This window comes from Cupressus sempervirens, chromosome 7 (genome assembly GCF_028749045.1).
Source record: "Cupressus sempervirens isolate cs-2001-9-10 chromosome 7, ASM2874904v1, whole genome shotgun sequence".
In the NCBI taxonomy this organism is placed as follows: Eukaryota; Viridiplantae; Streptophyta; class Pinopsida; order Cupressales; family Cupressaceae; genus Cupressus; species Cupressus sempervirens.
This window is the reverse complement of record NC_143124.1, coordinates 255651637-255723725: the sequence shown is the minus strand read 5'-3', so window position 1 is coordinate 255723725 and position 72089 is coordinate 255651637.

Sequence of the window (72089 nt, the reverse complement as noted above, 5' to 3'; positions counted from 1 at the left end):
TTACAATTTAATTAAAAATAATATCATTAGTTAATAATAAAATAAATCTAACACTTCATTAAACGATTTCTGGTTTTTAATAGAACTTAACTAAATGCATTTAATTAAGTTAATTAATAATTACCTAAATTTATATTCATTAATTGTTTATTAAATTAAGAAGTATTAATAAAATTTATGAACAAAATTAATAATTAATAATTACTTAAATTTAATCAAATTAATAATTAATAATTTAAATTAAATATAATTTAAATTTAATAAAACTAATATTTAATGAATTAAATTAAATGTAATTTAATTTTAATAAAATAATAATTAAAAAACATTTTAAAAAATACCTGTGCAATTTAGGCCTGCTAGCCAACCTTTTCAAGTGGTTATTGTGCAGCTGCAGTCTGCTTGCTATTGCATGCAACAACATTTAATACTACTGCTATGACATCAGTACAGACTATGTCGCAGACATCAGTTAATGTCGTGGTGGGTAAGGTAGGGAGAGGTGGCAATGTCATGGCCTCGCCTCCCATTTGATATTATTATTATTATTTTTTTATTGTATTTTATATATTATTATTTTCTAAAAAATTTATTATGTTTTAAATTATGTAAAATTTAATTCAAGAAAAAATCTCCCTCTATTTACAAATTTTAATATATATATATTTTTTAATAAACGTTTTCTATTTTAGTTTGATAGTAGAAATAAAAACTACCATTAAAATTTTTGATTTAATAATTTGATATAATTTCAAAACCCTTTCTTGTTTATTCTTCACTTTGAGGATTTACTAAAAGAGGGTTCTAACAATGTTTGAACTCTATGCATATAGAAGAAATTCGATTCAAGGAGTCAAAAGATATGGAACAAAGGATAGAAAGATTCAAACACATGAAATTTGGAAAATAGATTCTACAAACATGACGTAGACAGGAAAACCAAATTAAATAATTCATTCAGTGATCAAAACATAAGACTCTACCTGAGCCTGATGCTAATATGCAAACCTCCAAAACATTTGTGAGGGAAATTCCTTCTCTCAAAACCTTCTGTCTCTCGAAATCATTTTTTCTCCTCCAAAATTTTTGGTCCTTCAAAAATGAACCCACAATTGGTGATAAGTAGTTCTCTCCTAAAATTGGGGCACTAATTATGCATTCACTCGAGAGGACTCCTTGCTCACCAGACTTTAACTTCTATTAACTTTTCTTTATCTTTTCTTTATCTTTTCCATGCACATTATGTAATTATAAAATAACTTTATTTAATCTTTTTACTTGACTTCTCTTTTCAATTAATTTATTAAATTTTAATCTCATGCACACATTATGCAATTTTGAACCTTTTAATAAATTAATATCTTTTCACTTTTTAATTTATTTTTGAAGGTTTGATTGATAAAATATTTATTAACTTAAATAATAACAGTATTTAGCATTTATTTAAAAATGAACTCTTAATATATTATTATTAAATTAAATAAATATTATCACATTCTAAAATTAGACTTATAACTTTTACCATTAAATTTAATTCTTTTATTGAATTGATTTCTCATTTAATTAAATATAATTAAATATTGAAAATACCACAATAAATTTCCATTAATTTAATAATTGAATTTGACTTAATGAATAGAAAAATCACCAAAGACTCATAAAACAAAATATGAAAACCCATCATAGAAAAACACATAAAAGATCAAAGTAAAGGATTATAATCATGAATTAATGTCATTTGATGCATTGAGAAGGTAAACAACTCAGATAGTTGTCCTAATTTTCTAAGACAAATGGCTTAAAGGTTTAGGATTTGGACTTAAGAATTTATCTCCCCTCTCTTACCATTGACATAAAGGCGATAGGGTACACTCATCCTGGCAATTCAGGGAAGTCAATACCTGGTATTTGCAATCTACATAAAATTTATGCATGTACAAAGACAATATTCTAAGCTAAATAGGAAATGGGAGGAAGTGGTGCATCATGTAGATCCCAACTAGCAGATGACTATGACTCCCTTCCTTAACCACGTCAGAAATTCCATACATAAAGAAAATATACATGCACACCATACACATGTAGTATGGGGTAAGTATCCATAAGAAAAAATATAATAATTAATCTAACTAATCATCATCAATTATTGAAATCATTGAATAATCATTATGCATACATGAAATATAGAGTACCAACTAATCTCATCATATAATCAACTAAATGTAAAACAATATCTGATAATCTCAAAATAATACTACTAATAATCAAGCATAAAACTTGCTTAAAAGTGTTTGGCAATGATAACAGAAATGTAAACTAGGGGCAAGCACTACACTTCTTATGAAAGAAATATCTTTAGCAGGGTGACAATAATAGACAAATGCAGTTAGAACAACTCGTGACTAAAGTAAAAAAGGAATCTTCAATAAGAAGAACCTTGGTAGGTAAAAAGCAATAGTAGACATACACAGTTAGGAGAACTAGTGACTGACCTGAGAGAGATCTTCTATGAGAGGAATCTCAAAAGTGACATGAGTGACAATAGGTAGATGTAGTTAGAACAACTAATGACTAATGCAAGAGATGTTCTAAGTGAGGAATCTCAAAAGTGACATAATCAACAATAGGCAGATGTAGTTAGAACAACTGATGACTGACACAAGAGATTCCTATGACACTGTAGGGCTTTTTCCCCAAGTTATGACAAGATTCAATCGATGGATACATGAGCAAAAGGAACAAATTAAAGAACAAAAGTAATTGTACAAGAACAAGAAGATGTGTTGTGGCATATAGCATTGGAACAAGAAGTGTTTGTTTACTAAGTTTTCACCTTCTTGGCAGAAATTCTCACCCCCCCCGCACCCCCACCCCATTTTTTGATACCATGATGCCTATTTACTAGGCTTTCCATCAATGAAACTTTTTTGTATTTTTTCTCTTTTAGATTTTTTTTGTATTTTTTTGAATTTTTTCAAATGTTTTTGGTATTACCATGGCACCTATTTCTATGTTTTCACCAAGGTAATTTTTTTAGGACTTTTAACAATTTTTAATTTTTTTCAGGACATTTAGATATATACAAAGAGCTTTTGGAACCAGATTAGCTGTAGAACTGCTTCCAGTGGAGAGTGTTGATAGCCTCCTTGAGTGCCTCTTCCTTAGTTATAGAAAGTTGGTAAGCACTAGATCTGAAATTGACTATGTAAGGACCAATCTAATTGGGTTCAAACTTCCCTTTTTGTACTAATTGTTGCTAATTCTTAGGGTTTTCTCTTAGAACGAGTTCACCCAGTTGGAAGTTATGTGGCTTAACTTTCTTATTATAGCTCCTAGACATATGCTTCTAATAAGCTCAAAGATGATTTAATGCCACTTGCCAAAATTCATCTAACAATACTAGTTCTTGAAGCTAAGATATTCTATAGTCATCATCAATAATGAGGCCCTTCATAGAAATTCTTAGAGTAGGAATCTCAACCTCAATTGGAAGCACAACATCCACTCCATATACTAAGGAAAATGGTATTGTACCTATTGGAGTTATGATACTTGTTCTATAAGCCCATAAAGTTGGACTAATCTAGAGGTGCTAGTCCATTTAAGATTTGCTAATTGTGCAATGAAGGATCTTAGGGATCACCTTGTTGGATGCCTCCACTGGACCATTACCCTAGAGGTAATAGTTAGAAGACCAATGTTGTGTGATTCTAAATTTTTTGCATAACTCCTTAAGATCTTTATTTTTAAACTATCCTCTATTGTAAGTAATAATGGAGGAAGGTACACCATACCTGCATATAATGTAATTTATGGTGAATAAAGCTACATTTTTTTCGTTAGCTATAGAGAGAGGGACTACCTCTACCCATGTTGTTAAGTAGTCTGTAGCTATAATAATGAACTAATGTCCATTTGAAGAAGATGGGTAAATTTGACCCACAAGATCAAAGACCCATTGTTGGAATGGCCACAGTGTGAGATGGAATCAACTCATTGGCTAGAGCATGACTTAGATTCCCATGGAGTTGGCATTTCATATTTGATTGTCACTTGCTCCATATTTGGCCAATAGTAACCAGCTTTAATAAGTTTACGAGCTAGTGTCAAGCCATTAGAGTGAGATCTAAAAATTCCCTCATGGATGTTAATTAAAGTGCATTTGGATTCATTAGGTTCTAGACACCTAAGGAGTTTTCAATAGAGACCTCTCTTAAATAGGTCATCAACAATAATGACATATCATGAAGCATTATGGATAAGGTGACATTTTTCATTCCAAGTTAAGGCCATTCAAAATGGTTTGGTCATGTAGATAGGAGTAGATGTGATGGTAGCAAGATGAACCATGTCCTACAATAGAAAAGATCACCTGAGATTCAGGGGAGTTATAGGCATGGTAGAGTAACATTTCCACCAAAACTTGTGCCAAATATTATTCTCTAGCATATGTAACAAGGAAGCGAGAGTAGCCATGGCATCAACCGCTTAATTGTTTTCTCTAGGAACCTATTAAAAAGTGATATGAGAAAATTATTTCTTCATATCATCCACCATGCATTTATAAAGGATCAATTTCTCATCTTTCTTCTAATATACATCATTGACTTGGTTGATTATGAGCTATGAATCACTAAAGATGTTCAATTAATCTACTCTCCTTTCAACTACCATCTTCATGCCATTAATGAGAGCTTCATATTCTACAATATTTTTCATATAAGGAAATAGAATTTTTTATGCCTTAGGTAGTGAATACTTTTGTGGTGTTATAGACAATAGCCCATCACTAGATCCTTACTGTGTGAAGGAACCATCAAAGAACATCACCCAAATTTGGTTTGTAAGCATGAGAATTGATTCATCAAGAAAGTCAATGTTTAGTGGAAGAAAACTCTGCATTGGTGCCTCTGCTAGCTGATTAGTGATCACTTATCCTTTGATAACTTTCATTCAACATACTCAATGTCAAACTCACTCAAGATCATGACCCACTTAGGCAATCTCCCTATTAGAGCTACCTTACTGAGTAAGTACTTTAATGGATCAATTTTAGCAACTAGTCATGCAGTATGGGTGAGCATGTAGTGTCTCAAATTTTGAAAAGAAAAGAAAACTTCCAAGTAACCCTTCTCAATGATATATTAATTCATTTCATAGGAGATCACCATGTGACTCAGATCATAAATAGCTCTTTCCTTGTTAACATTATATTCTTTAGCTAGCAAGATACCCAAAGATGTCTCTGTTGTTGAGATGTATAGAATCAAAGAATTCCTAGAAATAGGAGGCATCAAGATTGATGGATTAGCAAGGTATTGCTTTATCTAGCTAGAAACCATGCACTTAAGCAGCTTTTTGCAGGAGGAAGTGCAATGAAAGTAGTGAAATCTTTAGTTCTTCACGCAAAAATGAGATCTCTCATGTGAAAATATGTTAATTTGTAAGGATGAATGTGACATAATCATTAAGAAAATAGAAAATAGAGCAGATGATGCCTAGGAAAATTAATTTCTAGGCCCCATAGTGGGTGCTAGAAATGTATTTATGAAATTTGGGCCTTAGATCCTCACATACACTTCAACATGGTCATTACCTAAGAGATAATCCCTGAATGAACATTGAATTGTTCATCCAAGTAATTCGATAGTGTGACCCATTTCCTTCTAACTAGAAGGTTTTTTCCTTTTCTCTCATACCAAGAAGTGGGCAACTAAACCTTTTAGTATGAAGGATTTATGTAGCTATATGAGAGTGCATTTAATCTAAATGATATGTATTCTAAGACAATAACAATAAAAGAAAATTACTCTATATGAGTGCATATTAGTCTCTATGATATGAAGACTAAGAAATTATGGAAGCTATGAAAGTATTAAGAAAATGAGTATCTATTCTAACAGTAATTCAGTGTAATTCAATTCAACTTCTTTTTTTTATGAGGAATTGGAAGCCTCTTAAATAAAATTCTTGAAATAAATCAATGGTCAAGATCAACTGGGATGAACAGTTGAAATCAAAGATGAGTTTTAGTTATGATGGAAGATTCCCTATGTAGGTGAGGTTAACTAACTTAGATCTTGAGTGTAATGAAGAGTTAATTGAAATTCACTTTAGTTTGAAAACAACTTGATTGGGTCAATTCCAATTCGAGAAATAGATCACTCAGAATTCTCATTCTAGAACTGAAGAGAAAATTTGAAGAGATTATTTAATTTAATAAAATAAGATATGACCTCATTAATGCATGTTTTTAATTAATTGAACAATTAAATTTAGTAAGTAACGTGAGGACATTATTAAATTAAATATATTTAATTCTCTTTCACAATAGCTAAAGAAGTAATTTAATTTAATTAAAGTATGAACACTTATAATTAAATAGGTTTAATGTAGCTAATTTGAGTCAATACTTAGGAATTAAATAAAGAGTAGATTAATGCAAATTAGAGTTTTCTACATTTGACACCTAGGTCAAGTAGCAAATAATTAGAGTTAGAATTCCCTAGTAAAATAGAACTTAGGGTTAATCAAAATAGACTAGAATTGGTTAACATGGCAATGTGCCAATTTTGGGGTATTACAGTAATAGACCCAATCCCTGTAATATGATAGATTGCATTGTTACCAACTATAACAATATCTCCATCATAATTTCTAAACTTAACAATTTTTTTAATATCACCAATCATGTGATGTAAACATCCACTATCAATTATCCAATCTAATTTCTTCTCAACTTGGGTAACAAGAGCTCTCTCTTCTCTAATTTCTATACTAATTTTGTCTTCCTTAATAACCACAAATCCTAATTCATCATCACTTTCACTCTGATCTTTTTCATTAGATTCTTCATCCTCATTAGCATATAAGAAATTTCTATCCTTATCTCTTCTAGGCTTAAATTTTCCTTTATACTTTTTCTCTCTTTTAGGAAATTTAGATGCATAATGACCATATTCATTACAAGTCCAACACTTAAAGATTTTCTTACCATGTTTTTCTCTTCTTACCAGAAGTGCTATTCCATCTTCAATCGTCTTATCTTCTTTAGATCTTCTACTACTAGAAAAGTCTCCTATTGCACTTGTACTTCTTAACAGATTAGGTTGAATGTTCATAGCATTGAAAGCTATCTCAACTCTGGCTAATTCTCAAGACTATTTCATTTCTACTTCAAAAAATTCTAATCTTCCAAGAAAAGTTTTCATTATGAAATCCTTGGTGTAGGGCATTACTATCTAAATCATCTAAGTTGTTTGATGGTGGTGATAAACTTTTCATGATCTTCCATATAACCTAATCATCTTGTTTAGTTCCACCAAGAGATTGAGTACCTCCAATAATCTATGATATTATTCTTACATAATTTCTAATGGATTCATCAATCATCTTAGCATCTTGAAATGTGCAAATCCAACTTTGCAATTTCATTCCTTTTGGACAACCATCACCTTCAAAAGTAACTTCTAATGCTTTCCAAATTTCATGAGAAGTTTTGAATTTCTTTAACTAATTATATTCATTCTCTGGAAGAGATGATAGTAGGGCTTCAATGGCTCTCATGTTACACATGAATAGATCTCTCTCTATTTTATTGCATTCTTCAATTTTTTCCCTTCTTCCATAATTGTCTTCTTGCTCTTTGTCAAGATCCAATAACCTAGATCCATTCACAACAAATTATTCTTCATCTTTCCTTCCCACTATCATAGTTCACCCCATCAAATCTTGAACTATCTTTCTTGAACATATTCACCATTAATCTCCCAAAGTTATTAAACCTTATCTTAAAGGACCTAATGCTCTTATACTAATGGTTATAATATATAGCCCATTGTAACTATCATCACAAATATTAACCTTAAACAAACTTACTTATGTGAGTAATGTAAAGTGAAACCACCACAAGATACTTATACACAATTAACACTAGATATGTTAACTAGGGAAACCCCTAGTGGCGATGGTACCCATAACATAATGTACTAATATAAATATTTTTGGATAGAGGATAGACCCTATTAGGAGTCTGTTAAAACATTTATTACATATGAGTCCTTATTAGGAGATTGCAACCCTTTTAGGAGTTTTGCCAATCCTATTAGTAATTGTGGAAGATAGCTAGACCCACTACCCAAAAAACTTCAAGGTTAAGATCAAAGAACCCACTATCCAAATGATCTTTGTATTATTCCTTACAGATTAATAGAACTAAAATGTACTTCTTCCTTTGTCTTTGTCATGTTGACTGAACTTCTTCTCCTTTAGAACTTGACACTAGATCTCATAGTAAGCATCCAATGATCCTTTGGATCACTTACACTATTCAACAAGAATTCTTCTCCTTTCACTATGCACTAATACTTCACATTCCATTTGATCCACTTGATCAAGACTTACTAAAAATAAGGGAAAATACTTTTCTTTATACCCTATCTTCATAGTAATTCACTGAGTCAACCTTGAGGCTTTCCCGATTAATACAAATAAGATAATTAACTAATTCACAATTACAACAATATTGTCATATCATAGTCTATACAAAAATTCACATGTGTGAAACCATGTCTTGTACACATGCTGGCATCACTGTATGTTTATCCTCTATCACTATGTGACTACACATATCTTCATTACAACTTAGATAGCAATAGATCATTAGAACTCCATTTTTCAATGCTTTATTTTTGCATAGCTTTTAGTAAATCAAGTGTAACTTCCATACAACATCAAATCAGTCTTAGTCCTCTAAACCATGACATCCTTTGATTGAAACTTCCTCAACTTTTGTGCATATTAAGATGACCTACTACTATTCTTCTAGGCTTAAGAGAATTAGTGCTATGTTGACATTAATGAAGAATACAATTATGAATATAATATATCAATACTTTCCAATCCTCAAGATACTCCCCTATTGTAGTATCATCAACATTCATTCTAACAAAAATAACTTTGCAAAAATGTAAACATGACACTAATAGATTCAATAACACATTTGATAAAAGAATTCTATGTGGAAACCCAATTTGGGAAATACCACCAGTAACACTCTACTAATTCTCACTCTTCTAAAGTAATTCCTTTTGAAAGTCCAACCCTTTTGAAGGTTATAATACACACTCTTGAATGTAACCTAGTTCGAGGATTTTAATCATAGTGTTAGGAGTGATCCTTGTTAGAGTACTTTAGATCATTCACTTGGAATGTCACTTGGTTAAAGGATTTGCAAATGGATTTTAGGTCTACCTTAATCCAAAGGATTCACCCTAGATTGATACAATGATTAGAATGTAATGGTAAGGATTGATATGATAAAAAATTACAACTCACTTTTAGATTATAGATATTTATTTTAGTCCTCCGTTCTTCTTGGCTTTCTTTCACATACTTCATCTCTAATCACTTGTTAATCCTTCTAGCATTCATAATCTTCACCCTTCTTATAGTAAATGCCAAATGCAACCTCATTTTTTTGACCATTAAATGAAGCTATAATCTAGACTCCTTGTCTTTCTTAGGTCCTAGCACATGAAAACCTTTGTGATGTAGTGGGAATCTAGATGTAGCCCAAAATGAGGTGATCCAAAAACCAGTAAACAAAAACATAATGAAAAATGAACAAGAGGAACAAGATTTAGATCTAGAGAGACAATATTTCATATATTTGAATCAAGAAGTTTACATACAACATGACCAATTGTATGAAATTCTCAATTACAACCATTACAAAGAAGAATACATCTTTCAAAGAAGAACAAATCTCCAAACTCAAATGCAAACTTCTACCTCCAGACTACTCCACCTAAGACTCATCTACCAAAAATTATGATCTACATCTCCATGCTTGCACAATAATGACTAAGAATCTACCCAAGATCCCTTTAATTACTTGCACGACCACAATTCAACCTATTACAAATTACTAACTAAAAAAACCCTTGCATTAAATGCATAACTGACTCTCAACAAATTTGAAATACCCATCATGAAATTAAATATGTGCCAAGTCAGCCCAAACTTGAAAAGGACACAAAAAACAAATACTAGTGTTCAACACATATAGGAAAGCTTAACACCAACAAGAACACTTGACACATGAAGGATTACTTGACAAATATAAGATAACTTGGCACACACTAAAGAACTTAGTACATACTATAGAACTTGACAAACATTGAAGAACTTGACACACAATGTAGAACTCAGGATACATTAAAAAGTAAAATGGGATAACATGATAATCCAAGGGTTAACATGACATCAAAAAACTTCAACTTGGAAATGACTAAAAATTTACTAGCACTCAACAATTCTTGTAAATTGATAGCAACCAATAAAATCAACAAGATAATGTGATGACCAAGATTCTCTTGCATCACTTTGCTTCTATCTAGCTCTCTCTATAAATAGAGGTTTTAGATCTTTTTCTATTTAACCACAATCATCCATTTCAGGGTTATGTAGGATTAGATATTATACAATGAATCTATCCACCTTTCCATTTGGATTCTCTAGAAATTTGTTCCTTGAATCTTTCTTGAATTCACAACAAAATGATTTACCTTGAATTTTGTGCCACTAACTCAACATAGTTGTCTTCCACACACTTCAAATAATTCAAGAAAAAAATAGTCAACTCAAATTCATAAAATCTACAATTTAACATGAATACTAGCACTTGGCATTAGTATGTTGTCACTAGGCTTCCATATTGTTCTTTCACTCATCTTCAACTAGTTAACTCCATCAACACTAAAATATACTGATGATTGGCACCAACTAAAGTTTACTTGAATTACACTAAGTTCACTTGGAATACACTAAATCTTCACTTCTATTGGCTCCAACTAATTTTCTACTCAACTTGTACTAACTTTTCTCAACACGTACTATGCACTCAGTCAAGCTTGGCAAACATAATTCTTCTTACTTGTTATTCTAGACTTAATTAGTGTATCCAAACTTTATAGCCTTAAATAGATAACCAATACACTATATCATCACCATCTTAACTAATCTTTGTACTCCATTTTCATATTATAACTCAACCTTTCCTCTATATTCTCTTGCTATCTCATTTGATCAAATCATCTTCAACAATCAAATGAATGATAGTACTCAAATCAACTAAGTAGTTGTCTTATCAACAAGTAGTAGGTTTGACATCAGTGACAAAATAATGATTGAAGCACATCCTCATACTTGTACCACTCTTTTCTAAACAATCTTCCTCTTTGGCATTGATGGTAAACTAATACAAACAACACTACCAAAAAGAAAATAATTCGTTGTATTCAAATCTCTCCCTCTATTAGTAGCTTTCATATTTTGTATAGGCTACAAAAATCTGTTATGATCAATAGACAATCAACTCTTCCTTATCACTCCTTTCATTTATCATCTTGTAGGGCTTTTCCTTCTAACTTATATCTCCCTTTGTACTTTCTCCCTCTTACTAGGTAGATTCAATTATTTTAGTCATTTCTCATTATTCATATTTCTTTCTCCTTCTCACTATGTTTGGTATTCTATTTTTGTATTTCTCCCCTTTACTATTTCTTACTCTTTGACAAAATTCCAAAGATTTGTCATCCCAACATGTAGATGTTGACAATTTTAGTTTCTCCTTCTATCACTTTTCTTGTAACTGATCTACTATTATAGATCTTTAATTACCTTAGATAGCTCTTGAAGTAAGATCCACTACATCAATCTGTAAGATACAAAATTCAACTTTTTTGATGAAGGGCACAACTCATGGTTCTTAAGTAGACTTGGATAGGGGTATCACCCATAATTTATCTCTTAGATACTCATGAGAATCCATAGGTAAAGATTTTGTGAAGATATCAACTATTTGCTCTTTCATATTCACATATTCCATCCTCACTTCTTTTTCTTGAACAAAATCTCTCAAGTAATGATACTTGATTGCAATGTGTTTAGTCTTTTTGTGCATCATAGGGTTCTTTGATATACTTATACAACTTGAATTAATGCAATAAAGTACCATAGGTTTAGTGATTTCCTTCTTCATATCTTAAAGTAGTTGTTTGATACATACAGTGTTCATACAATTTATTGCAACAACAACATATTCAACTTCAATAGTAGATTGAGATATACAATTTTGTTTTTCACTAGTCCAAGTGACCAACCTCTTTCCTAAGAAAAATGCTCCTCAACTAGTGCTCTTTCTATAATCAATGCTTCTAGACCAATCAACATCAACATAGGCTCTTAACTAATTTTTTTCATTTTTCATGTAGTATACTGATGCAGAAACATCCTAGGCACAAGGGCACTCTTGCATCACCAAAAAATATTTTATTTTAAGTCTTTTTCTATTTTAATAAGGACTAGTAGACATGGTGGTTACTATTTCTAGGAACTTACTATTTTTAGTAAGTTTTTCATACGAGCTTAGAATGTTCTCATTTTCTATATGAAGGTTCAGTTTGGAGTTGTAATCCTACCATAAAAATCTCATTTCTCAAGCATTAGTATCAGAGGAGTTATTGAAAATTTTTGGTCTAGGTTAGAAAAGTGGTTATAATAGCCAATCAAAGCAATAGTTCATGAGTTATGGCCTCCAAAAGTTGGGCTACCAAAATTTCTAAAATAAATTTTCAAAGATGTATTTGGCCAATTCTATGTGTATTGTTAGGGTCTGTTAGCTAGGGTCTGTTAGCCCTAGGTATTAATTTTGAGCATCTAGAACCTTCCTAGGTGACATAAAACTACATATTTAGGAAGGGCTCAAACATTGTCTAGGACAACTCTAGGTGATAGTTCATAGCTTGTCTTGGAAATTATTGTACTAAAGGCACCCATGTGGGGTAGCATATTGTACTTATAAATTATATAATTTTGTATATGTGGTGCAAAAAAGAAGTCCACATTTTGTTCTCACATTTTCTATTGTTTCTATGTTTTTGTTATGAGTTATGGTATTACGAGGAGCGCCCCCGCATCAAGTGGTATCAGAGCTAGAGTTCTTGAGTGTGTAGATAGATTGCCAATTCTGAGGTAGTTTGTGCTAGGACCATGGTTTGGGCTAAGCATGTAGACAAAACACCAATTCTGAGGCAGTTTTCACTAGGGTTTTAGTGGAAGCAGACAAAATCTTGCACAAATAGAGCATGGTAGAAGAGCTATAAGTGTTATACCTGATGGTTTTCAAGCCCTCCAAAGAAATACAAGCATTGAAAGAATAAACTAAAGGAATGAATCTTCCCATAAGAGATGAAAGTGAGGATGAGGATGAAGTAGAAGAAAATGTCAAAGCAGAGGCAGTTCTAAATCTAGAGGAAGAGAGGCTTTTTAGGGCCATCTCTAAGATTTTAAAAAGACCTAAGTTTTGAGGTTCACACATTTTTAGAAAATCTTACCCTAGAGGAGATGATCGATTAGATCAATGAACTAGAGAAGTACTTTGAGTATGCAAATATTGATGATCCTGACAGAGTCAAGTTTGTGAAGGCAAAACTAAAGGGACATGTGAAGATCTAGTGGTAGGAGGTTCAGTTGGAGTGAAATAGAAAGGGAAAGGGAAAAATCACCATATGGAATCAGATGAAAGATAAACTAAAGAAAAAATTCATTCCCATGGAATATGACCTTGATCTATTAAAGAAAATTCAAGGGTTGTAGCAAGTGAGAAAATATTTTCAAGAGTATACTAGAGAGTTCTATCAGGTTCTCATTAGAACCAACCATGTAGAAGGTGATAAGGAGAAAGTCGCCTATTATCTTAATGGGTTAAGGCTTAGCATTAAGGATGAGATGAGTCTAGTAAGAATGAATAGTATCGAGGAGGCATACTAGTTTTCCCTAATAGTTGACAAGAAATTGAGCAAGAAGTTTGACAATAAAAAAAGTGGAAGAGGACGTGGTGGAAGATCTAGTGGAAGATCTTATGCTAGTTGTAATGATGATCAAAAGAACAAGGACGAGGCTTGAAGTAGTAGTCAAAACTAGAGGGGAAATGATTTCAAACATTTTTGGTGTAGCACAAGATAGGAAAATCCCCAAAGGAGATGTCTTAGCCCCCAATAATATAACCACACAATAGAAACTCAATAGCTAGAAGCAATAATAGAAGATCTAATACCAAATCACAACTCCTTATTTATAAAATAACTATTTATATTTAGCATACCAGGCTACAAGGACTTCCTAATTATAGCCAAGTAAAAATCAAGTAATAGTTCTAAAAGATCCCTCAAGGTCTAATCCAAACACTAGATAGTCCAAATCCACACTCTAGTATAAGCCCCTAAGGAAGATCTCAACTTGTGCTTGCAGGCTCACCAAGAAATATCCTTATTTTCCAAGGTGAAATTACTAGCTCTACTCTAACCTCATCCAAGATCTACATGTAAACTACCTCACATTTGGTGCTCTATCCACACATTCACAACTCCATCACAATCCTACTGTAAACTGCCTCACATTTGGCACTCTGTTCATAGACTCGGGAAAACTCATTCTTCAGTTGCTCCCACATTCACTCATCCTCATCCAAATGAATCACTCCATTAATGAATAATGACTAAAGACTTCCCCACAACCCCTACTTATACCAATCTAAACTAGAGGTCAACTTGGAACAAAAAATAAATTTAAATACATAAATTAAATGCCACAAGTTGGCCTACAATAACAATTAAATGCCCAAAATCAATATCCAAGTAAAATCATGATATATCCTAGCTCTAATTGAAATAGAACTCACTCTTTGAAATATAGGTACCAATATAGGCCCTCTTCAATTCCTAAAATTTTCATCATCTAACTCATTTTGGAAAATTAATTACACAGCCTCCAACAGGCACCAGAAAATATATCTCTAGAAGCAAGGTAACCAAACCATGCCAAGCAACCAAAGACCATACCAAGTTGCCAAACCATGCCAAAAAACCATAGACCATGCCAAAAAACCATAAACCATGCCAAGAAACCAATCCTTCTTCAATCAAGTACCAATCCCTGCACTCTTAAAAACAACTATCAAGCCTCCTCCCATGAACTTCAAAGTAGTCACCAAGAAGACCAAAGATGCTCCTACATCATACTCCCCAGGTAAATAGAAAAGTGTGTCCCACACTTTTATGCCCAAAAAATATTAAAAACAAACTTCATCTTTACTAAAGGTTTCCACTCCAACAGGGAAAAGAAAACCAATCTACACATCATCCACATCTGCATCATTTTGTCAAACACTAGAATCTCAATCATCCAATTAGCAAGCTCAATCCTAAGAACTAACTAAACATAATGCTTCACTAGCAAACCCTCATCCACATTAGAAACTAGTAAATCCATACTAGTAGAAAAAAACTCCACATCAGTAGCAACAAACTCTACATCAACAAAAACATGTAGATCTCCATCAACACATGCCAAACTCACAACACCAGCAATCTCATTGGTCACAACAAGATGCTTTGTAATATATAACTCACCACTAATAGCAACCAAATTATCCATGACCAAGCACTTTGAAATTTCCATGTTAGACTTAACCAATTGATCATGGAAACCAACCTCTATCCTAGTGTCAACAAGGATAGGAATATCTTTAGCAACAACCTCTAGCTGCTCTGTAAGTTTTGTATTAGACTCCATAATCTGATCAAAAAAGAAAAACTCAAACATTCTATAACATCTTCTCTCACAAAAAATTCTCTTAATATGCCAAACAACTCTCTTTCAGATTGGTAGAGTCCATCTCCACAAACATATATGGAATGCCTTCCTCATCCTATCCTTATCTTGATCATACAAACTAGTTTCAAACTAAGCAACCACCTTCTTTGTTTGATTAGCCAAACTAGCTTCAACTCAAGTAGACATCTTAGAAACATTCCTCTCCACCACATCACAAAGATTCACAATCATCTTAGGGTCCAATCCTCTCAAAGCCACCTTGCAAGATTGTCATAAACCCTCTGCATAAAATCTTTCCCATGCTCATTGTGACAACCTCAACTTATTTGCAAGTCAAATCACAACTTTCTACCTCACATGAACAATCAGGAAGCATATCACAAGTATAGGACCATAGATTTGCAAATCACAAACTCTCTATGATCATTCCTTAACAAGATCATTCTTCCATCAACCCATCTGCAAGCCCTCTAAAATTGCATCTCAAAACAATGATCTAGCTCCTTGCAACCAAGAAATCCAAGACTTGAGAAAGAAAGCCTACCATTAGACCAAGATTATTTCAGATCTACTTCTCCAACCCAAGTCCTAGTGCAAATTGCCTCAACTTTAGCAATCTGTCTACACACTTAGGAACAACCTTCACTCTAATACCATCTAACATAGTATAAGGTAGGAGAATCCATAAAGGAGATGTTGTAGCCCCCAATATAACCATGTAGTGAAAACATAATAGAAAGAAGCAATCAAACAAGATCTAATACCAAATCACAACTCTTTATTTATAAATTAATTGTTTACATGTAATGCACTAGGTTGTAAGGCCTTCTCAATTATGGACAAATACAAATCAAGTAATACTTCTACAAGATCCTTGAAGGTCCAATCCAAACACTAGCTAGTCCAAATCCACACTCTAGTAGAAACCCTTAAGGAAGATCTCAACATGTGCTTGCAAGCCCACCAAGAAATCTCCTTGTTTTCTAAGTTGTAACTACTAGCTCTACTCCAAATTCATCCAAGATTCAAGTATAAAATGCCTCACATTTAGCACTTTGTCCACATATTCACAACTCCATCACAATCCTACTGTAAACTACTTCACATTTGGTGCTCTATTCATAGACTAAGGAAAATTTTCTCTTTGGTTCCTCCTACATTCACTCCTCCTCCTCTGAATGAATCACTCTATCAATGAATAATGACTAAATACTTCCCCACAACCCCTACTTATATCAATGTAAGAAACAATTTGGCTGAGAAAAAAAATTAAATACAAATACATAAATTAAATGCCACAAGTCACCCTACAATAGAAATTAAATTCCCAAAATTTATATATGAGTAAAATCACAATATCTCCAAGCTCTAATTGAATTAGAACTCACACTTCAAACTATATATAGTAATATAGGATCTCTTTAATCCATGAAATTTTCATCCTCTAACTCATTATGGAAAATTAGTTACATGTCCTAGAATAGTCACCATAAAACATATCTCTAGAAGCAAGGTAACAAGACCATGCCAGGTTCCCAGACCATGTCGAGAAACCATAGACCATTTTGAGAAACCAATACTTCTTCAATCGAGTACCAATCAAAGAACCCTCCAAATAAACTACTAAGCCTCCTCCCATAAAGTCCAAATTAGTCACCAAGCACACCCAAGATTCTCTTGCATCAGTTTCATGATTAGAACAATAAAGATTAGAGAGGAAGAGGAAGAGGACAAGGATTTGGAAGAGGATGCTTCCATAGGAAATGTTTTCATTTTAAAGAATAAGGACATAGAGAATTTGAATCTAACTAGTGCCAAGGAAGGAAAGATTGAAGAATAGAAGGTCAGGCAAGAGTTGCACATGTTGATGAAGTTGTCAGATCCCCACATTTTGAAGATGCTAAAAGAGGAGAAATCATAGTTAACTGAAGAGACTTGTTGAGTAGTGAGAATGAACCTAAGCAAAGAAGGAGCTTGTTTCACACAAGGTGTAGATGTGAAGGTAAGTGTTGTGATGTGGTCATTGATAGTGGAAGTACTGATAATTTGGTTTCAAAAATGATGGTCACCAAGTTTAAGCTAAAAAGGTAGAAACACCTACATCCATACAATATTCCTTTTGTATAAGATGTCCATAAGGTCATATTCAATGAGCAGTGTTTAGTGAAGTTCAAGATTGGAAGCTACTAGGATGAGGTACTATGTGATATCATACCTATAGACATATGTCATATGTTGTTGGGTAGATGTGGTAGTTTGACAGGCATGCTATACATGATGGGTGAGAAAATACCTACACTCTAACTTAGGATGGAGTGAAACATAAGTTGAAGTCATTGAAGGATAAAGAAGAAATGGTATGTAGTGTTTCTATAATATGTTTTGTTGATGGAAAAGAGTTTCTTAAAGGTACAAAGCATAAGCACATGTATTTTTCTATAATTCCTAAAGATAGTAAAGAAGAAGTAAAGGAAGTACCTAAAAAATTTATAGATATGTTGAGAAAGTTTTTTGATATAGTATCAGATAATGAACCTAAAGGATTGCCTCTAGTGAGGAAGATTAATCACTAGATAGATTTAGTTCTAGGAGCTAGTTTTCTAAAAAAGGTAGTGCACATAATGACACTAGTAGAAAGTGAAGAGTTGAATAGGGAAGTTCATGAGTTGTTGTAGAGTGGATTGATACAAGAGAGTCTAAATCCATGTTTTGTACAAAAAATATTAGCACCAAAAAAAAATGGACAATGAAGCATGTGCATAGATTCTCACATTATCAACAAGATCACAATAAAGTATAGGTTTCCATTGCCAAGGATGAATCATATTATGGATTTTTTGAGTGGAGCTAATTATTTCACAAAGATAGATCTAAAGAGTGGGTACCATCAGATTTGTATCAGAGAAGGTGATGAGTGGAAGACTACTTTCAAGACAAGGGAAGGACTATATGAGTGTTTAGTCATACCTTTTGGGCTAACCAATGCACCAAGCACTTTCATGAGGCTCATGAATGAGGTGATGAAGGAGTTTTAGGGTAAGTTTCTCATTTTTTACTTAAATGATATATTGATCTTAAGTAAGACATTAGAGGAGCATTTGATTCATATTCACAAGGTGTTTGATAAGATGAGGGAAGAAAAGTTTATAATTAACCTGAAGAAGTGCAATATTGTAAAGAAAGAGTTGGTGTATCTATGATTTATAGTCTTCGGAGAAGGTCTGAAAATAGACCCAGAGAAAATGAAGGTTATCCTTGAATGGCCTACTCTAAGGAGTGTGACAGAGGTAAGATCTTTTCATGGACTAGCTATATTTTACTGGAAAGTTCATAAGAAGTTTCAGCAATATTTGTGGACCCTTAATAGAAACAATGAGAGGGGACAAGAAAGAGGTTAAGTCAACCATAGGAGTAGATAAGAGTTTTAATCTATTGAAATAGAAAGTTACTAAGACACCTATTTTAGCAATTCCTAATTTTAACAATGTGTTTCAAATTGTGATGCTAGTGGAACTGTAATAGGAGCTACTTTGAGCCAGGAAGCTAGACTTGTTTCTTATTTTAGTGAGAAGTTGAATGATGCAAAAGGAAAATATTTTGTTTATGATTAGGAATTTTATGCTATAGTTCAAGCATTGAAGAAGTGGAGACACTATCTTTTTCCAAATGAGTTTTTTTTGTACACTTATTATCAAGGAAAGTTAAACCAAAGGCATTTAAAGTGGGTTGAGTTTTTGCAAAGTTATTTGTTTTGAAACATAGGAGTGGGAAGTCTATAAAAGTTGTAGATTCTCTTAGTAGATGACAACTTTTGCTAACAGAAATACAAATAGAGGTGGTACAAAACTTGTTACATTTGATAGGACAAAGTGGTTGGATTTCATGATCTAGGATAATATGTTGTTCAAAGGAAGCCATTTGTGCATTCCTAGAAGTTCAATGAGAGAAAATATCATCAAGGAGAAGCATAGTAGAGGATTGGTTGGACATTTTGGTAGAGATAAAACCATAGCTTTGGTTGCTGAAAATTATTACTGGCCACAGTTGCAACAAGATGTGATGAAATTTGTACAAAGTTGTAGAGTATGTTAGATGGTGAAAGGAGTGTAGTAGAATACAAGGTTGTATCAGCCATTACCTATACCAAAGAAGTCATGGGAGGATATTAACATGAATTTTGTTCTTGGATTACTAAGGACACAATGCTAGCAAGATTCTATTTTTGTGATGGTTGACAGGTTTTCAAAGATAACACATTTTATTCCTTTCAAGAAGACTAGTGATGTTGTTCATGTATTAGAGTTTTTTTTCAAAGAAGTGGTGAGATTACATGTCTTGCCAAAGAGTATAGTTTTAGATCGAGATACCAAATTTTTTGGGTATTTCTGGCATACATTATGGAAGAAGTTGGAGACAAATTTGAAGTTCAATTCATCACATCATCCATAGATTGATTGATAGACATAAGTTTTCAATCACAGTTTGGGAAACTTGTTGAGATGCTTGGTTGGAGATAAACCAAAAGGATGTGATATGATTTTACCACAGGTAGAATTTTCATATAATTATTCTATCAATAGGAGTACTGGTAAGTTAACATTCCAGATTGTATATGTGAGTAGTCCCAGAAATGATTTTGAACAAAGGCAGTTGGATAAAGGAGAGAAAAGTAGTGCTGAAGCAAGAGATTTTGTTGAATGTTTGAGGAACATCCATCAGGAGGTGAGGAAGCACATCATAAAGATGAATACATAGTCTAAGGCTAAGGAAGATGTGAAAAGGGTATATAAGGAATTTTAGATTGGAGATGAAGTCATGGTTCATTTGAGAAAGGAGCATTTTCCAATGGATACATATAATAAGTTGAAGGTGAAGAAGTTTGGATCATGCAAGATAGTGAATAGGCATAATCTTGGAAATGCACATGAAGTGGAGTTGTCTACTGAATTGAATATTTCACCAGTATTTAATATTTATGATTTGATAGAGTATTATGAAGGAGGTGATGGAGATAAAGTTGCAGAAGCATAGTGGAGCATTCCAATAGCTAGTTTGGCTACAAAGGAGATTGAGGAGATACTAAACAATCATGTTCGAAAAAGTAACAAAAATAGAACTTATGAGGAATATATAGTCAAATGGAAAGAGAGACCAATTGAGGATTCATCATGGCTAGCAAAGGAGTAGGTTAACCATCTTGGTTTTCCTCTACACACTTAAGATGTGATGGGGTCACTTCTCAAATTACCCTAGGTGTCTCATGCAAGAGCATCCTAGGTGCAAGGGAAATCTTCCATACCCAAAAATATTTTAATTTTATTATTTGCTATTTTAATAAGGACTACTAGATAGGGTGGTTACTATTTAAAAGAATTTACTATTTTTAGTAAGTTTGTCGTATGAGTTTGGAATGTTCTGATTTTGTATAGAATGGTTCATTTTAGAGTTGTAATCCTACCATAAAAATCTCATTTCCAAAGAATTAATATCAAAGAAGTTATTGCAACTTTTTGGTAGAAAAATTTGCAAACAAATATTTAGGCTCACCATTGGAGGCTTTAGAATGCCCGGATGAGGTCTAAAAAGTGGTTATAATAGCCAATCATAGCAACTATTTATGAGTTATGGCCTCCAGGATTTGGGCTACCAAAATTTCTAAAATAAATTGTTAAAGATGTATTTGGTTGAATCTATGTGTATTGTTACAGTCTGTCATCCATAGGTATTAAGTTTGAGCATCTAAAACCTTCCCAGGTAGCATAAAACTGCTTATTTAAGAAAGGCTCAAACATTGTCTAGATTATTGTACTGAAGGCACCCATGTGGGTTAGCATGTTGTACTTATGAATTCTTTAATTTTTCATTTTCAATGGAAATAAGAAGTCCATATTTTTTTCTCACACTTTCTATTGTTTCTATGTTTCTGTTATGAGTTATGGTATTAAGGGGAGCTCCCTGCATCATATACGACATAGTTTTCTATTCCTTTCAGATATCTCATAATTATCTTAACAACCACGAAATGATTCTCCTTAGTATTAGCATAGAATCTTCCAACATCCTAATAGATAACACAATGTCAAGTCTACTATGTACTACATATTGCAAGTTTTGAATCATAGACCTCTATAATGTTTGATTCAAATCAGCTGAATTATCGTTCTTTGATAACTTGTGTCCTATCACCATAGGTGTGCTAACTAGTTTACAATCTTCTAATCCAAAAAAATCAATATTTACTTCACATATTTAGATTGAGTGATGTATATACCATATTTCATCTAATATACTTGTAAACCAACAAAGAACTTGATCTCTCCAAACATAGACATCTCAAATTCTTTCTTCATTTCATTTGGAAATGCCTCACATAATCCATTTTGACCTCCAAATATGATATTATCAATAAAAATTTCAGCTAGTAAAATACCTTTTCTTTTTTCTGCCTTCAAGTATAAATTGTTGTTACCATCAATCCTTTCAAATCCAATCTTCACAAGATAATTGTTCAGCCTTTCATACCATGCTATCGGGGATTGCTTTAAACCATATAAAGATTTGTGTAGTCTACATACCTTGTGTAGTCTACATGCCAATTAGAAATGTAGATTTCATATATATTTGATAAACTTGGAAACCATTGTATGTAGAGTAAGCAAGAAAAGTTCTTACACCTTCCAATCTTGCAACTGTTGGAAGCATGAATGCTAATGATATTCCTATGGAGGCATATTGTAGATGATGATATGTTACATTCATGACTGAGTTTTTCATTGATCTCAACATGGTAGTCTTTAGTGGTATCTAACAAAACAACAATGGAAAGATCAAGTTGGTATAGATGCCTAGTTGATTATTATCACTATATGAGGTTATGGGAGATACTTCTAAGTATCTACTATATGAAATTAACATTGGGTGAAGAAATGTTAAGTCTAGAAGAAGTTATGTAAGTTTTGGTGATGTTTGTTCTCAGATAGAGTTTACAAATACATGATCTAGTAAACTTGTTATATATCTTAACAAAGGTGTTATTATGAGAAGTCAAAGTTTCATATGTGAAGAAGACATGCTGATGATGACATGGCTAAGTTCTCTCATCATAATATTACGTGTACAAAAAGTTATTTAATTTTCAAGTTGGAAGATTAATTTTATCATTGTGTAACATGTTAATGTGTTCCTATAAAAATTAACTGAGAAGGCGTAATACTCGACTTAGGGAACTATTTTATGGATTTGATATAAAAGAAGGAAACTTTCCTTTATCATCAGTATGAATGAGAAGTGATTGTAAGAAACACAAAGAGCGTAATGCAAATATAAGAAGAGTAGAGTAAAAGTGAAGGAATTTTTTTTGCCAAGGCTTTATTATGTGATCCAAGGTTTGATATTTGGACCCAATGTTCATGATCTAGTCTACAAGGTCTGATAGTGATTGGTCTAGTTAATAGGATAGAGGAAAGAAGTTATAGTGTAGTACACACAATTATTCTACAAGGAATAGTTAAGAGATTAGTTGGATAGCGAGTTCAGTGGTCTTTCCCTAGAAGTTATTTGGACAGTAGGTCCTTGTATCTTTTACAACTCCTAATAGGATTGGAATCTTCTAACAAGGATTTAAAGTCTCCTAATAGGGACTTATATGTAATAAATCTTGTAATAGACTCATAATAGGGTCCATCCTCTAACAAGGAATATTTATATTAGTACATCGTCTTGTGGGCATCATTCCCATCAGGGTTTTCCCTCTGATCAATGGTATCCCTACTTAATATATCTGGTGTAATTTTCTATGATTATCTTATTATGGTTGATTTTTACTTTGGTTGAATACATAAAATTGTTTAAGGTTGATAAATTTTCTAATTGTTGGATAATTGTTCCACCCCCTTTTTTACTTTGGTTGAATGCATAAAATTGTTTAAGGTTGATAAATTTTCTAATTGTTGGATAATTGTTCCACCCCCCGACTCTTACTTATGTTGGTGGATTATTATTTCTAACAATTGGTATCAAAGCATCACATCCTTGAAGATAAAGTTTGAAAAATTTGGTAGATCTATGGTGAGGGTCCAGGAAAGATATTCCAAAGTTTGATGGAACAAATTATTACAATTGGATGGAAAATATGAAGACACATCTATTGTGTATGTATCCAGGATATTGGATCTTGAAAAAATCAGCAAAGAAAATCATTGCTAAAAAAGATTTGGAAACTTGTACCGAGGAAGAAAGAGATGTTTTTATGTGTGACATGAGAGCTAGAGAAGCCCTATTAACTGTACTTGAGGAAATTGAATACAATCAAGTAATGTCACTTGTTACTTAACATTTGATTTGGAAAGCTTTGGAAACATTTTCTGAAGGTGATGAACATTATAAGTAGTTGAGGCTATAAAAATGGATTTGTGCATTTCAAGATGCTAAAATGATGGAAGATGAATTTGTAAGAATATATGTAGGCAAAATATCCAAAGTTACTATAGGTATTAGATCTCAAGGAGGAACTAAGGTAGATGATGAGCTAATATGAAAGATACTAAAGATCTTAACACCACCATTTAAGTTAGTAGCTCAAATGATACAATTGTTAATATCTTGTACCAAAGATTTCACAAAGGATACATTGCTTTGAAGAATTGAAGTAGTTGAGAATGAGCTTAGATAGTCCTAAGAATCGACAAGAATAGATACAACTTTCATTACTTTGAATATTCAACCTAGCTTATCAAGGAGCACAAGTGCTAGAGGAGACTTTGCTAGTAGTAGTAGATTTGATGAGGATAGACAGATTGAAGGAGTAGCCCTTTTGGTAAGAAGAGAAAAAGATGGTAAGAAAATCTTTAAATATTGGACTTGTAATGAGTTTGGTCATTATGCATCTAAGTTTCCGAAAAGAAAGAAAAAGTATAGAGAAAATTTCAAACCTAGAATATATAGAGAATGTATGTATGCAAATGAAGAAGATGACTCTGATGAACAAGTAGTAAGTGCTAGTGATGATGAAATTGGATTTGTAGCAATTAAAGAAGAAATTCTAGAGAAAGTAGCTTTGGTGCCACAGGTTGAAAATAAATTTGATTGGATAAGTGATAGTGGTTGTTCACACCATATGATTGGTGATATGTAAAAATTTTTTGACTTCAAAAGTCAAGATGGAAGCATTCTCAAAGTTGGAAACAATGCAACATGCCAAGTTAAAGGTATTAGATCTATAAACTTTTATGGTAAAATGAACAATGAGGATGTATATTTTTTTGATGGTTTGAAGCTTAATCTTTTGAGTGTTAGATAACTAGTGGATAAAGTTTATTAGTTGTGGTTTATAGAAAAGACATGCATGATCAGGGACAAAGATGGATAGGTAATTGGAATAGGAACTAGATCTAGAGGTAAAGTATTTCAGTTGAATCCTACTAAAATGACATGTTTGGTTGCAAAGGTAGATGATAGTGTTTTATGACATAAGAGATTTTGTCATATAAACTTCGATAATATTGTGAAGAGAAGTAGTATGTTTACAGTTAGAGATTTTCCTAAGATTATAAAACCTACTAACACAATTTGCAAGGAGTGTGTTTTGGAAAAGCATAACATAACTTCTTTTTCTAGCAAGAAGTTTACTACTACAACAAAAATGGAGATTGTACATATATATCTTAATGGCCCTACAAAGACTAAGTATTTCTATGGTGAAAAGTATATCATGATTTTAGTTGATTGCTTGTTTAGAATGATGTGGGTTGGATTTCTTAAAGATTTGATAAGTTCAATATATTCAAGGATATAGTTGAGAATTAATTTGGCATGAAGATTTAATGTTTAAGATTAGATAGAAGAGAGTTTACTTTAGATGAGTTTAACATATTTTGTGAATCTAATAGAATAAAAAGATAGTTATCAGCTTTGAGAACCCCTAAACAAAATGGTATAATAGAGAGAAGAAAAAGCTCAGTTATAGTAGTAACAAGAGCTATGTTAGCTAAGAATGATGTATCCAAGATGTTTTGGATAGATGCTATGAATACAATAGTCTACACTCTAAACATAGTACAAGTTAGGAAAGACACAAACAAGACCCCTTATGAATTGTGGTTTGGTCACTCACCTATAGTTAAGTATTTCATAATTTTTGGTAGTAAGTGTTATGTCAAAAGATATGATGATATTGGTAAGTTTAATGCTAGAAGTGATGAAGGTATGTTTCTTGGTTATCTATTGAAAATCAAGGCTTCTAGATGTTATAATAAGAGAACTAAGACTATTATGGAAGGTGAAAATGTAAGATTTGATGAGAAATTCATGATCCAAGAAAGAATAGTTGATTATAATTCAAATGATGATTTTGTTACTAAACCAAGGAATGATGAAGTATTCCTTGAGACTAACAATGATTTGTAGAATGAAGGAGAGCTAAGGTAGGAACAAAGCTTAGAACCTTTTATAGAGCCAAGAGTTGAGATAACAATTCCTACTTCAGGAAAGAATATGACAAATAATCATCCACTTGAGACGATCATCGAAAGTAGAGAAAAAGATGTGATGACAAGAAGTAGAGTCAATGTAGAACTATGTTTAATATCTAAAGAGTCAATGAAGAACTATGTTTAATATCTAAAGTTGAACCTAAGAATGTAGATGAAGCATGTAAAGATGATCAATGGAAACAAGCTATGAAAGAGGAATTAGATCATATAGTAAAGAATGAGTCATGGGAATTGGTCCCCAAAATAATAGACAAGAATGTGATAGGAACCAAATGGGTATTTAGAAGCAAGATGAGTGAACAAGATGAAGCTAAGGAATAAAGAAAGATTGGTATGTAAAGGTTACTCATAGCAAGAAGGAGTAGACTATGATGAGACTTATGCTCCTATGGCTACAATAGAAGCAATAATATTATTCTTAGCATATGTAACATATAAGAAATTCAAAGTGTATTAGATGGATGTCAAATTAGTAGTTCTAAATGGAGAACTTGAAGAATAGGTATACATTGAACAACCTAAAGGTTGTCCTTTGACAGATGACAAGGACATAGTATGTAGACTAAAGAAAGCATTACATGGCTTGAAGAAAGAACCAAAAACCTATTATGCAAGGTTGGACAAGCATTTGACAAAGCTTGGATATAGCAAAGGTAAGGCATAGAGTAATCTTTATTGGAAAGAAATTGATGATGGACTAATGATTTTGGTAATATTTTTTGACTCTATCATATCTGGAAGAAATGATGATGAAAGTGAAAATTTTGAAGAAGAAATGAAGAATGAATTTGAAAAGAGTATGATAGGAGAGATGAAATATTTTCTAGGATTATAGATTGTATAGAATAAAGAAGGAATCTTTATTTCTTGGACTAAGTATTTGTAAAATTTACTAAAGAGGTTTGGTTTGGAAAAATGTAAATCCATTGGAACACCTATGGTAACTTAATATAAGTTATCTACAAAAGATGAGACACCTACTATTGAGTAGAAGTATAGATCTATGACTAGAGAATTGTAATATCTAACTCATAGAAGGCTAGATATAGCAAAAATAGTTGGAATAGTTGCAAGATTCCAAGATGATCCTAGAGAAGTAGATTATGCAGTAGTCAAAAGGATATTTAGATACCTAAAAGAAACAATAAAGTTCAAATCATGGTATGAAAGAAATAATGATTTTACTTTAAGTACTTATACTAATGTTGATTAGGTAGGTATTATGGATGATAGAAAGAGCACTAGTGGTGGAGCCTTCTTTCTTGGAGGAATATTGGTTTCTTGGATAAGAAAGAAGAAGGATTGTATCTCACAAAGTACAATAGAAGCAGAATATGTTGCAATAGAAAACAATTGTAATCAATTTGTTTGGATAAAACAAATACTGAAGGATGTAAGGATATTATTCAGTGAACCTATTTTCATACATTGTGACAATACAAGGACAATAAATATGTCTAAGAATCTAGTGTTGCATTCTAAGACCAAGCACATTTCTACTAAGTGTTACGTGTTGATAGAGAAAGTTGCAAAAAAGGAAATTAGATTAGAGTATGTGAGCACTAAGGAGTAGATTGCAGATATTTTTGCTAAGCCTCTTCCCAAAGAGACTTTTGAGTATTTACGAGGTACACTAGGGTTTATGCCCCTTCCTACATCAAAATAGAAGATGCAAGAGTGCATTAGTCTAGTGTAACATAGTAGAACTATTTGCATAGGGAAGTATATGCAATGTATAGATTCATCTAGGACTCTTGTTGGATTTTTTTTTTTAATAGTGTCTTTGGACACTTGAGCTAGTAATAATTAGTTATTGCTAAACCTTTGACATTGATGTTAATGGGGGAGAAGTTAGAATGAAAAATAGAAGTTGGTATGAAGAATGAGTACAATATGTTTAGAAGAAGTACAACATGGAATGATAGTTGAATGGAAAGCACATTGAGGTATATCAATGGGGGAGAATGATTGATGAAGAGGATTTGAAGAGAAAGATTAGCAATCTTTAACTATTGGTATTCTTGGAAATAGATGTTTTGCATCTATCTTGCCATCAATTCCAAAAGGGGAGATTATTAGAAGCATGAATGTTGATGATATTCATATGGAAGAATATTGTAGATGATGATATATTACATTCATAAATGATTTTGTCATTGATGTCAATATAGTAGTCTTTTGAGGTATCCGACAAAAGAACAGTAGAAAGATCAAGTTGGTATGGATGGCTAGTTTAGTATTATCACTATCCAAGGTTATGGATATAATTCTAAATATCTAGTATATGCAGTTAATGTCAGGTGAAGAAATTTAAGTCTAGAAGAATTTATGTAAGTTTTGGGGATGTTTGTTCTCAGATAGAGTTTATAGAGGCATGTTCTAGTAAACTTGTTATATCAATTAGAATATTTTCTATTCCAAGAATCCAAAGTTTTAGATGTGAAGAAGACATGCCTATGATGATGTGGCTAAGTTTACTCATTATACTATTATGTGTACAAAATGTTATTCAATTTGCAAGGTGGCATATTAATATTATCACTGTGTAATGTGTTCTTAATGTGGTCCTATAAAAATTAATTGTGAATGTGTAACAATTGAGTCAGGAAATTATTTTATGGATTTAGTATAAAGGAAGGAAATTTTCCTTTATCATGAGTATGAATGAGAAGTGATTGTAAGCAACACAAATAGTAGAATGTGAAGATAAGAAGAGTAGAGCGAAAGTGAAGGAAACTTCAATACTAATGTTTTTATTCTATGATCCAACATTTGATATTTGGATCCAAGGTTTGTGACCTAGTCTACAAGGTCTAATAATTATTGATCTGGTTGATAGGACAAAAGAAAGAAATTATAGTGTAGTACACATAATTATTTTGTAAGGAATAGATGAGAGATCAATTGGATAGTGAGTTTAGTGGTCTTTCCCAAGAAGTTGTTTGGGCATTGGATTCTTCTATCTTCTACAACTCCTAATAGGGTTGGAATCATCTAACAATGATTCAAAGTCTTCTAACATGGACTCATATATACTAAATTTTGTAGTAGAATGCTAATAGGTGCCATCCTCTAATAAGGACTATTTATATTAGTACATCATCTTGTGGGCATCTTTCCCATCAAGGTTTTCCCTCTAATCTAGAGTTTCCCTAGTTAACATATTTGGTGTAATTATCTATTTGCATCTTGTTATAGTTGTTGTTTACTTTGGTTAAATGGATAAAATTATTTAAGATTGATAAATGTTTTAATTGTTTCATAATTGATTAATGAAATGTCCCTTTTCTGATTTTTACATGATATTTCAAGCCTCAAATCAGATCTTTAAAATCAAACAACTAATATCACAAAGATCCTCCAAATTTCTCAAGAAACCCCAAATCGGGTATGCCAGAAATGGTGCCAAAAGCTTCATAGCTTCACCTATTATTAATAAATCTGAAAATTGAAATTTTTACAGAAATTTCAGTAGCATAACAGCCTACAAAATGAAATTTCCAGATCTATATAGCCTTTACACAACAGCTCACAAATGTAGGACAAAAACTATGCTCATCGGGCTCTCAAAATTAACACAAAAATGCCCGAAAACACCACAAAAACACTAATAAACTATCTCAGAAGTTTAATCACATCCCAATACATATATTCAGCTCTATTTTAATAGCTTAAAGTCTGAAATACAGCAGCAACCAAAACTGATATGAAATGCTCAACTGAAAACACCAAACTCATGCAAAAAACACACCCAAAAACCCACAAATCTACACTGTTCAGCACAAAGGCAAACTCTGTATGAGCATGCACATGGAATGGCTTCAAACTCCCATCCTTAGCCTTCCTAAAAACCTACAAACTCCCATTCTTGGGTCTCCCTGGAAACCTACAAACTCCCGTTCTTGGGTCTCCTTCTCCACAGGTTTGGCAGCCTCTAAAGAATAACAAAGAAATCAGCAAATCAAGTTCTGGAATGAGCCCAAAATGCCTCCAAAACCCCTTAAAAGAGGGCATAACTGTAACTCGTGTCCAAGAGAGGTTAATGAAACATATTTTAATAATAATTTTCATTTATTAGTCCAACAGTTTTCAAAGATTAACCCCATTTTTCTGAAACTTCACTTTCTTGGGCCTGCCTGCCTTAGCAAAGATTATTATTTTTTAATTATTCGAAAAGGGGACATGAAAAGTCCTCCCCTCCCAAACATTTCTTGTCCTCAAGCAATGGCTGAAAAATAAACCAATCAATCCACCTGGATCCCAAATGTAGTCATGAACTATACTACTACCAATTAACACAGGCTCCTGCAATATCCTCTGCAATATGACCAAGATGAATCCATAATCAAACTGACAATTATAGCTCAACCAAACTCCAAAATCACCACTACCATAGTCAAAAACCCATGAGACAAAAACTCTTAGAACATTAGAACCCAAGTAAAGTGGACAAATCAAACTGCCAACACAATAAATACCATCAACGCATCCCACTAGCCTATACAAAATGTACAATCCAACTCTGCAACAATGGTGAATGCTCTCATATGAAACTATACCAAGTATGGAGAATGCACACACTGTACAACTCCTGCAATCAACACAACTCTGTAGATCATCGGCCACTGTCTCATAACCATAACTCCCATGCACCCCTGATGGTGAAAAGCCATCACAAGATGAACAACAAGAAATGGAACCCAAACCAAATTTTCCTACCATCAACTCCTCAACACAAGGATCAATTGCTAACTAATGTACATACCCTGCTGAAGCATCACTCCAAAACTCCTGCTTTAAGTCATGTATTATCAAGCTATCAACTGCAGGAACTATCACCATGTCGTGCCCATCACAACTCTCATCCCGAGGCATCAAACTATTCCATAACTGATGATAAGCACTAGGAACCAAATTACATCTCTATATCAAAATCTCATTAACATGGTCATCAAAGGTAAATTGATGAGCGTACCTCACAGTGTAATGCCGATAGAATGTGCCAATCTCAATCAGTGGCTCAGACTATAATCCAGATGAAACTAACTGTAATTGATCATTAACCATGTTGGAATTTACTACTATCTCTGAAGATATCACCAAGGGAGTAGTATTACTAGTAGGAACCATGCCAACTGTTGACTCACCAACATCACACATGCTCTTTGATACATCTCTAGTCTCTATGCCATCAGTACTAGAGGCCACCACCATGTCAGGCATACAACAATCTGCTACAAAACCCAACTCAACTGAACCTGACTCTAGTGGGAATGAACCTGATATGCCAATGTTAGTATCAAGGATGGATGCATCCCCATCTCCACTGTCTCTGAAAATCTTAGCCATGGACATCCTCGGATCACCAAACACCATAGCTTGTGACTGTATAGAATCAGGTAAAGACTGTAGCCACTCTAACTCCATGGTCACCTTAGCCAAATGAAATGGTGACTCCTTGAAAGCCAACTGTGTACTCTCAAGAATCTCAGAAGTCACCTCAAGTTGCTCAGTAAGCTCACTCACCTCATCTTCCTTGGCCAACAATGGATCATATGCTGTACTGCCCCACTCCATAAGATAATCTCTGTCAGCTACCAACTGCATATAATTCTGTCTCAAAATCTGAACAGCCTCCCATAAAGAGTGGATCTCTGTCAAGGAAAGATAACTGCCTTCCTGCTCATCACTAGTAGGAGAACCCCATCCATAAACTGCTAACAACTGCCGAGCAGCATCAAAATGCTATCAAGTGATAGCAATGTCTCGGTCACTAACTCTTAATTGATTAGGCACATGATGGCACTGGCTTGACTGTCTCCTACAAACCTCCTCTGATGCATTGTCTAAAGGAGTATCCTCAAAGTCACTAGTCTCTAGAGTATTACAATCCATACCCTGTGAATTAAATCTAAAGCTCATATCAACATACGAAGTATCAAAAACATTAGTACTGCTGTCCAACTCCTCTGTACCCAAGGAAACTAAGTCTTCAAAACTGCCCACTACATCCTCCTGGATGTCATCAATGCCAATATGATCCTGGGACTCATCTGTACACACTGCCAAATATGAAATATCATCAACACATTCCAGCAAGTATGGTCGACTAGATATATGAACAAAGCCCAACATCGGTGTATAAAAACTAATACAAACATCCGATAAGCTCCTGGCACAAGAAAAGACAACACTGTGCAATCTGCTAATCAAATCCATGGTAGCACCCAAACAATCACTGCTACCAAAAAGTGTTAATGATTTATAGTCAACCGAACCCCAAATGCCAATATAAGAATCTCGAGTCCATAGCTATAAACTAGAATTAGTTGGTAACTCAAGCAAAATCCATACTTGAGTAATATGACCAATACCAACTAACTCCACATACCTGTCATGATGAGATAATGTAGTGACAATACTGTCTTCACACACCTTCAGTTGGCGGGATAAATCATGTGAAGTACTACTAGCCTCAACCTCATGTGACGAAGCATCTAACTGTGCCTGGTACTCTCTCTCAGAAAAGTCATGAATGCTTAATGTCTACTCATCTACACCAGGTATCTCACCATCATGCACAACAACATCCTCATAATCATCATCCTTGAGGTCAAATCTATCTATCACTCTTTGACTAAAATCATCAAATGTAGTTACCTGATCATGACCTTGAGTAGTCATTCCATGATACCACCAATCATAGGCTGCATCTTCCAAGTGTAGACTTGCAATTTGAACAACATCACTCTCCTTCATGGGGTTAAGTGTGAAGAAGGTCTGTAATTTTTGTAGCCATGCTCTAGCTGAAATTTTATTTGTTCCATCAAAAGTAGGTGCTATAAACTTGCTTATTTTATTTTTGAGCTCTCTTCCACTTATGTCATGCTCCCTTCTGTATTCTTTCTTGGGCATCAAAGTGTTCATCATATCCACATATTCTCTAAAAGGAACTGAACTACGAAAGTCATCATCTAAGCCATTATAAGTAGCTCTTAATGTAATCAAGTTACCTGTAACCTCTTCCATAGGATTAATGGCTGGATTTGGTACTGGTGGCTCATCTACAGGCAAGAAAATAGTTTTGGTTGATTTAGATGGTGTGGATTTTAGATTTTTGGGCTCCTCTGAAGTGCTCCCTTTCTCATTAATAGATGCAACTCCTTGTAGTTTTTCTGTCAATATTCGCAAAGCCTCTCTAGTTTTTGCCAAACTATCCACTGTTTGCTTCTGAGTGTTTTGGATGTCTTGGAAGAATTTCTTTTCCATCTCATCTGGATCAGCCATACTTTTGCCTTCCTTGGATTTTGTACTTTTACTTTCAACTAGAGGTTTGATCAAAATTTCTTTATTCTTTTCTCGCTGCAAATATCTTTTTTCTCTTTCACTTAGTTGGATGCAACCATAAATTTTGACATGCAGCTGATTAGAAGCAACATGCAACCACCAAATTCACCAAGAACTAACATGCATATGATTAGAAGTAGAATGCAACCATAAATTTTGACATGAAAGATTTGGGTAGTTATCAAAACTGACATGCAAGATCTGGGTAGTTGTCAAAACTAACATGCAAGATCTGGGTAGTTGTCAAAACTGACATGCAAGATCTGGGTAGTTGTCAAAACTGACATGCAAACTTCTACAACCACCAAATTCACCAAGAACTAACATGAAAATTATTAGAAGTAGAATGTAACCATAAATTTTAACATGTAGCTGATTAGAAGAAACATGCAACCATAAATTATGACATGCAAAATCTGGGTAGTTGTCAAAACTGACATGCAAGATCTGGGTAGTTGTCAAAACTGACCTGCAACTTCTACAAACCCTCAGGCTAGCAAGATCATGGCTCTGATACCACTGAAATGTCCCTTTTCTGATTTTTACATGATATTTCAAGCCTCAAATCAGATCTTTAAAATCAAACAACTAATATCACAAAGATCCTCCAAATTTCTCAAGAAACCCCAAATCGGGTATGCCAGAAATGGTGCCAAAAGCTTCACAGCTTCACCTATTATTAATAAATTTGAAAATGGAAATTTTTACAGAAATTTCAGCAGCATAACAGCCTACAAAATGACATTTCTAGATCTATATATCCTTTACACAACAGCTCACAAATGTAGGACAAAAACTATGCTCATCGGGCTCTCGAAATTAACACAAAAATGCTCGAAAACACCACAAAAACACTAATAAACTATCTCAGAAGTTTAATCACATCCCAATACATATATTCAACTCTATTTTAATAGCTTAAAGTCTGAAATACAGAAGCAACCAAAACTGATATGAAATGCTCAACTGAAAACACCAAACTCATGCAAAAAACACACCCAAAAACCCACAAATCTACACTGTTCAGCACAAAGGCAAACTCTGTATGAGCATGCACATGGAATGGCTTCAAAATCCCATCCTTAGCCTTCCTAGAAACCTACAAAATCCCATTCTTGGGTCTCCCTGGAAACCTGCAAACTCCCGTTCTTGGGTCTCCTTCTCCACAGGTTTGGCAGCCTCTGAAGAATAACAAAGAAATCAGCAAATCAAGTTCTGGAATGAGCCCAAAATGCCTCCAAAACCCCTTAAAAGAGGGCATAACTATAACTCGCATCCAAGAGAGGTTAATGAAACATATTTTAATAATAATTTTCATTTATTAGTCCAACAGTTTCCAAAGATTAACCCCATTTTTCTGAAACTTCACTTTCTTGGGCCTGCCTGCCTTAGCAAAGATTATTATTTTTTAATTATTCGAAAAGGGGACATGACAATTAACCCCCCCTCCTCTCTTAGTTATCTTCTAGTGGACTATTGTTTCTAGCAACAATAGGGGCAAACATTTCTCCATAGTTCATGTTTCCTTATTGCTTATGACTTCTCCATTTTTATCTAATTTGTTTCTATACATCCACTTAATTCCAATCACATTATTATCCTCTGGGAACTAGAGTCCATGTTTTGTTCTTCTCAATCTATTCAATCCCTTTTTTCATGGCTTTACTCTAGTCCTCATTTTCACTATCTTAGGCTTATGCATGCTCAAGAAACATGTATCACTTCTTAGCATGTTCCTTGTCATTGGTCTAGCATCTCTTTCTCCAATAATATGTTCAACAAGGTGATGCATTTTGACATATTTTAACAATCTTGGTTCTACTCTACCTTCCTTATTAGGTCTGTCAACTTGTAAATCACTATGTACTTCTCTATTGGGTAATTCAACATTTCTTTCATGTACACTATTCTTAGAATAATAATGTGCCTTGGCTCCAATCTACAACTCAATACTTGATAGTACCTTGGTTACTAAATGTAGCTTGAAATTCATTATATGTGACTTAGTAGAAACTAAAAGTTGTTGTTGATTTGTAACTTGATTTTCAACTATTGGAAATATAAGACAGGCTAGGTTACTAAGAAGGGAGGGGTGAATTAATAACCAATAAAATTTAATGTTAATTCACCAATTAATCCTTTATGTTTATTCTGATCTAATTGTATGCATGAAAAATTGAAAGCATTAAAAATTTCATAAAACTTTGACGTAATATGGTGATCCATAAACCTTCCAAATAAAAAGTAAAAATGGGGTGGGGATGACACTCACAAGCTTTAGTACTGCAATATAAAGTTGGTTATTAAGGCTTACAATGATCACTTTTGATGATTTGCATTGTTAGGAGCAATAAGGACTACTAGGTCCACCTTGCAAAAGGATTTACAAACATACAATGAAGTAAGCACTTGGTAAAGATATTTACAAAAGACTATTAAGTATACCTTGTGAAAGGATTTAACTATTCCACCTATTAGGATGAACTAGTGGTTGATCTTTGATATGAAACCTTGATTTGTTGAATAAGATTCCTTTGTGTGTAATGATCACCTTGTTGTGATTGATAAATCTTCTTTTCTCCTTTAACTGTTGTACCCTTTTTACTTTGCACTTCTACTTTTTATTGCTTGTAATATTACTCTTTTTTTTGGATGTGATACAATAAATTACATATATACCAATCCAATTTACAATTCATCAAAGTTTCTACAATACAAGCTTCACCAAAAGACACAAAGTCAGCACAACTGTAGGTACTCAAGTTTTGAAGACAAACTCGGTGAGTTTTTGATAGTCATAAACCATTGTCAATGCTTGGTAGTGTCATGTACTCTATACAAATAGAAGTTTAGTTCATAGTGATCACATCCAAGTACTCTAAACTTAGTCTACACTGGTGACTCGATGAACACTATGAAACTTGGCATATAAATAGAACCACTTGGTTGACACTTTATAGCTTGGTAAATACTAGATTCACATTGTTGATGTTGTCAACTCTGTAAGTACTAAAGAACTTGGTTTCAATATGGAAACTTAGTAAACATTATGAATCTTGGTTTACACTGATAGTCACCAACCTAGTGTTGGTGTTTGAAAATGCTGGAGGGTTTTCAATTATCCACTGAGAAAGTGACACATCTAGGGGCAGCTAACTCCCATTTTTAACATGCCATTTCTGACAACAAGCCAACTATAAGGCTACACTCCTTCTACACTTTAGGCTCTACAAAACCTAGGTGATTATACCTATAGATTCTTTATATGGTACTAGTTATCAAAACATACACTCAATCTAATGTAAGCAGATGAAAACCCTTATATGTCCTAGTAACTCATGAAATGACACAGATCTGCAGTAGCTAAATGCAAGTCTAGAATATACACAAGCTAAGTGAGGGTATAAAATTTAGGTCCTTCAACATTAAAGGGTAACTTAGTAAACATTATGAAGCTTGGTTTACATTGATAGTCACCAACCTAGTGTTGGTGTTTGAAAATGTTGGAAGGTTTTCAATTATACACTGAGAAAGTGACACATCTAGGGGAGGCTAACTCCCATTTTCAACATGCCATTTCTGACAACAAGCCAACTATAAGGCTACACTCCTTCTACACTTTAGGCTCTGCAAAACCTAGGTGATTATACCTATAGATTCTTTATATGGTACTAGTTATCAAAGCATACACTAAATCTAATGTAAGCAGATGAAAACCCTTATATCTCCTAGTAACTCATGAAATGACACAGATCTGCAGTAGCTAAATGCGAGTCTAGAATATACACAAGCTAAGTGAGGGTATAAAATTTAGGTCCTTCAACATCAAAGGGTAAAACATGTTTGATTAATAATGTTGATTTCAACAAACCCTCAGATATGCAGCAGTAAGAAACTAATGATCTTGTAGCTGATTAGTGCCTAATCCATTGGGAAAATACATGAATCAAATGCATACATATGGATATCTAATACTTATACATATATTCAAATATTTGATCTATCTATTCAACTTGTAAATAGACACCAATGCTTAATATGAAACTCATTCTTACATGATATCCCCATTAGCAAACTTGCTACCTTGTTAATTCCTTGAAGCATATACATAACTTCTTGAGTCATAAGTAATAATGAAATAACATACAGCCTTAAGGGACTGCAACTATGACCTACGCTCTTTGTTCAAAGGCCATAACAGATTGAAACTTACTAATAAAGGAGACAAGATTCAAGATGAAACTCAATCTACTATTCCTTGTATTAATTTCCTTGAAATAATACAATGAGATGCATGAAATGAAAGTATGAAAAACACCTAACAGATCTGAACTATCTATATTAACCTTCCCAATGTTGTTCATACAAGAGAAATTTGCTGAAGAATGTATGGTATCACAGTATGGGAAAACATCAAAACTAGATCCAACACCTGGTATTTCATTAGTGACTGGTTTTCTCCAAAGACTGGAACCTACCGGTTTCTTAGTCGCAAAAAACTGGAACCCTTACAATGAATGAAAGATAGAAGGATACAACCAAGAAAGAATTCCTAGATCTATTATGCAACTGCCACCTGTACACTTAAAATTCCCTCTCTTAGAAACTAAACAACCTCTTTCTTCTCTCTTCCATCTTGATTTGATTTGGTGTTTTATCATTACTATTGTTGATTTGAGAAATATCTTCATTGAAATGATGAAACCTTGATGAGTCATCAAAATATCAGATTACTTACTGAAATGCTAGGTAAAAATTTGAGCTTTTACTAAATGAATCTGAAAAAATTTGACCTTAACTATATTTCTACTAACTTTTAATCATACCCAGGTCATCGTCATGCTAGGAATCAATTCTGAACTTCCATACTTGAATATAGTTGCAAAAAGGGAAACTAATAAGAAACCTCATGGAGAATGAATTAGTGGCATCCTATGTAAAAACCAACCCCAAAATAAGAAAATTCAATTTCTCTTGGTTCCAGTGGTATATTGGAGTGCATATCTAGCCTTTCAAAAATGCCTAGAATCTCAATTTGAAAAATGCTCCACTGGTAGAACACTCAGCTCTACAACTTCTTTTAATTTTAAATTTTGAAAAATTTAGATAAATCTAAAGTTAAAACTTTAGAATAAACCTTGCTTTGATTTAAAAGTTGGATTGTATGTGCAGTATTTGTAATAATAATAAAATATCATTTTTTACTATCTCCAAATTGTTGCTCATCCTTTGAATTTAGGGTCAACACCAGGTTTGACCAGCTTGATGACACATGTCACTCATTGATTGGCTTGGACCTGAGTAGTGCCATGTGTCACATTCTAACTAAACATCCTCATCAACACCATGTGTCATCTTCTCACTACTTCACCATGTTATCTTCCTTGCAACTTTCCTTTAGTGAGTTAATGAGAACCCTCAAATCTACCACATGGCATGATCTGGTGCATTTCTAGACCTACTCACCACATCACCTTACCTTGAAATCCATACCACATGGCACCTTGTGATTTTTTTGGAACTCCACATCATCGCCAAGTCATCCCCACCATGTCAGCATTGCTATCTCACTATGTTAACTCTCGTTCATCTTTCTTATGGCGAGATAGTGAGGGCCACTCAATTTTCCACGTGTCACAATCTAGTTGCAACTGGTCTGAACTTGCCATATCATCTCCTTTATTTCTTTGATTAAAATTTAGGTACTTGTGTCGCTGACATCACATGGGTCAGCTTCATGAGTCCCGTGCATGCTCCAGAGCTTCCAAAAGCCTCTTACTTCAATTTGTAGAGCTTAATGTGTTAAGTTGTATTTAAACAACTCCAAAAAAATTTTGACAAAGAATGTGGGACAAATGTTGTTTAAATATTTTTTCTTTGTTCTCTCCTTTATGATTGCGATTTCATCATATGGATCCCCTTTTTATCTTTCAAGGTACAAACTATGTCACTTAGCGTGGAGTTCCTTTGTTATAACATGGGTAATCATGCTCTTTTTCTAGTTGAAAAACTAGTGGCTTTCTCCTTGCTCTGGCATTGAAGTCTATGGTTTTCACATAGGGATTCTCCTCTATCAAATTCTGTGCTAAATGCCTTTTCCTTGACTTACGTGGACTATAGTTTGCTTCACATGGGTGGGGTGGCTTCATGCTTGGTGCCTTCTTTTAATCTCTTCACACACCTTGCCTCTTCCAAACCATTATGTGCATAGGTCAAAATCATTATTGTCCAAGATACCACATGTGGCTTGTGTATGTGCTCAAACAGTTTGTGTGATGATCTTTGGATCACCTTCTTCTTTATTTAATATTGTGGCTATCTTTCTTTGTAGACGACTTTGTCTTCAGCGTGGAGTTCTTTTTAACATTTCTATTCCTCTTATGGTCTGCGGCTTCATCTATGTTTGGTGCCTGTTGAATGTCCCCTGCCAGGTGTGGATGGTGTTCTTTAGCTTTGGTTTTCTTTTTGTTTCCTGCCAAGTTGGATGGCGTCCTCCACTACAAAAATGTGGACCTTGTTTTTTTCTGCTATCCCCTACCTCCTCCAACCACATGGATCTTCACCTACAGCTTATTTCAAATGCAGATTTTTGATGGCAACCTCTCATCCTGCTGCAGCCATCTCAAACACATGGATCCTCCTTGTTCTGCAACTTCAAAACTCACCTTCCTTAGCTAGGCATTAATTCTTTTAACTTAGATCTTCCCCACTTTTTTGTGGATGAATCTTTTAATTGTAGTGGAATGCTGCCCTTTTCATTTGGTTTTCGCTTTTCAACATGAGGCTGCCTTCTTATTTGGTGCGAGCCTTTGTGCTTGAAGATGTATTTCCTCTTTGGTCTGAAGGTGGAATAGAATTATTTTGTTTGTGGGAATTATGGACACCCTTCTTCCCATGGTGTGGAGAGATGTGGTATTTTTTTTCTGCATTTTCAACTCATTTGCATTCATTTGTGTTGCCTGAGACATTTCACATGGATTTGTACAGGTGAAAGCACACATATTCTTGGTCAACTTATCATTTGAACGAAACCCCTTTCCATTCCCCTTCAGACTTACAATCTGATCCATTGAGTTTCTTAGAGTTATTAGAAACCAATTCAAGCACTAACTAATGCTTAAAAAACTCATTTTTCATTAATTTATAGCTTGTCAGTTTTGTGCCAGGAGGTTCGTTAACTAGCCTTAAAAACTTATCCAAATAGATAACTGGGCTTTCAAATTCGGGATACTGAATGTCTCTTTTGCACACTTTAACCTTGTTGTATCTCATCTTATGATGAATTTCCAATCAAAATATATTTTCCATCAAAGTTGCATTCTCAAAATTACCTGCAAGTAAACAAGTCAGAAAACAACAAACTGGATTCAGATTTGCCCTTGAAAACTGGGCAAATGAGCACATGGGGAAACAAAAATTGGGACACTAGTTCTCTATCATTAGGACATTATGGATCTATGATTTGTGCTCATGATGAATAATAGGATGCAAATGGTAGAAACTCAAAGTAGGCTACTCAGATTATGCAGATTGGAACGATGCCAAGATAGTGATTTTGGCAAATGGAATTGACTTGGAAAAGCATGCAAATGGATTCATCATAACTTGCAAACTAGCACACTTAAAGTATTTTTAGAGTACAACACAGTGGTATAATCCATTTAATCTAGGCAATCATATATCTCAAGTCATAACATCATGAATAGGGGTTCCAATCAATTTGCAAATGCTGACACCAGTGAAAAGATATAAATTGTGTTTGGAATCACGTTTGAAAACTGATCAAACAGATTTTTCATAAGTTGAAACTTGAAACATAACAATTCTTTAATGTCTACAATGTAACACAAAAATAATTTCTATATTTTGGTCTACTGGTCAAAAATTATAGCACGTCAAAAAGGGCTTCCCAAAATTTAGAATTAATTGCAAAAGCTTGAAAGTAGTAAATGACCAACTTTAATGGATTCAAAACCTAATCAAATGAACTTGAAACAAATCAAAATATGAAACATAGGTTCTTTGGTATGGTCACTAAATACTCCCAAAGTAGTGAATCATGAAACATTTCTAGGTGTGAGATATTTAGATGCAAACAAGGCCTCTTGTCGATGTTTGACACTTAGGGTAAAATGCAGATTTGAAACTAGCTCAAAATGGAACTTCATAGAATGACCTGGGATATCAATTTAGCATCATGGAACACTTAGATGCACTGAATGGAGGGTGTTGAAAACATTAAACACCTCATGGGGTTCAAAGGTACAGTCGCGTACAATCTCATTAAAAAGCATTTATAGGGCTTAATTTCTCAATCGTGCTTAAAATTGACTATGCAATTTTTAACTCCAACAGTGGCTCTATTTGGGGATGCATGCCCCTTGCAGGCATGACAAGGATTCAGATCTCTGGGAGAAGCAGACCAAATGCTTGAACTTCAAAAACTTTCTCAAATAGCTTTATTGGAAACATGGAAACTACCACTAAGATTATATACAAATGATGATCCTTGGCCACTGAAAAGTTTTCAAAACTCCTTACCCCTATCATACACCTGATTCTCATTACCATCTCTCTGAGGCAAGCTGGAATTATCTTTCTCAATTTTACCAATCACATTAGCATCTTGAATCACATCACTTGGCAAAATGACATATCTTTGTTCATTCTCATAGTGCATATAAAATTCAAAGACTATTTCATCTTCATGATCACTATGAGAAAAAGCATCGGCATGCTCATGACTACACAAACTAAACTGAGAATCAAAATCCAATGATGATTCATGCATGCTGATCAGAAACACAAAAACTTCATAATCTACATCATTCACCAAGTTGCAAACACCAAAAACTTGCAACTTACCTTGTGTCTCTAGCTGCAAAGAGTATTTGAAATTTGATTGTTTCCAACTTGTAGTCATATCATTAACTAAATCAGATTCATCTTTCACTGAAACCTCTTCACACTCAAAATGTTGATTAGTCACCATACATGAAAATTCATGCTGAAAGTGCTGATCTAAACTATGCTGATCACAATCATTTTCTTCATCAAACTGAATGTAAGAATAAACCTTAAACTCATCTTTACAAGACCTATCAATATATAAAGAAAATCTATAATCAGACTCACAACCTTCACATTTTTCCTCTTCATCATATGAAACATCAAAACAATATTCAGTAAGATCAACATAAAAAGAATCTGAAACAACATTAAACTTCCCTTCATTAATATTCCCCACATCCAACAAATTGTCATGTGCAAAGACATTTGAGGTGTTGTCATCTACACCTCCAAAATCTAATAAGGATTGTTCGGATTCTACATCTCTTTCTACATCAAACTTTGGGGAATTGATCTGACTAAATGAAGAAATATCATGACAAAAAATATGAAGATCCTTAGAAATACTTACGTGCTATTCAAACTCATGAGTCAACAATTCTAAGATTTCATCAGAGCTCAAGAAGATTGCCTCACAAATCTTCTCCCGACTATGGTTATCATCTAGATAACATGAAGAACTTACAACAGAAAGATCCTTAGTGTAACAATATGGAAAATCAACATTATTACAACATTCTTTTGTATCATGGCAATCACTAGATTTACTATTGTTACAACTTTCTTCAACTTCATATGTATTGTAACAAAATTTATCTTCTCTTTTATATCCATCTTTTTCATGCTGATTGCTATTACCTAATTCATTAACATTTGAATCCACCTCTTCACATTCGGAATATAGATTATCTCACTCTACGAACTCATTGTATTCATTACTACCTTGGATTTCAGCAAACTCATTATCATTAGGAAATATTTCATGAGATCTATAATCACCATATTCCATCTCCTAGATGAATTTTTCAATTTGTAAAAACCTTTGAAATCTTACAGGTGCTAGCCAATTGACTGAATCGAGTACTAGAACCTCAAGGAAAACACTAGGCAGGGAAGATTCCTCAGGTCTACAATGAAAAGACATCTTGCTGATTATTGATTTAAGCCTTAAATAAAATTGTTCAGCACTTAAACCTTGAGTACTTCCTACTTGAATTCTCATAAGATTGACAATCCTTTTGTAAACCATTGTATTCAACATAGCAATGTTATTATTCATAGTTTCTAAACTCTTAGAATTTGGCAACCTAATCTCAGATCTGAGATCTGACTCCATTATAAAGTAAAACTTCTACCTCTTCTTTTTAGTGCTGAAAATAACTTAATAGAGGCAACCACTTTTAACAACTTTTGACTTCCATGAAAAGAAAAACATGAAAACCAAAATACCTCGATCTACTGATTTGGCATAGGTGCAAGACTAGAATTCCTTCACACCACTGATCAAACTTTTTAGAGTCACCACCTCCTTACAAGAGGAATAAAATAATCACTGTTGTGATCTACTTTTATACTTCAATTCCTTATAACAACAGATTGCAAACAACACTTAAAACTTATCAAGAATTTAAAACTCATTTCCAAGAGACTATCAAAAGCTTTTGATTTGCCCATACAACTAAAGGTCCTTCAAAATTTTGTAATGAAATCAACAAGGAAAAAATAAGTATAGAGATTTGAGAGTCGCCACTCACACTTTGTGAGAAATAAAACATAATTTGTCACTTGACAAATCTAAACCAGATTTTCAATGTAAGAGAAACTTGCAAATAATTATCATCTTGAGAAGAAACTACACTTTATAAATCAATTCTTGACTGTGAATTATTCTCAACAGTACTTACAAACTGAACTGATTGAAGATAGACCTATAACAATCATAGCACACAATTTTCATCCAATTTCACAACACACTACTATCCATGAATAAAGCTCAACTGGGCTGCATGATATTTGAGTAAGAGACCTAGAAAACAAATCAGATAACGTACTACTACAAATTTTTTATGCACTTCTTTTGCTATATTGAATCTCTTCTTTTCAAATTATCAAGGTTTGTCTTAAATATAATTCAATAAAGTCCCCAACAACGTCACAATTTTGTTGGTGTTTGAAAATGCTGGAGGGTTTTCAATTATCCCACTAAGAAAGTGACATGTCTAGGGGTAGCTAACTCCCATTTTCAACATGCCATTTCTGACAACAGGCCAACTATAAGGCTACACTCCTTCTGCACTTTAGGATCTACAAAACCTAGGTGGGTATACCTATAGATTCTTTATATGGTACCAGTTATCAAAGCATACACCGAATCTAATGTAATTAGATGAAAACCCTTATATCTCCTAGTAACTCATGAAATGACATAGATCTATAGTAGGTAAATGCAAGTCTAGAATATTCACAAGCTGAGTGAGGGTATAACATTTAGATCCTTCAACATGAAAGGTTAAAACATGTTTGATTAATAATGTTGATTTCAACAAACCCTCATATATGCAGTAATAAGAAACTAATGATCTTGTAGCTGATCAGTGCCTAATCCATTGGGAAAATCCATGAATCAAATGCATACATATGGATATTTGTTACTTATACATATATTCAGATATTTGATCTATCTATTCAACTTGTAAATAGACATCAATTCTTAATCTAAACCTCATTCTTACATGATATCCTCATTAGAAAACTTGCTACCCTATTAATTCCTTGAAGCATTTACATAACTTCTTGAGTCATAAGAAACAATGAAATAACATACAGCCTTAAGGGACTGCAACTACGACCTAGGCTCTTTGTTCAAAGGCCATAAAACATTGAAACCTACTGATAAAGGAGACAAGATTCAAGATCAAACTTAATCTACTATTCCTTGTATTAATTTCCTTGAAACAATACAACTAGGTGCATGAAATGAAAGCATGAAAAACACTTAATAGATCTGAACTATCTATATTAACCTTCCTAATGTTGTTCATACAAGAGAAATTTTCTAAAGAATGTATGGTATCATTGTATGGGAACACATAAAAATTGGATCCAACACCTGGTATTTCAGTAGTGACTAGTTTTTCTCCAAAGACTAGAACCTATTGATTTCTCAGTCACAAAAAACTGGAACCCTTACAATGAATCAAAGATAGAAGGATATAGACAAGAAAGAATTCCTGGATTTTTTATGCAACTATCACCTATCCACTTGAAATTCCCTCTCTTAGTAACTGAACAACCTCTTTCTTCTCTTTTCTTTCTTGATTTGATTTTGTTTTTTATCATTATTATTGTTGATCTGAGAAATATCTCCATTTAAATGATGAAATCTTGATGAGTCATCAAAATATCAGATTACTTACTGAAATGCTAGGTAAAAATTTGACCTTTTACTAAATGAATCTGAACAAATTTGACCTTAACTACATTTCTACTACCTTTTAACCATACCCAGGCCATCATCATGCTAGGAATCAATTATGAACTTCCATACCTGAATACAGTTGCAAAAAGTGAACCTGATAAGAAACCTCATGTAGAATGAACCAGTGGCATCCTATATGAAAATGAACCCCAGAATCAAAAAATTTAGTTTCTCCCAATTTCAGAGGTATATTGGAGTGCATATCTAGCCTTTTGAAAATGCCCAAAATCTCAATTTGAAAAATGCTCCCCTGGTAGAACACTTAGCTCTGCAACTTCTTTTAATTTTAAATTTTGAAAAATTTAGATAAATCTAAAGTTAAAACTTTAGAATAAACCCTTCTTTGATTTAAAAGTTGGATTGTACGTGCAATATTTGTAAAAATAATAAAATATCATTTTTTACTATCTCCAAATTGTTGCTTATCCTTTGAATTTGGGGTCAACCCCAAGTTTGAACAGCTTAATGACACATGCCACTCATTGATTGGCTCGGCCCTAAGCAATGCCATGTGTCACATTCTGACTGAACATCCTCATCAACACCACGTGTCATCTTCTCACTACTTCTACATGTTATCTTCCCTGACACTTTCCTTTAGAGAGTTAACAAGAACCCTCAGATTTGTCACTTGGCATGATCTGGTGCATTTCTAGACCTGGTCGCCACATCACCTTACCTCAAAATTTGTGTCACATGTCACCTTGTGATTTTTCAAGAACTCCACATCAATGCTAGGTCATCCCTACTATGTTAGCATCCCTATCTTGCCATGTTAACTCTTGTGCATCTTTCTTATGGCGAGATAGTGAGGGTTGCTCATTTTGCCACGTGTCACAATCTCATTGCAACTAGTCTAAACTCACCATATCATCTCTTTTATTTCTGATACAGGAGCATCCAGAGGTATAAGGGCAATCTTGTGTCACCCAAAAAAAAAAATGTACTTAGACTTAGTTTATGTTTCATGTCTTTTCATTTTTGGATACCCATTTGGGTCAAATAAAGGTTCCAACTCTCACAGTGCCACTATCAGTGTGTTTAAAAATCTTGAAAAAATAGGAGCATGCAATTTGGCCATCATTTTGGTGACCTAGAAGCTGTGAATTGGCCAGATGAATGTAATTGTGAATTAGAGCATTTCAGAAAAAGAATCAGGTCAAAAGGCCCCACGGTTTGAAAGTTATTGTAGTTTTTCAAGTTCTGGAGACCTCCTAAGAATGCTTTGAAGTCAAGTTAGGGACATTAAATGACCTCAAAAAGGGCTGAAAAATGGGGGATGAGTGAAGCTAGTCCATAGGACTATAGAGTGCTTCGAGAGCTTTTTGAAAATGTAAATGTTTCATCAATCAGAGCTATGGTTCAAAAGTTATGCCTTCCGAAAGTTCAGTTACTATTTCTGGATTCTTCTAGATTTGCACCGACTTCTAACGCAGCTTTCAAAACCTTCTATTTGGTCAGTGGATGCCTACTAGCACTTTCTAGAATGTACTCCTAGTCCTTAACCCTTCGAGGTCTATTTAAGGAGATTTCTGGCATTGTAAAAGACAATTCATAATTGAGTTTGAGAGGAGGTACTAAAAGGAGAAATCATCTCCAGATTTATGCTATTGTAAGCCCTTAGGGCATGTTTTGATGTTTATTTTCTCTACACTATTTGTACTAGCTTATTTTCTTAGTTAATATAATTTTCCCTTTTCTATTGGTCCCATTCTGTTCTTGGGTTGTGTCCCCATCAATTTCTTTGATTAAAACTTTGGTACTTGCCTTGGTGACATTACACAGGTCAGCTTCATGGGTCTCGTGCATGCTCCACGACTTCCAAAAGCCTCTTACTTCAATTTGTAGAGCTTAATGTGTTAAGTTGTATTTAAACAACTCCAAAACAATTTTCACAAAGAATGTGAGACAAATTTTGTTTAAATATTTTTCCTCTGTTCTCACCTTTATGACTGCAATTTCATCATACCGATCCCCTTTTTATCTTTCAAGGTGTAGACTCTATCACTTAGCATGGAGTTCCTCTGTTATAACGTGGGTACTCACACCATTTTTCTAGTTGAAAAACTAGTGGCTTTCTTCTTGCTCTGGCATTGAAGTCTATGGTTTTCATGCAGGGATTCTCCTCTATCAACTTCTGTGCTAAATGCCTTTTCCTTGAATTACGTGGACTATGGTTTGCTTTGCATGGGTGGGGTGGCTTCATGCTTGGTGCCTTCTTTTAATCTCTTCACACGCCTTGCCTCTTCCAAACCATTCTGTGCATAGGCCAAAATCATTATTGTCCAAGATAGCACATGTGGCTTGGGTATGTGCTCAAACAATTTGTGTGATGATCTTTGGCTCACCTTCTTCTTTATTTAGCATGGTGGCTATCTTTCTTTGTAGGCAGCTTTCTCTTCAACATGGAGTACTTTTTAACATTTTTGTTCCTCTTTTGGTTTGTAGCTTTATCTATATTTAGTTCCTGTTAAATGTCCCCTACCTGGTGTGGATGGTTTTCTTTAGCTTTGGTTTTCTTTTTGTTGCTTTCCACATTGGATGGCATCCTCCACTGCAAAAATGTGGACCTTATCTTTTTCTACTATACCCTGCCTCCACTAGCCACGTGGATCTTCACCTGTAGCTCATTTCAAATGCAAATTTTTGATGGTGTCCTCTTATCCTGCTATGGCCATCTCAAACACGTGGATCCTCCTTGTTCTACAAGTTTAGAACTCATCTTCCTTGGTTGGGCATTAATTCTTTTAATGTAGATCTTCCTCACTTTTGCATGGATGAATCTTTTAATTGGAGTGGAATGCTGCCCTTTTCATTTGGTTTTCACTTTTTAACATGAGCCTACCTTCTTATTTGGCACAAGCCTTTGTGCTTGAAGATGTAATTCTTCTTTGGTTTGAAGGTGGAATGGAATGCTTTTGTTTGTAGGAATTATGGACACCCTTCTTCCCATGGCATGGAGAGATGTCGTATTTTGTTCTGCATTTTCAACTCATTTGCATTCCTTTGTGTTGCCTAAGGCATTTCACATGGATTTGTACAGGTCAAAGCACACATTCTTGGTCAACTTATCATTTGGATGAAACCCTTTCCATTCCCCTTCAAACTTACAATCTACTTTTGACTTATAAGACCTCTCATGCATAAGGTAGTTATGAGTCGTGCCTTGAAGGTGCCACCATTTGTTTTTACATTGTAAAGAAGCTACACAATTTCAATCCTCATATGTCTCTATAAGGTAACAATTAAAAACTTCAACAGCCTTGCAAATACCATTTAAAATTGTCCCACATTTGAAATAATCTAGATGCTAGAATAACTTGGTGAAATTAGTCGGGCCCCAAGTGGGTTTGGCTAAAAAAATTTCATTTTCGAACACCTGACTTTCAAACTGATCCATTGAGTTTTTGAAAATTTTCAAATTTCTTTTGTAAGAGATGTTTATCTGAATATCTATACATGTATAATATTATGATGCTCTCCCATACACATGTATTCATTATACTTTACATGTTATATACATCTTCTCATCTTCTCCCCTTTATTGCATCTCATCATCTTCTCTGCTTTTATATCACATCTCATCTTTACAATATGATTTACATGTTATATACATCTTCCTCCCCTTTTTGACATAAATGCCAAAGGTGTATTTTACATGGTAATGGAAAAATGTGACAAGAAGTCAGAATGTACCTTTAGAATAAGTGACATTGTCTTGTCCCAATTTTCTTGAAACACCTTGTTTGCATGTAATACAATCTAAACTTTCATTGATAATTCCATCATGTGATTAGCAATAAAGAAGTTGTTATCATTGATGAGAGTTTTAGTATGTACAATGTGTTTCTGTAATGCATCCACTTTTTGAATAATCATGCCTTGTATGTCTACAAGTGTAGCCCTTATCTTGACTTCTTCCCTTAGCAATTCTACTTGCATATCAGTCAAAAATCTGATCTTTGTTTAACGAGATGAACTATAGCTCAAGTCAAGTGACAAATGATGTGAACTTTCCTTCAAATCTTCATCTATCTTGGAGATTTTATCTTTTATTTCCTATGTGAAGATACATATATCTCCAAATTTATTGAATAGAGAAGTGATATTGTTGGCATAGGTTTCCAAAGAGCTAAGAATAGTAGAAAAGTCTACTTGTTGTATGGAAATCTTTTGTACTACTAGCTCCAATACTTTATTTTCAAATTTATTCTCTACTCTTTGCAACAATTTTTGTTTTCCATCCAAATCTTCATTGAATTCTTGGACTACTTCTACTAATTGATCCAAAATAGGTTGACAAGTGTCAATCTTGGTAGTAACTACATCTACAAGAATGTTCTTTACATCTTCAAACACTTGAAATTATCTATTCCTTTCCTTTGTAAGCCTCTATTTCTTAGCTTTGTTTTTTAATAGCTCTCCTACTATATGCATTTGATCAGGATTTAGAGTAGAGATATCCCAATTTGGAATAACTATCTCCTCATCAAGATCAAGATCTTCTTCCTTATCTTTGCCTTTCCTAGATACTTTTGTACTCAGTTGAAGCTTGCTCTGAACTATTCTTTTAGTTAATATTTTCATATTCATAATACTAACAATAGTGGAAAAAGAAGGACTAGCAAAGAATGTAGATATTGAAGGAATACCTTGTTGCCGAGTAACCACAACTATTAAAGGAGGAAGCAATGACTCCTTGGTAGATGAAGTACTAGTCACTTGAATCAATGAAGTACTAAGTTGAACAAGTGCAAAGATTGGTTGAGTGATTATATTTGTAGTTCTTGTCACAACCAATTCTATAGTATCTGTATCTAAGCTTGATGTCTTTAATGCTACACTCAGAAAGTGAGGAAGTGAGGCTATAACCTCTACTACAATCCTTTTATGGTTGCTTTCCTCAATTCTTTGAATCTTGGGAAGATTCCCCTCAGTGGCTTCCTATTCTTGTTCCTCATCATCTTTTTTTGTGAATAAATTTGTCTTTAAATAAAAAGAAATGAATAAAAAGTTATATGCCCAAGTCCATAAGACAAATACAGTTTTCCAATAGCTGAGGAATTTCAACTTTCTCAATTCCTCCCTAAATCTTGGTAAGGCTTAGCTTATTAGATATTCAATCAAAACTACATTTCAAATAATAATTACTTTTAACTTGAAAGTAGTAAGGTTTCCCATCTATTCTTAGGTAGGAGATAATCTGATAAACATCAATTAAATAAACACAAATACATAAAAAGTAACGAACACACAGTTTCTCTATCAATTACCCTTCATAAAATAATCAAAATTGATACACATTTACCATAAAAAGAAATATCTAGCATTAAAGTAATTTAAATGATTCAATACTAAACCAATAGTGAGTAAATTCAAAGTAAAACATCTTCAAACATTCAACCATTTCCTTTCAAAAAGAATAACATTGTTCTGATACAATACTAGAGACTTAAAACACTTGCATAGCTATAAAATTTAGATAAAGTGGTCATAGTATGATAACCATCAAAAACTACCAACCCTTAGCACTACTAAGTTTCAAACTTAAATAGAGAGTTACTTGAGAATCTCCCTGAATACCCGATTCTTAGATAGTTAAAAGTAGTTATGAAAACCAACATAAAAAGGGTACACAGACTAAGAGTTTAACTTTTAAAAACCACAAACTAAAAGTCTTGAGAGAAAATTAATATAAAACACTAATCATCTATCGATTTGTGAAGTGGTTTCCTCTTCTTCCTCATCTTTAGCATCTTCCTATTCATGTGCCAACTTCCATGTTCTAAACATGTTCATGAATTCACTCATGGTGGTTGTTTACAGGTTCTTGATGCTTTGTAGATGATTCTTTTAGATTTCCTTATCTAGTTTCATCTAGTTCATAGTATCTAGGTAGTTGGGGAGTCACAAAGTGCACATTCCTAACATTACTTCATGTTAAGCCACCTTGGAGATATCAATTGATGTGAGATCAACTTTTTCTTTTATAGATTGTATGAGTTTTTCATGTTATTTTATCATGATCTCCACATCAAAACCTCCTTCTTTAAGAAGGCTAGGGAAGGCTGAGCTCATCAACAAAAAGTCCCTACATACCTACTCTAGTAATTCTTTGAACTCTTTTTCACATGATTGCATCCTTGAGATTGCAGAGGTATAAGTAGATACCCTCCAAGCTATATTCTTCCTTAGGACATGAATCAATCCTCCATCCACATGTTGTAATGGGTTTTCCTTGAGGAAATTTTCTAGTCCAAAATCCTCCACTTCCACTAATTGGGTCACCATGGCTAAGAGTTTCTCAATTTCTATTTTCCAAGTCTTGGACTAAACACAAGATTCATCATGTGCAATTCCAGCTAGAGAGAAAAATTTATTCAAATTTTGCATGAGTTTAGCAACTTGATTTGTTACTAAGTTGATGCAACTAGTCATTGTAGAATTCATCATTTTTCCTTTCTTTAAATCTTCTAATAGTTGTTGATTTTTAGGGAATTGGAATAAAGGCAACTTTTGATTGATTACTAGGGATTGAATTCTATCCTTTAAATGAATTTATATACTCAGCCATTACATTATTCCCAACTTTTAGCTTTTTCTTCTCAATGGAATCTTTCTATGATTGTAGCACAATTTACTTTTTAGATGTTTCTACCCAGTGTTCCTTCGTATCAAAGTTTAGTAACCCTAATTTTGTGCATGTAATTAAAAATTTTCTTAGGTCCAACTTGTTAGCTCCCTCTTTTTGGTTGTAGGTGGCTACCTTAGCTATACTTCTTCTAGTCATACTATAAAAGGTTATCCTGGCTACGCTTTTAGTCCTTTTAGGTTTGGGAGCCTTGTTGGTATATTTTCTCAAGATGTCATCAACTAGGAAAGAAGCTAGAACCAAATTCCTCTTCCTATTCACCAAATCCACAAGCCAGTTAGGGGTGGTAGCATTCCATTGCAAGTTAGTAACCTTTTCCAGGGTGTCTATAGTCTACATCCTTAGAGGAGGTGAACCCATAGTCATTTGGACTCTCTAGCTATTATCAACGAGCTCCCCACCTTGGTCTATGTCTAGTTGGACACCTACTTAAATCACTTGGTGAAGCCTTACTGGTACTAACATTTTAATTTTCTTGTCAAAACGAGTTTTTTGCACAAGAGGGGGATTATGGATCTAATGACAAGACCAACATTAGAAATAGGGTCAACCTAATCATTAGAAATTGTATCCTTTTTCATTATGAACCAAGACTTTGTCTTTTCAATCACATTTGTTGTTCTTTGAAGAATATTATCTTCCTCTTTAGAATTCCAATATATAGCAAAATTTACTAGTTCAACTTCTTGGAGGGCTAGGATGTTTGTTCTATCTTCCTTTATGTCTATAATGTCTACACCCAAATTCAATAGAAAAATGTGGATTTTTGAAGTGGTGAACTTGGATAACCCCCTTCTTTTGACCCATATGTACAATCTTCCCAAAAATCTTCTACAGTGGGTAGATGTACAATCCTTGATGAGTATCAAATAAGCTATAGATAATTATTTTTCTCTCAAAGTATGGACTAGCCTAATAGGAGCAAGAACCGAACTTAACCAAGTTAGAACTTATACATGTTGCATCTTCCATGCTTTTGCATGTTAATTTTCCTAGCTTAAGTGGAAAAATGATGTAACAAGCCTGCTCTATTGAGAATTTTTTTATTATAGTAACTAGTTATCGAGTTACTTCTACCAAGACAAAACAATAGAGGGAAAATCTAGGAAGACATATAGGTTCTTCATCAAAATCTCCTACTCTTAACTATGTAAAGCTTAGAAATTGGATGTATAGGCTACCAAAAGAATGAATGAGCCTTTGAGAATTAGGTGATATTCTGTGGTTCAAGGAGCTTTTCATATTAAAACACAATTTTCTAGAAAAGACATCATGGACATTTCTAAAATCTTTCAAATCTTTATCTTTGTGCAACAAAGGACAATAATTATATATGGTGATGTTCTTAGTCTAGAGTTCATGTAGAAAATGTTGTAAATCCTCAGTGGTGGCTAGCATGTACATTAAATAAGATGACATGAAAAAGTCTTTTTCCAAATTTGAAGAACCTTTCAAATGATCTCTGAGAGAGATAGCTACTAATTCCATCCAATCTAAAAATTGTGAACCTTTAAACATAATTTGGATATAAATGTAGATCTAATCTTAAAAAATAGAGACATCAGGAGACCCACAAATCCTATGTAATAGAACCATTATGTCTTGGAGCTAAGTGGTCATTAGGCTTTTCTTCAAGGTTTTGGGTAACCTTGAGCCCCCTTTATAGAAATACTTGGTCCAACATTTTGGTATGATGTTTGTATAATTACTTGTTTTTTTAGAAAATCTAGCTGTAGACAAGGTAGGGGTAAGATCATTAAATTGTTTCTCTTCCAAGTGAAATAATCTAGATGTACTCTCCCTACTGACATTCAAGAAAACAATTATATCCTTCTTCAATATATTTCCTTTAGACACATTATACATATGCATGCACGCTTTAATCGATTCTAGGCAAGGATAATCTAGTAGGAAAGTGGAGGCGATAAGGAAGTTAGTGTCCAAAACTTCAGTAGAAAAAGGTTTAGCTAGTCTCTCACACAATATTTCTGAAACACTTCCCAAATCAAGTCCTAACAAGTTGCTATTAGCTATTTTGGGGGACCTGAATTGCAAACTATGAGTATTCCCAAATAGGTGTAGTGTAGACTTCATTATTTTAGGGGATTTACTTTAAATTGGAAAGCAAAGAAATAACCACAAATATGCTTTACTCAATAGGTGGGAGAAAAATAATAGGCAAATAGAAGGATTACCTGAAGAGCAATGATCATTACAACTATGGAAGAAGGTTTTCTTTCTCCAATTTTCCTGTAGCTACTTATCTTAGGAAAGAAAAGAAACTTAATGTCCTCTTTTTAAAGGAGAAAACTTTCTTTAGATGCATCTCAAAAAGAGGAAATGATCATTAATTATGTAGAGGACAAAAATAATTTTGGCATGTTGCGAAGGAAATGTAATGAGACAAATTAGGTGATGATGTTAAGTTGGGGGGTGAGAACTTCAAATAATTAGTCATCTTTACATGTGCCAAATCTTTACTTTTGCACCTTTAAATAAAAGTTCTAGTGTGATCATTGATGGTGACCTTACTTCAACCATTAATTGTTTATGCTTACTTTCACATCATGACATCACCCATGATTGTGTTGTACATGATGAGGCACCTAGTTATCATTTGTCCTATGTACCACATGCATATGTGATATGTTAAAGAATGAAGCATTGAAATAGTGAACTAGTTCCTTTGGTACAAAGGGTTCAATGTGGCTTAGTGTTATTTGAGCTTGATGCAAGGGGTTAAAAAGGTTAAATGAGTACAAGGAAATTTACATTTTATACCAAGAAACCTTTAAAACTTTTAATAAGATGGTGCTTTGGAATAAACCATGCTTGGTTACAATTTTCTAAAAGGAGGAATTGGTCAACAACTAGCTTTGAGGAAATGATTAAGCAAAAGAACAAGGTTAGGTAGCTAGGAAAATGTCAGTAAAACCTCATTTTCTCATTTGACTCTTGACAGAACCAATGGTTCAAACCAAAAATGTTGAAACAAGAGTAAACCAAAGATAAAGAATAGAAATGGTGACTCTAAAAAACATGAACTAACATCGGCTTTATCTGGGGACTTGTTTTCACTTCAAAAATAGAGAACTTGGAAATTTGGCTAGCAAACCTAAAGCAAGGAAACCAAATGAAAAAAAAGAAAACAAAATAGAAACAAAGAAGGGACTTAGGCTAAATATATAACAAAAGGAAAACCTTTCTAAAATTTGAATAATTTCAAATCTTGTCCATTATAGGTATATGGCAGGATCTCTTAATTTAGATATGATAATTTCACTACATTAGGACCAACCAATTCAATTACCTTGAAAGGACCTTTCCATAATGATTCAAATTTTCTATGACTTCCTTTCTTTTCATTGTTCTTATCCCATAAAAGGACTTCATCACTAGGAATAAACTTCCTTAGTCTTGCATTTTGATTAATAATATTTTTCACCTCCATCTAATGTTCAATGATCTTCTCTACCATTTTATTCCTTTCTTCCTCCATTCTTGTTATGTACATGATTTTCTTTACTCCAAATATGACTAAAAGTAGGCATCTTCTATGACTATTTGTAATTTTGTAGCTGATGCAAGGAACTTCCCTTAATACCATAAACTCATAATAGAAACAAAGAAATAATAGCAAATGCAAGAACAAAATATGGACTTCTTATTATCGCCACAAATACAAAATTAAAAAATTCTCAATTACATTATGCTAACTAAAATGGGCAACTGCATTATAGTAATCTACAAGACAGTGCTGTGAACTATCACTTAGAGTTGTCCTAGACAACATTTGGGCCTTTCTTAAATAAGTTGTTTCATGCTGCCCAGGAATGTTCTAGATGCTCAAACTTAATACCTAGGGCACAGACCCTAACAATACAAATAGAGTCAGCGAAATACATCTTTGACAAATTATTTTAGAAATTTTGGTAGCCCAACTTCCAAAGGCCATAACACATGAATAGTTACTTTGATTGGCTATTATAACCACTTTTTGGAAATGCTAGCTCTTTATCTATAGGCGTAGAATCACACTAGCACCCTTTTGTCAAGTTTTTGGACCTCATCTAGGCACTCAAAGGTCTCCAACAGTGAGCCTGAATATTTTTCTAAAAAAATTTCCACCAAAAATCCTCAATAACTTCTTTGATACTTAAGCTAGAGCAATGAGATTTTTGGCTTATATCTTTAAAATGAGCCTTACTATAGAAAATGAGAACATTCCAAGCTCATATGCAAAACTTACTAATAATAGCAAGTTCCCATAAATGGTAACCACCCTATCTACTAGTCCTTATTATAATAGAAGAGACTTAAAATATAATATTTTTGGGTGATGTAAGATTTCCCTTATGCCAAGAGGCTCCTGCATCAACAATGACAAGGTTTAGCAATATGATGTCTATGCATTAATTCCATATACTAGTTTAGAAGGAGACATACCTATAGATCTCTTAGGAGAAGTCATGTTTGCCCATAGTCTTCATATAACTTCTTGTGCAAATCTCTACCATTACTACTTACTAATTTCTTCATGATGGAGACCAAGTTTTTGTTTCTTGACTTACCTTAACCATTTCCTTGTGGGAAATAATCTCAAGCATGCACTATGGTGATTCCATTTTCATAGAAAAAAATGGTGATGTCCTTAGAAGAAAAATAAGAGGCATTATCAACAACAATTTTGGTGGGCACTCTAAATCTTTACCAAAATATGATTCAAAGTAAAATCATAGGTTACTTGAGTATTTTCTTTCTTGGTATGTATAGCTTCAACTCACTTAATAAAATAGTCAATTGGTATCAAGATGAATATATGCTCTGCACTTGACATTATATTTATAATCCCAATGAAGTCAATACCCCACTATTTAAAAGGTTCATCAATGACTGTTGGTCTGAGAGGTAGGGTTGCTAATTGAGGTTTACCTATAAATAGCTTACATTTTTCACTCTTTAAGATACAAATAAGCATCTCAAAACATGCCAAACCAATAAAAATAATTTCTGAAAATTTTAAAACCTATAATAGATGAAGAAAACTAACCTCCACATATTTCTTCATGAAATGTTTTGAGTAATTTCTTCTGTTGAACTTCATCAACACATCTTAGATAAGTTCCATCTATTCCCTTCTTATATAATACACCTTGAGCAATTACATATTTTGCAGCTTTTAATCTCAAATCTCTTCTTTCCCTAGGGGACATTCCTTTAGGATAGTCTCCATATGTTAGGTAATATGCTACTTTGGAAAGCCATTCGTCCATGAGAACTACCAACAAAACTTGGGGTAATTCTTCTTTCTCATTTGTAAAAACAATGTTTTCAAAAATTAATTTACACAAACCTTTCCCTCTCACTAAGTTCTTTGGCTTTGTATTAATATCATATTCTTGTATCTTAACTATCCAAGTAGCCCTTTTATTCATTCCCACATCTTGCTAAGTAAGAACAATTTTCATAGTAGTTTCAAGAACATAGACCACTGAATGAGAATGCAAAATATAGTACCTGAATTGTTTAACAACTTTTACCACCACAAAGGCTTGTTTCTAAATGAGTGAATATTTTAATTCTTTCTTTTTAGAGGTACAGTCATAAATGCAATAGGAAATCAATTACCTTGATCATTTCTCTATGTTAAGATACCTAACAATGTGTGCTCAGATGCACAACAATAAATGATGAAATCTTTTTTAAAATTAGGAGTGACTAGAGTGGGGGCCAAAGCGATAGATCTCTTAATCTAATAAAATTATTTCTTACCTTCTCCATTCCACTTGAAAACTTCTTGCTCACTCATCATTTTTATTATGTCTTTGGTGAGTTTAGTAAAATCTGGCACAAAAGCCTGAAGAAAGTTAACTCTACCAAAGAAATATTTGACTCCATTTATACTCACTAGAAGACTTAGTTGTTGGATCACTTTTACCCTTTCAAGATCTATCTAAATTCCCTTCTTTGACATAATGTGGCCTAAAAATTTTTCTTCTTCAACAAAGAAAATTGACTTCTTAGGATTCAAAGATATCCCATGTTTTCTGCACCTCTAGAGTACCATAAATAGATCTTTCAAATGATCCATTCTTTTCCTAGAGAATAGTGTCAAATCATTGAGATAGATCATAGTAATTTTATCCCTTAGATCCTTAAAGGAAGAGTTCATGGCTCACTAGAATGTAACACTGATGTTGATTAGACCAAAAGGAATCCTATTGTAGGTGAATATACCATAGGGAGTTATGAAAGCTATTTTGTGTTGATCAAAATTAGCTATGCTGATTTAGCTGTAGCCTAAAAAACCATCAAGCATTGAAATCATGTCTACTCCTACCACCTCTTGTAACAAATATTCCACTATGGGGAGTGCATAGTTATCCTTGAGACTAGCTTGATTTAGGTTATAGAAATCCACACAAATCCTTATCTCTTTGTTTTTCTTCCATACTTGAACAATGTTAGCCACCCAAGTAGAGTGATGAATAGGATAAATAATTCATGCTTTAAGCATCTTTTCTACTTCTTTAAAGATATCTTCTAAAACTTTAGGGTTGTAGCTCCTCAACTTTTGTCTAAAAGGAACAACTTTTATACTCTCCATTTTTGAAGTTTTTCAAATCATCATAACTCCAAGTGAAGATGTCTTTAAAATCTTTCAATAATGATTTGTGTTTACCATTTTTTTCTAAGGAAAAAGTTTTCCCAATGCAAATCCATTTCTAATAATCAACATCTCCAATGTTAATCTTATCATATTCTTTCCTTACTTCAAGATCTGGTCCTTTCTTTGGTATAAAACCTTCATTCTTTCATGAGAACATATTATGAAGAGAAACCAACCCATGAGGAATTATATTACCTTTTAATTGAACTATTTCTTGCTCATTAGAGGAAACTAGTTGTTCTTCATCTAAAACCTCGGAAGATCCTTAAAAATAAGATTAAGCAAAACATCTAGCACAAGTTAGGAATTGTTCAATTTGTTTATCACTGTCAAAGACTTGCCAATGATTTACATTGTCTAGCACTATAAGATGCTAGACCATCTCAATCCTATTTTTTTTTGGTCAAAATTTTGGTATGGAAGGACTAAAGAAGCTGACACTGCCAGAGAATCTACCTTAGAATTTTCTCTTCTAGGGATTGCTTTGATATTGAATGCATTAAAAGATATAATACTATCCTACACTAGATTTTAGTATTTTTTTCAGTGCTCATTTTTTATAGAATATAGGCCCCTAACCTATTTCAATAATAGTTTGGCATCTCCTTTCACCATGAGTGATCTTATTCCCTTTAGCCTCACTTCATAAAATCCTAAAAGAAGAGCCTCATATTTAGAAGTATTGTTAGTATTGCGAAAATCTAATTTGAAAGAATATGTAAAGATGTCTCCTTTAGAAGGAATTAAGACAATACCTACCCCTAATCCAGAGTTTGAGAAACTTCCATCAAACTCCATATTCCATGTTTCTTCTTCTTTCAATTGCTCCACATCTTCTTCAAATTGAATAAGGTAATTACCAAACTGACACTCTTGGTATAAAATATGAGACTTTGGATCATCTAAAGGAAAAATTGTGTATTTTTTTTTCTCTTTAGGGGTTAAATGAATTTTCTCGTTTCCAATAGAAATAACTACTTTGTACCAATTGATCTTTATTTCAGCACCCATTTCTTTGCAAAAAGTTTGGCTAAGTAACATCCCATAACTCATTGGTATTTGTACCACTAAAATAGCTAGTTTAAATTTTTTATCTAAATATGCTATTAAGACTACTTGTACATCTTTTGCTTGGCCTATTAGAGGTACTCTTTTACCATCCATAGAGAAGCACTTCCCGTAATTCTTAGTAAGAGTTGGACCTAGGGATTTTGTGATAGATGTAGGCATTATATTATTAGATTCACCAAAATCTATGATGCAATTACTAAGCATCCTTCCATTGAGAAATAGAGAGTTATAAAAAGGATCAGGTTTTCTATCTTGGCCATCTATCTCTAGGATCATTAATTTTCAAGCATTTTGGCTTGTTTTTGGACATGGTCATTGGTTGAGATAGGTATCTTAGTAAAATTGGAGGTTTCCCCAATGAGTTATGAACTATTGCATGATTCACCTTTAATAAATTCCACTAGTCTATTTAATTCCTTAGGATTTTCTTTTAAATAATCAATAGTAGATATGGTATCAATAGAAGATTTACAAACTGAAATATATCAAAAGAAGTAGAAAACCTTGGATTTACAAAAGTTTTCCTAGGATGAGCATTTTCCATACCTTTAGAGGAGTCTTTGATAGGTTGAGATGGATATTTCATCTTTGCACCTCATGAACTCAAGCTTGTCCTAGGAGGAAATTTGGATGCTCTCTATCCTTTGGTCAACATAGAGCATGTAGGGTCATTCATAATTAATAGAACATCTCCATTTCTATTGAAATTAGGCTTATATTCTAGAAAGAATGTATGGGAGGTATTTGCTTTAGGTGGCTCTAATTCCACTTTAGTGGCAATCCCATGTTGGATTTCTATTTCTTTCATTTGTAAATGTCTCAACCAATCTGTGCATGTTTCACCATCATGATTGGTGGTGAGATGAAAAGAGCACATTACCTCTTTACTAGGAGGCGCTTCAATCTATAACTTATTATGTGGACTAGGCAACTAATAAGTACCTCTTCCTTGTTGTGTGGGGAAAATGTTTCATCAATATGGGTTTTTGTATTGGTTTGGGTATATACTAGGTCTACTTTTTTGCCTTTTTAGTTTAATGATATCATTAACTAATCTCTAGACCACGAGATATGTACTTGTGGAAGTTTTCAAATTAGAAGTCTGGACATCTCTTCTCCATTTCCCTACTATTATTAGACCATCCTCCAATTTTATGGCTAACCTTTGGGCAATGGCTGGATCAATCAGTACATTTATTCTCACATGAAAAGATATGTTAGGAGGCATTGTTCCTATGAAGAAACCCTTTCAATTTTTAGCATTGGGTCTTGAGGTTATAGGGATCCTTTCTTTGTTAACAAATTCTCTCATGGGCTCATATATTAATTTCTTAAGTTGAGAGAATTGGGTAAGGAGAGAATTTCCAACACTAGAGGTTTGGAAATGTGCTTAAATAACATGAATCATGGTAGTCCAATCATTTATAGAAGCATGAGGGAGGTTATTAAACCAATTGGAAATAACATTATTAAACGTTTGAACAAAGAATCAGACTACAACATCTTTAGTAGCAACATCCATGGTCCTGTGGGCCACTTTAAAAGAGCTTAGATCATCCTCAGCCAAGGTTTTACCATTTTTACAAAAATTGGGTAAGAGATCTTTAGCACCTTTGGGAATGTCCCCAAGGTTCACTCTAAGTTGGAGAGGTCCATTTTGTTGACCCCGGAAAGCCATGGCTGGAAGGACAATATTCAGAGGTTGGATATTCAAAATAGAAGAGATAGTAGTATAAGGAACATCAAGAGCTTTTAGAGACCAAGAAGGTTGTGATGGTGGTGGAGAAGTAGGTCTACTAACTAACCATACCTTCTTCTTCCTCTTGTGAGTGTGATCAAGTTTTAAATCAATCAATTCTAGAGGTTCAAAATCATCATTATAAGACCTCTTTCCCTATAATCTCTTGTGAATCTCTTTTTAGCTAGTTTTCTTGGTTTCTTTATTTATTTTCACTCTGGCCCTTGAGAAAATCTATTTACTATTGCAACTTCATGAATCAATGGAACTCCTCTCAGTTGTTCACCAATTTCTTCTTCTCTTTCAAGGATTCTAGCTACTTGAATGTATTTTTCATTGTTTATAATTTTGCTCCAAGCTACTACATTCAAATCTGATATGATATCTTCTTGAGTGTCATTAAATCCAAGGTTTGGTTGCAAAATGAGGAAGATATTATAATGAGGGAGTACCATATTGAAGCATAATATCAACTTCTTAAATAGTAGAATACTAGGTCTTCTCCAATCAACTCCCCAATAGAGTCACCAAAAATCTATTGCTGAACAAATTTGTCTTTAAACAAAAATAAATGAATAAAAAGTTCTATTCCCAAGTATAGAAGACAAATACAATTTTCCAATAGCAGAGGAATTTCAGCTTTCTCAATTCCTCTTTGAATTTTGGTAAGGTTCAACTTCCTTATTAGTTCTTCAATCAAAAATGGCTTTCAAATAAGAATTACTTTTAACCTAAAAGTATTAAGGCTTCCTGTCTATTTTTAGATGGGGGATAGTCTAATAAAAAACAACTAAATAAAAAAAAATACATAAAAAGGAGAGAACACACAATTTCCTTATAGATTAACCTTAAAAAAAATCAAAATTGATACAAATTTACCATAAAAAGAAATATCTAGCAACAAAGGAATTTCAACAATTCAATATTTATTCAATAGTAAACCAATAATGAATTAATTCAAAGAAAAACATCTTCAAACATTCACCCATTTCCTTTCAAAATGAACAATACTATTATACTGGAAAATTAGAAAACTTTCATAGCTATAAACTTGCCGGGTGATTCAAGAATCTCCCTGAAAACCTAATTCTTAGATAGCTAAAAGTAGTCATGAAAGCCAACATAAAAAGGGTATATGGACCTAGAGTTTAACTTTTAAAAACCATAAACTAAAAGTCCTAAGAGAAAATTAATAGAAAATACTAATCATCCACCAATCTTTCTAGTGGTTTCATCTTCTTCATATTTAGCATCTTCCTATCCACTTGCCAACTTCCATGTCCTAAACGTGTTCATGAATTTAATCACGGTGGTTGTATTTGGGTTCTTGATGCTTTGTAGATGATTCTTCTAGATGTCCTTGTCTAGTTTCATGTTGTCCAAAGTATCCAAGTAACTAGGGATTCATAGAGTGCACATTCGTGACATTGCTTTTGGCCACCTTGGAGAAATCAAATAATGTGAGAATGACTTTGTCTTTTACAGATTTCATGTGTTCTTCATATTGTTTGATCATGATCTCCACATCAAAGCCTCCTTCTTTAAGAGGTTTAGGGAAGGTGGAGTTAATTGATTCAAAGTCTTTGGTTACCTACTCTAGAAATGCTTTGAACTCATTTTTGCATGATTGCATCCTTGAGATCATAGAGGTATAATTGGATACCCTCTAGGCTATATTCTTCCTCAAGACTTGAATTAGTCCTACATCCACATGTTGTAATGGGTTTTACTTAAGGAACTTCTCTTGTCCAAAATCCACCACTTCTAGTAATTGGGTCACCATGGCTGAGAGTTTCTCAACTTCTATTTTCCAAGTCCTAGACTAAATACGAGATTCATCAAGTGCAATTCCAACTAGAGAAAAAATTTCATGCAAATTCCACATGAGTTTAGTGACTTGATTCATTACTAGGTTGATCCAACTAGACACTACAGAAGTCATCATTTTTCCTTTCTATAAATCTTCTAATAGTTGTTGATTTTCAGCGGCACTAGAATCAAAAGAAAGTTGTGATTGATTACTTGGGATTGAACTCTGTCCTTTCAATGAATTTATATACACGTCCATTTTATTGTTCTTGGATTTCAACTTTTTCTTCTTAATAACATATTTCTTTGATTGTAGCACAATTTTCTTTGTACATATTTCTACCTAGTGTTCCTTCATCTCATGGTTCATTACCCCCAAATTTGTGCATGTAATTTCAAAGTTTCTCATGTCTAACTTGTTAGCTCCCTCTTTTTCTTTGTAGTTGGCCACCTCAACTATAATTCTCCTGGTTGCACTATCAAAGGTTATCCTAGTTGTGCTTTTAGTCCTTTTAGGTTTGGGAGACTTTTTGATATATTTTCTCATAATGTCATCAACTAGGAAAGAAATTAGAACTAGACTCCTATTCCTATTTATCTAACACACAAGCTAGTTAAGGGTGGTAGTATTTCATTATAATTTAGTAACATTTTCTTAGGTGTCTATAGTTTGCATTCTTGGAGGAGATGAACCCATAGTCATTTGGAGTCTCTTTCTATTATCAATGAGCTCCCCACCTTGGTCTTTGTCTAGTTCACCATCTACTTGAATCACTTGTTGAAGCCTTACTGGTACTAACATTTTAGTTTTCTTGTTGGAATGAGTTTTCTACATGAGAGGGGGATTATGGATCTTCTTCTCAGAGAACCTTGATGACCTTTTGCTACCTACAATGATAAGACCAACAATAGAAACATGATCAACCTAATCATTAGCATATTTATCCTTTTTCATCCTCAACCAAAACTTTGTCTTTTCAATCACATTTTTTGTTCTTTCAAGATTATTATCTTCTTGTTTAGAATTATAATCTATAGCAAAATTTACTAGTTCAATTTCTTGGGGAGCTAGAATGTCCATTCTATCTTCCTCTATGTCTATAATATATACACCCAAATTCAATTTAAAAAGGTGGTTTTGTGAAATGGTGAACCTAGATAACCCCCTTCTTTTCACCTCTAACACATTTGAATGTAATCTTCCCAAAAATCTTCCATGGTAGGCATATGTATAGTCCTTGCATGAGTATCAAACAGGCTATGGATAATTATTTTGTTGTCAAAGTTTTGCCTAGCCTAATAAGAGCCAAAACAAGTCTTAACCAAGTTAGAACTTACACATGTCAATTTACCTAGCTTAAGTGGGAAAATGATTTCACAAGCCCCCTAAACCAAGAATTTTTTTACTACAGCAACTAGTTGCTGAGCTACTTCTACTAAGAAACAATTGAGGGCAAATCTTGGAAGAGGTATAGGTTTTTCATCAAAAACTCCTACTCTTAAGTAATTAAACCTTGGAAATTGTATGTATAGGATACCAAAAGATTGAATGATCCTTTGAGACTCAAGCGATAATCTATGGTGTAGGGAGCTTTTCATATCAAAACACAATTTTCCAGAAAATACATCATGGACTTTTCTAAAATATTCCAAGAATTTATCTTTTTGTAACTAAGGACAATAATTATATATGATGATGCTCTTGGTCCATGGTTCATGTGGAAAATGTTGTAAATCATGAGTGGTGGCTAGCATGTACATTAAATAAGATGACATGAAAATGTCATTTTTCAGATTTAAAGCCTTTCAACTGATCTTTGTGTGAGGTCTCACCCCAACCTATCATGGCATGGATATTTTATTTATATTTTGATATTTATTCAAGACATATATGAATAGTGGATAGCTTTATCTATTGATTTTGATACGTCAATAGTGTTTTACAATGTTATATGCACTAAGAACCTATTATTGTGTAAGAAATGTTCAAACATTTATGGATGCTACTTTATGACATGATATTATTAGATTTTGATGCAATGTGAAATGTTAATTTGATTTTGATGATTTCTGATTTATAGATAAATGTTAGTTTGATTATGATGCTTTATCACATGTAGATGAATGATTAGGATATTTAGATGGATGTTAATTTGATAATGATGACTTATAACATAAAGATTTTGATATCTTAACATTTCAAATGGAATAATTGAGAAGACTAGGAAAGGAAATTTAATTTGAATTATGTTAATGTGGATATTATTATTATGTACACTTATGTAGTATATGTTTATTTGACCCCCTTAGACTATTGATGCTCGAGTTTGATGTGTAGGAAGAGGAACCATGGAAATTTAATGAGGAAACAAGGTATAGACACATATTTAAATGACTCTACCAAGATGAATCTTTGTGGGATTCATAAACCTTGTTGTGATGTGCTTATTTTGTAAATGTGAGATGTATGTGTGTAGTATGTATTTCATGTGTAGATTTTGAATGTCTCATATGTGATGTATAGTGCATTTTGTGTGTGTCACTTGACACTTGTACTCATTATGTGAAATGACATGTTCTTTGATGATGGATCTAGTAATCAAATAAGTAAGATTGACAAATAAGTATCAACACACTTAACCATTTTCACTATACATGCCAATTATACAATGGAAGTTGAGCAGTTACAGATAGTGTCAAGTAGACCAAAAGACAGTATGTGCTGAGCAAGTCATAGTAGGTGCCCAGTAACTCAGGATCCAACATGAGCCAAGTATTATGAAGTTAATACGAGCTGAGTGATTTAGGAATTAGTAGAAGCCAAGAAATGCAAAAAACAAATAGGTGTAGAGTGACACAATAATTCTATAAGAGCCGAGTAACATAGGAAACATAGTGGATGTTGAGAAATCTAGAATAAATGGTGTCGAGCATCAGTATTACTTCATGTGCTGAGCAATGCAGGATCAACATGAAATTTTGTGCAATCACAAACAAAGATGTAAAATGGTTATGCATGACTCATGATAGGATAAAAAGATAAGGTCAAATCCTCCCATCCACCTATGCGATCCTCATGTAGCCAATTAGAAAATTGGAGATTGCATGCAGCCAATAGGTGAATTTCAAGGGTTTGAGCAGGAACATTTGAATCATGGATGCATAATGAATGACTAATATTTATAAGGGAGTCTTGATGCCATTGAATAATGTGAGAGTAAGAGAGGAAAGAAGAAGGAAAAGTAGAGTCTATCATTAAGGTCATTGCAGAACATTGGTGTCAAAGATTTAGTGGAAAAGATAGTGTTTACATGTCTAGTTGATCAGAACATAACAAGGAACACAATCAGTAGATCAGATCTAGCAGAGATCAGTTATTGAAGAGCAGATCAAGAGCCTAAGATAAACATTAGATTAGGTGTATTATTCTAATACTCTCTCACAATTGTATTAGGAATTTGGAAATCCTATTGAGTTAGGTGGGTTTAATAGCCTTATGTAAATCCTTTAACAATGTGGCATTCTAAGTTGAATGTTCTTAAGTCCTCTAACAAGGCACAGTCCTAACAGGGTGTAAAAATCCTTTAAAAGGGTCACATTTAATAGTGTGTTGTAGCCTTTAATAGGGAAAACCATCAGAAGTGGTTGAAATCAATTGCTGCAATAATTTCGTGGGTATCATCCCCACCCCAATTTTACCTTCTTATTCTTGGAGGGTTCTTGGGTCATCAAAATCTCAACTATTATGTGGTGATGCATGTCTTATTCTCATGATTGTTTAATTTTTTTATGCATGCATGTTAATTTTAGTTATATGTTATTAAGGATTTAAAACAAAGATGTAAAAAGGCTAGTACTTCTGATTCACCCCCCCTCTTAGAAGCACTCTTACAATTAAGACATTCCAACAATTTGTATTAGAGCTCAATTCTCTCAAGAATAAGGTTAACATCTTGGAGGAAAAAGATCTAAAGATGGAAGTCTTCAAACTTGGGAAGATCATTGAGAACCAGGTGATAGATGTGCATCTCACTCTACACAAGGTAGAGGAAGCTAGAGAGGAACTAAGAAAATCCTTAAAAATAAGGAAGGAAATAGCTATAGTTGAAAATGATATTCACTACAAGGAGATTGACACCACACAAGTATTTTCCAAAGGAGATTCCAAAGAATTTGATGCAGCAATAGCAAAATTGATGGAGAAAAATAAAGTTAAAGCAGAAGAGATAAGAACTCTTAAGATGGAGCATGAATCACAGACCATGATGCTATGTGAAATGACTGAGAAAAAAAAAAGAGCAATTGAGGATAGAGTCATGATGGAAGATGAAAAAAGAAATCATGCAAACAGACTTGAAGAAAAATGTACTAAATTAACAAGGATCTCAAACATGCAGATGGATACACTTGCCCAACTGATGAATCTTCATCATGAACTCAATGTGAAAGATATCGAGATCTCTACCTTGAGTATGCAAAATGAAAAACTGTAGAATGAATGGAATATAGAAAAATAAATAGCAAAGAATATCAACAAGTCAAGTGAAGCTATCAAGTACTTCAAACAGTTGTTGAAATCCCCAAGATCAACCCATGATACATCAAGACTTGGATACACCATCACTGAAGTTGGTGAATCATCAAAGAGTGTTGAGCAAAGAAGTGACAAAGGTAAGGATACTAAACCCACTTGTCATTACTATAATAAAAAGAGGCATATTGCTAATGTTTGTGTAGTGCCTGCCCTTGTTTACCTTTTTCTGGACACATTGTTGCTATTATTATCGAACTATGCTAGACTAATTTTATGTTGATGGATTAGTAGCATTGTTTCGAGACTATCAGACACTATGTTATGGATTTAGTGATGTATGATGAGATTATTTAGACTCTACATTTCATGTATGCATGATGATTATTACATTGCTTTTAGTTATTGATGATGATTAGATAGATGGTTTATTATCACATGTGTTTTATTATGGATACTTACCTCATACTTGCATGTGTATGGTGTGTGTGTTTTTTTTTTATGTATGGTGTTTTTGATGTGGTAGAGGAAGGGAGTCATAGTCACCTACTAGTCAGGATCTACATGATGCACCACTTCCTTGTTTAGCTTAGCATTGTGTATATTGTATGTACATGCATGGTTTTTATGCAGGTTGCAGGTACTGGGTATCAACTTCCCTGAATTGCCAGGATGAGTGTACCCCATTACACTATCTCAATGATAAGAGAAGGGAGATAAATTCCCAAGTCCAAATATCAAACCCTTAAACCATTTTTCCTAGAGAGATAGGAAAAGTATCTAGATATTTTACCTTCTGAATGTGTCGGATGACATAATTTGTGATTTTTAACCCTTTAGACTGATTTTGTATGAATTGTTCTATGATGGGTTTTCATATTTTATCTTCGAGGTCTATGGTGAATTGTCTATTAATTAAATATTAAATAAATAGATTTAATTAATAAAATTAATGATTTGAGAAAAATTAATATAATATCATGACCTTTAGATATTTTGACTTTAATTAATTAAATGAGAATTAATTGAAAAAAAGAATTAAATAAAAGAAATTAGAAATTTAAATTAATAATAATTATAAAATAATAATAAAGTAATAAATAAATAATAATAATAAAATTAATAAAAGAATTAAAATAAAAGTTATAAGCTTGCCTAGGAGTAAACGCACCTCTTGATTGCACATATGTCAACAACACAGGTATTAGTGCACCAATTAAGCACATGATGTCTACAGCCTTATGACTCATCTAGAAGGTTGGAATAGACTCATGCTTAGTTGTCAACACCTTCTGGTTGTTTCTAGAGACATTCTAGGTGCTTCCTGAGAATTATTTATATTTAGGCACTCCTAGAAGCTTAGGGAGAGCACTTGGAGAGCGTTTGGAGAGTGTTTGGAGAGCATTTGGAAAGAGTTTGGAGAGTGTTTGGAGAGAATTTGGAGAGAATTTTTGGAGGAATCGAGAACGTGGGAGAAGGAAGGAGCTTGCTCTGCAGTTTCTGACGAGAAGCGAATTAGCATCAGAATCCGAGTAGACACTTGTGATTTTGTCTATGTTATTTCCGCTTCTTGCACTTCCTATCTTCTTCATGTCTTCTGAATACTTTATGAAGATTCTATGTGTAAATGTTCCAATTATTTTAATCTTGTCATGGTTATTTAATTCTTATGTGAGAAAACCCCTCATGCATAGATCCGAGAAAATTATGGGGCTAGGGTTAAAATTTATAGTCAAACCTATTAGAAGAATTATTGGGTAAATTTAGAAAACAAATGTTATTCTTAGAAGCCCTTTAAATTATGTATATGTCTCATTTTTAAATATTACATATTTGTAAGAATCTACATACTTGTATATATATGTGTGTGTATATGTGTATATGTATTTATTTTTAAAAATGCGGTTGTCATATCATTGTAGAAAAATTGTTTAAGGAAATTCTTTATTAAAAATTGAAATATCAAAATTTCATACTAGGCCGAATGTTAGTAAAAAAATTTTGGAAAAATTTTATTAAAATTTGGGGGGGGGGGGGGGGGGAGGGGGAAGGAATCTGCACCCCCGTACTCACTATCCTTGTGGGTACCTGCTCTTGTAGGCACTGTGACGACAGAGGGTACGAAGTACCCACTATCGCCGCAAGCCCTACGACTGTAGAGTACCACTTGCCGACGACGGTACTTCATATATATATATATATATATATATATATATATATATATATGTTATGTGTTATGTGACTTGATGGAGTTGAAATCAAATTTCTCCATTTCAATTTTCTTAAAACATTTTAAATTATTATTATTATCATTGAATATTAATAATTATATATATATGTGTATGTATGTGTGTGTGTGTGTGTGTGTGCGCGTGCGCACGTGTGTATGCAATTTATAATTAATAATTATTAAATTTGTTAAAAGTTTTGTATTAATAGATTTTTTCTTTTAATAATAAATTAATACAAGTTTAATTTAATTATTTAATTGACTTGAATTATGATAATGAAAGGAATTGGTAAATTTTCATGTCTAAAAGTGACAATGTAAATTCAATGGGGGTCATTTTTAATTAATATGTAAATCATTAGAATAATTGGTAAATTGATTCTAGAGTTATGGGAAATTTTAAACTAGTACATCGGTTAAGTAATAATGTACAAAATCTCTCCACTCAATATTTAAGTTTGAAAACAAAAACTAAGACCTCCACACTCCATTCAATTATGTAATTTTAAAACAAAACCCAAACATGTGCTTGCATTTTGTTTTCTCTATGTTATTTGTTTTGGGTTTTTGGGTTGACTAGTGTTGACCAATTGTAGAACATCTACCAGAGGCTCGGGGGGTTATGATTGTGATGTCATGATGATGTCTTTTGATTCCAATTTTTATAAACCCAACAATGGTTATGTGATGATATGCTCTATGAAATGTTGTATTTACTGATTGTTATTGCTTTCCAATCTTCTTGTGTGAAGCTGAGATTCATATGTATGAGACATTTGACTTAACCATTTTGAGTCATCAATCAATTATACTTGAGTTACTTTTCAATCATTTGATGGAATTGAAATTGTTATCTGATCTTGATGATGTCATTTTGTGACATGTTTTGAGTCACCATTTTTTGGAGTCTTCAATCAGTATTATTTTGAAATACTTTTGGTTACTTATTAAGAACCAAAGATTATTTTGATTATTAGGGATACCTTTAGTTGCCAATATAGAACTATTGTGGTCATGATTATCTATGATGCTTTTCAGTTGGCTCATGGAGATTTGATGTTTATATTGTGGATTATCTTTTGGTATTTTGTGATTTATGATTCCATGAGCTTAGGGTAGGTTATCTACTTGTAGTGTCGGGAAGTGGCTTGCAATGGGGGTCAAGGCCCTAAGAGGCTGCAAGGGTAACTCATTGTAAGTTGTCTTAATAAGTGAAAACACTCACACCTAATACTGACTTAATGAACCTAAAAAGATAATTGGTTTGTTCTTGCCCATGCCTTGAGTGCTTGTATAGACTAGGATGGGAGTAGAGAGAACACTTGGTTGCAACCTTGCATTCCATAGTATGCCTCATCTATATGAGAGGATACTAGTGGCCACACAGGGATCACTAGGGGGCCAGGGCCTATTGGGAGACTACCAGGGTAACTATAGCATGATTCATGCGATGACACTTTCCTGCTTGCTTAGTAGGTTTCCTACATGTCTTTTTTTTGCCTTTGGGATTAGATGTTAGTTTGTGATTGGAACCTTTGAGTTAGT